Here is a 72,089-nt window from a genome sequence, read left to right as displayed (position 1 = left end):
CCACGGGGAGTTCGTTCCAAAGGGTCGGGGCAACTACTGAGAAGGCCCTCCTCCTTGTAGTTGCCAGCCGGCACTGGCTGGCTGATGGAATACGGAGGAGGCCCAATCTGTGTGATCTAATTGGTCGCAGGGAGGTGATTGGCAGGAGGCGGTCTCTCAAGTATCCAGATCCACTACCATGCAGGGCTTTATGAGTGACTAATAGCACCTTGAAGCGCATCCGGAGATCGACAGGTAGCCAGCGCAGCTCGCGGAGGATAGGTGTTATGTGGGTGAACCGCGGTGCACCCACAATCACTCGCGCGGCCGCGTTCTGTACCAACTGAAGTCGCCGGATGCTCTTCAAGGGCAGCCCCATGTAGGGGGGCTTAAACCAAATGCAAGGCCAAACAAAATATTTTCCCACACAATATGTTATTAAACTGTGGAATTTGCTATTATAAGTTTGGTAAGAGGAGCCTATTTGAATTTTTTAAGAGACTGAAGAGGTTCATGGGGACTTAGGTTTTTAGTGCCTCATGATACAGAAAGTTTGTAACATCCTGAATCATAGACAGCATTCCTTAGATGCTGTTTGCTAGGAGGGGCCTATCGAAACTTGCAGCTTCCCAAATGCATTCTTTAGGCCTGATTCAGCAGGATGTTTCCCTTATAACAGCCAAATCAGGAAAATGCAAATCTACCCCAATTGCACTTCATTCTATTTCCTTCATCAAAGAACATACAAGAATGCCATACATATTGACATATCACTTGTTAACGAAAAGAGCCAGGGAATAGTAACTCAAGCAATGTAAGGAAATGGGCTTGAGATAATTAAACTGGGACTTGCTATGTAAACAAATGTCAGAGCCAGTCTTGTTATAGAGCAGGGACAACTTGGACTCAGACAAAAAGAAATGGCCAAATAATGATAAAGGAAAACTTTATAGGGCTCTGGGGAAGAATGAGAAAACAGAACAGGAAATGTTTATGTAGATGAAGAAACCCTGTGAAAGCATGGGGGCAGGGATTGTAGGAATTTCAGCCTGTTTGCCATCAAGTGGAATTGTAATTAGGAAACATTAAAGAGTCCAGAGGATAGAATGTAAAACTGCAAAATCTGAAGCTTTATGATGCGACCCAAAATAGCAGTAGTTTGAAAAACTCAATTTCCAAGGTTTGTATCTCCAGAAGTCTATATAACCCAGTTCTGGAATAGCCAGTTTATTGATCTTTCAGGTCATACTCCACAACTAATTGGTTTTCTGAGGGCTAGTGGAAATAGCTAAAGATGGTTGGTTGGCTTTAAATAATTGGGAGATTTCTGAACTTATTTGGGTGTTTTTTTTTAGTAATACCAAAGGAGAGGAACCAACTGTAAAATTGAATATTTATCACCTGTTTGTGAATTTTCCTCATTTTTTAATGGGCACCAAAATGGATAGTGTTTAAATTTGTTGTCAAATTCCAGTAGCCATTCTTTGTAGTCTTCTCATGATTGTGGATACCAAAGTTAATTATATTTTCCAAAACTAAATTGTAACTAAATCCAAGTATTTGCTGTTTGCATACTAAGAGTTATCTCTCTTACCTTGCCATTTCAAGATTTTGTCTTATTATTGAGGATAATTAAATAAAGGGTTCTTGTACCCTGAAGGCATTAAAATGAGAAATGGATATCAACATAAATGCATGTAATGATCTAAATGGGGAACACTATCACAATGTTTTTGTTTTGCCAGCTGTGCTTATACTCTGAGATATACGGCAGACTGCCTCTTGTAAAACTCACTACTCATGTCCATTTTGCCTTCTTCTTTCTCTTTTACTTTCTTTGTTTGCCTGCTGAGGAGGTAGGCTAGGAACTTTGCCAAAATGTAGTTATTAGCTAGTAAGTTTGTTATTTATTTTATAATAAAAAGGTGTTTCTTAGAATATACCTCGGGTTTATTTTTCTTAATTATAAAGTATACTTCAAGGAAAACCACGTTTCATCCTCCATTAAAACACAGGGCTGAACTTCCATCCCTGACAAACACAACAATGATTTCACATATACACTAGTTAAGGATAATTCAGTCATTATCAGACGACAAAAAACATTTCAGGAATATAGTATGCAACACTTATCAAAAATTCATTCACATCTTCTGTGAAAGAGAAAATTATTATGAAAACAAATTATCAGAAGACTAGAAAATATTATGTGTTATTTAAATCTATGAAGTCAACTTTGTCTTAATTCAATCATAATGACAGACAGATTGATTCTGGGATAATTAATTTCAACACTGCAGTGCAAACAGTGAGTGCCTATTAGATTAAAAATTCTTCTTATTCCATTGCAAAAAGCTCTGGGGATAATTATACTGATGAAGTATTGGAGGAGAGAATAGCACCTGTTTTCCTTCTGAACCTTTAGAAAGTTTATTTTATGCTTGAGCATAATTTTGTCCTACAGACAGAATTCTTGAAAGGAAGTTTTAAATGGGAAATAATTAAACACTCCCCTATTCTTCACATCTTTTTCCATGTTTCTTCAGTGCCAGGATTTATTTTATTTTATTTTGCGACTGGGTTTTTTTAGCTACCATAGAATATGTCTGCAGGATAACATGGACCTTGGCCCCTACTCTTTATTCTATTGCTTTGTAATGTCCCAGACATTTCCCCAAGCCACTGAGATGCCAAAGAGAGTGAGACTTGAGATAACACTTGGAGAAAATAACAGCTTTTATTTTTGGCCAAAGCTAAAAGAACTGGATGAATACTCTATCCAAAACATACAGACAAACTGCATGTAAGGAATAGCTATATCTCTGCGAGAGTGGCTCAGAGGCGAAAGCTCCTGCGCTGCTTTGAAATTGTCTCTTCCTCCAATACACAATTAGGCTGGTAGGCGGTCAGTAGCTGGAGGCAACAGTGAAAGTCTGGAAGCTCAATACACCAATTACAATACACAACAAGGCTTGGAAGTCCTTAGCTGGAGGCAACGAGCTCTTTCAAGCAACCAGAGAAGAAAAATCCCCTCAGAATACCACGTTAAGGTGAAAGCCCTCCAATAGCTTCCTATGCCACCCCCCTCAAAGGGGTAAAGGCAGGCAGACATCACCCCAATGGGGCTATTGGTGGGAAAGAAGGAAATACTCAAGAAATAGGAGAACAGAATTCACAATTAAATTACAATTAACTCAATACTAATGAAATTTTCTCTGGAGAAACTAGATGACCAACCGTCCAGATTGATGGATTGAGTCGAAGCTGAGGGTCTGCCTGGCAATAGGCGTGTGGTTTAAAGGTCTCATCAGGCTCAAGTCCAATCATTGAGTGGATGACATCAACCCAATCTGGATACTCCTCCCCTATGGAGAATTTACCCAATCAGGGTAAAGATTCGTTACCAATGTGGGTCTTTATCTTCAAAGGTTTCTTTGTTCAGCCCCCTGTCTCTGCCATCCTTATCTATGGTGCATCCCTATAGCCCTGTGTTGGAGTTTTTTTAAGCTCCCTGGCCAAGTTGTTTATTCAGCAGAATGTTTTCAGGTAACTTCCTGCTGTAATACTATCTATGAGGCAGGAAACTCTGGAGCAGAAGCCAATAACAAAGCTTAATTCCTAATAAAGGATTTCTAGCAGTATATCATATCAGAAGCAAACAGCAAATATTGGATAGTGAGATTATTGGATAGTAATCAGAATTCTCCCCAGGCTTTAAAACTCAAAAGGATGATCTGAAACTCCAGAGTTACAGTCAGTCTGTGAAACCTGTGTTTGTTTTATATATTGTAATATATAAAACAAGAACATAAAACCAAGAATAACCCTAGATTACTTCCAGGCCCAAAGTAATATTTTTTGGACTTTGAATAATCTGTTCTCAGTTTTCCACAAATGTTAATGAAACAAGGTTACCCACTAAAGTTTTAGAAATTATTCAGAATATAAAAAGTTTGGAATCAATTTCAAGACGTTTGAGAAAAGTATTGACAAAAGACTCTAAAACATCTACTCTTTCATCTTGATTTCATCGCATAATATTTGAACTGTCTGAATCAAGAAAATGGCATCATGCAGTGAATATGAACACTGAGCAAATGAACATTGAGAACAGTCCTGTTTTCCTGAAAATATTCTCCTTGATCAGGAGAGAATGAGAGCGGATAAAATTCTCAACAGACAGCCTACTGAGCTATCCACAGATATCGGTTTCTATTTTTAAGTCTTTGGAAATGCTTTCATCCCCACATCTGGGCATTCTGAGAGGCAGTTTTATCCTTCAATAAATGTAGCAACAGCACTATCTAGTGACACTTCACTTAATTTTAAATATGGGTACTGATGGCAAAATATGACTTTTTCAGGCTCATGCCTCAGTGTGCATATTTTCCAATGAGACAAACTGAGACAGGAAGATCATTTTATTACAATTTATCAGAATATTCAAACAAAAGGGATTCATCATTCAAAGAGGGAACCCCAATCTTTAACTTATATCCCCTTATATAGTTAACATAACAAAGAAGTCTGAAAGAGGAAAGTTGATTGGACAGGATAATAGCATATATGTTTATTAAAATGAGTTCTGAAAGGGAATAAATTTTAAGGAGAAAGGTTGGTTAGGGTTCACAAACGAGATAAACCAAACCCCAGTTTGTACTAACAAAATTTTCTTATCAGGAGCTAATCTCCAGCTTGTTTATCAGTTTAGGAGTGTTAAAAACTAATAAATCTTGAATCACTACTCTTTTGATAATATGGACTGGGTTAACGGAGTGCGGCCCTGGCGATGGATATGAGTGCAGCTAATGTGGACGGAGCCTGGCTGCTGGAGTTGTTGAAGTTGGAGCAGCCGCTACTGCCACTACTGTCCTCATCGCCGCCATTACTGGCCGCTTCACCACCTCGCAATTCACCATCTGCTGCGTTTTTGACATCTGGCCGTTACTCTTACATATTGTCCTTAACATCGACCATTGCTATGATGGACATAAGCTTCCCGCTACCCCCCTTGAACACTGCTGGCTGCCCCACCCTCATGGACATGTCATCTCCTCGTTCCATCTCCCCATGATGTCATCCTGTTTGGTTGATGCCACACTCTCCTCTATGTTATACTGTGACAGAACTTTATTCCCTTTGGGAACTCCCCCTTTCCCGGGGATGGCCTTCTTGCCTATCAAGATACTTCCTTAATGACGGATCTTGGGATCCCGAGAGGTGGCATGCGAAGAAGAAACTTCTTAAGGGTTTTTTACAGGGGTTTTAAAATCAAATTTTAAGGGGGCGCGGGGGGGGGGGGTTGATTCGGATGGCTCAGACAGGATTGGGGAGGAGTCTGCCAGGGCACAGGCCAGAGATAACTAATGGGTGCAGGTCGGGAGTGCTGGGAAGGGTTGGGATTCCGGGGGAGACATTAAGCCATTCCATTGGGGGGGGGGTTTCACCATCTCTACTGTTTGTGGCAGATATTGTGGGGGCCGAGGGCCAAATTATGTTCGGGGGACGCGGGTTCACTGTTTAGGAGCGATCACGCGTTCCGACCCTCATCACCCTTCTCACACCCCTGGGTGCTCGGGATTAAAGGACCCTGGTCTCCAGCTGGTGTTGCTTAACGCCAGGTCCGTGGTACATAAGGCTCCCCTTATTTACAACCTCATACAAGAGGGTAGAGCTGACCTGACGTGCATTATGGAGACCTGGTTGGGCCATGAGGGGAGTGTTACCCTTAGTGAATTATGCCCACCAGGTTTCCGGGCATTTCACCATCCGAGAGCCCAGGGCAGGGGGCGGCAGTGGTTATTAGGGAAAGTCTCGGACCTCAGGAGGTCACTGTGCCTCAGATAGGCAGGTGTGAGTCCCTTTTTGTGAAATGGGGCCTTGGAGTTCAGGTAGGCCTTTTTGTTACGTACCTGTCTCCCTGCTACGTTTCATCGGCCCTGCCGGAGCTGCTGAATATGTTAGCTGGATAGGCAGTTGATTTCCCCAGGGTGATGATCCTGGGGGATTTCAATCTGCCTTCCATTGGCGAGACATCCGAGTCAGCTCAGGAGTTCATGGCTTCCATGATGGCTATGGACCTAACTCAGTTAATTCAAGACCCCACCCATAATGGGGGACACACGCTCAACCTGATTTTTGTCTCTGGGCAGTGGATGAATGATCTAGATTTAGGGGATATTTCTATCCAACCCTTGTCATGGTCAGATCATTTCCTCATCAGGCTTGACTTCCATACTGCTACCCCTCACTGCAGAAGGTTCCGCCCCAGGCACCTGATCGACCATGAAAGGTTCCTGATGGAGCTTGGGACTTTTCCTGAATCCCTTGCTCACAACTCGACCGAAGCTTTAGTGGAAGCCTGGGATCGGGGGGCCACTGGGGCTTTGGATCATGTTGTGCCTTTGCAGCCTCTGACCCGGTGTCGATCCTGGGTAGCTCCCTAGTTTACCGAGGAGCTCCGGGAGATGAAATGCCCGAAGACGCCTGAAGAGTGGTTGGAGGGCCAGCCGGTCCGAATCTGATCGAACACTAGTAAGAATTTATATTAAATCCTACTTAGTGACGATAAAAATGGCAAAATGGCAACATTTTTCCGCTCTTATCACATCTCCAGATAACTGCCCAGCTACCCTGTTTAGGGTGACTGGCTCCTTACTTAACCAAGGAACTGGGAAAGACCGTTGGCTTACCTGAACGGTCGTTCTCGGGGCACTGCGAAGAGAGCCCAAATGCCTTTTGTAATGCTGGGTTAACACAGCCTATCTGCCCTTGGACTGAGTGATGTTTTTCTTGACCACGCCTCCCTTTGCCTGCACATGCTCAATTCGAAAACGAAGGAACCGTCCTGTAATCAATTACAGTCAATACAGCCACATCGTTCAAAATACAAACACCCGGGTGGGTTTGGGCTCTCTTCGCAGTGCCCCGAGAACGACCGTTCAGGTAAGCCAACGGTCTTTCTCCAGTGCACTGCTCAGAGAGCCCAAATGCTGGGACATGCCCAAGCTATTGAGTCCCAGGGTGGGGAAGCGCCAAAGCCTCTGGCATTTCAGCCACTCTTTGTAATACTCTTCTGCCAAAGGAGGCTTCGGCTGAGGCAAAGGTGTCAATCTTATAGTTTCTAATAAAGGCCGTGGGGGAAGCCCAGGTGGCCGCTCTACAAATGTCTAGGATAGAGGCCTGGGTTGCCCAGGCTGCAGACGTTGCAGCGCTCCTGGTGGAGTGAGCGGTGATTCGTCTCGGAGCCGTCTTGCCCTGGTGCTCATATGCCAGTTTGATGCAAGCACGTAGCCAACGTCCCACAGTGTGAGAGGAGACCTTGCGGCCCAGGGACGCAGGGAGGAAGGAGACAAAGAAAGCCTCTGACCGGCGGGTAGTCCTTTGTTCTCTTTACATACGTGCGCACGGCCCGTCTCACGTCCAGCTTGTGCCACTCACGCTCCTTAGGGTGAGAAGGATGGGGACAGAAGTTGGGCAAAATAAGTTCTTGAGTCCTGTGAAACAGGGAGTTAATTTTCGGAGCAAATGACGGATCAAGTCTCAATATTACTCTGTCCGGGTGAACTACGCACAAATCCTCCCTGACAGAGAGCGCAGCAAGCTCGGCTACCCTGCAAGCGGATGTAATGGCCACCAGGAAAGCGGTTTTGATGGTGAGGTAGCGCAGACTGGTCTTTTTCAAAGGCTCAAATGGGGCTTTGGTCAGGGCCTTAAGCACAAATGGAAGATCCCATGACGGATACCGGTGAACAGTTGGAGGGCTGATGTTCGCTGCTCCCTTGAGAAAGCTCTTGATCTGGGGGAGCTGACTCAGCGAGCGAGAGGAGCCCTTTGCCAGGATGGTAGACAACGCTGCAACCTGGCGTCTGAGGGTGCTGACTGCAAGGCCCTTATCCAGACCCTCTTGCAAAAAGTCTAGGGTCTGGGGGATCGAGGCTGAGGAGGCCTCTATGTTCCTAGTCTTGCACCACCGTGAGAAGGCGGCCCAGGTGGCATCGTAGATTCTAGTCGTAGAGGGCTTCCTGGACGCTTGGATTGTTCGAATGACCTGGTCAGAGAATTTTTGCTTTCTCAGGAGCTCCCCTTCAAGTGCCAAACGGCTAGCTGCAGCCACTGGGGCTCCGGATGGGTGATGGCCCCCTGGCTGAGGGCAATCTTGTCCCGGGGGATTCTCCAAGGTCTTTGAACTGAGAGGCTGACCAGGTCTGCGTACCAGGGCCTTCTGGGCCAGAAGGGAGCCACCAGAATGAGGTCTGCCTTTTCGGTCAGGAGCTTGTTCACCACTTGAGGGATGAGCGGAAGTGGAGGGAAGGCATACAGAAGTCCCTGAGGCCACGCTGACCTCAGAGCATTGGTTCCCTCCGCCTGGGGCGAGTGGTAGCGACTGAAGAAGCGTGGGAGCTGTGTGTTGTTGTGTGTGGCAAACAGGTCTACCTGTGGCTTGCCGAACCTCCTCACGATCTGCTGGAACAGGTCCGGGTGCAGGCGCCACTCCGAGTGGTCGATGCGTTGGCGGCTCAGCCAGTCTGCTTCCCGGTTGCTTACGCCGGAGATGTGATCTGCACTGAGAGAAGCCAGATGACGTTCCGCCCACCTGCCCAGCGCTTCTGCCTCGAGCATGAGGGCCTTTGATCGAGTGCCCCCTTGCCGGTTTATGTGCGCTTTTGTCGCCACATTGTCTGTCATCAACAGTACATGAGCCCCTCTTACTAGAGATGCGAACTTTCTCAGCGCTAGGCGAGCTGCCCTCAGTTCCAGCCAATTGATGCTGTGGGCGGCCTCCCTCTGAGTCCATCGGCCTTGGGCTAGGTGGCCCTGACAGTGGGCGCCCCACCCCAGGAGGCTGGCATCCGTGGTGACAACTAGTCTCTCCGGCTCCTTGAACAGGCAGCCCTTCCTGACTGCCTTGGACCTCCACCATGCCAGAGACCGGATCACCTTTCGTGGGAGCCGAACCCGCCTGAGTGAGTTGCTGTTCCTGGCCCTCTGCACTGGCAGCAGAAACCACTGCAGCTCCCTGGCGTGAAGGTGAGCCCAGGGAACCACCCCCAGGCACGAGATCATTATCCCTAGGAGCTGGGACAGCTGAATGATGGGTACCGACCTGGCAAGGCTGCAGTGCTTCACTCTGCGTCTCAGGTTCGACAGCCGGTCTGGCGAAAGAAATACCTGGCAGGAGGTGGAGTTGATGACCGCACCCAGGTGCTGTATACAGGTGGATGGTCGGAACTGGCTCTTCTCCATGTTGACAGAGAAGCCATGTGCAGGGTCTGCACAGTTAGAGAAACATCGCGGTGTGCCTGCTTGGTGGTGAGAGAGTGAATGATTATGTCGTCTAAATAACATTCCAGACGAACCGGATGGTTGCGGAGATGAGCCGCTAGCACTGCCAGAATTTTGGTGAATGTCCTGGGCGCAGATGATAGCCCGAAGGGAAGAGCCCTGTACTGGAAATGCTTCCCTTCCGCGTAGAACCTCAGGAACCGCCTGTGGGCCACATGGATGGGGACATGCAGGTAGGCCTCTTTGAGATCTATTGATGTCAATAGGTCCCCCTCCCTCACACAGCCCAGGATGGAGTGGAGTGACTGCATCTTGAACCTCTTGTAAGCCAGATGCTGATTTAGGCTCTTGAGGTCCAAGATGGCCCTCCACCCCCCTGAACTTTTGGGCACTAGGAAGAGGATCGAATAGAAGCCCCTCCCCTGCTGATCCTTGGGGACTGGCTCTATCGCCTCTATCTCTAGGAGATGGCAGATTTCTGCCCTCATGCGTTCCCTCTTTTCTGGGTTCCTGGGGGTAGGACAGCGGATAAACTTTCTTTGGGGAAAGGATAGGAAGTCCAGGAGAAGGCCCTTGCGAATGGTGTTGAGGACCCACTTGTCCGATGTTATCTCCTCCCACCTGTCGGCATACAGCCGTAGCCGACCCCCGATGGGGGGATCCCTGTGACCGTCACTTTCCCTTACGAAAGGGCCGGGATCCACCACTGTTGTTTCCTCCTCCTCGGAATGGTCTCCGAAAGGAAGACTGGGATTGGTTGGCACGAGCCCCGAAGGATCTGTCTTGGTGCCTATCCCCCCCTGCCTGAAAGGGCCTCTGATAGGAGGAAGGGTGAGAAGATTGCCCTGTTTCCTGGCTCCTGTAGGGTCTCTTACGAAAGGACCCCGCCCCTTTCCGGTCACCCCTTTTAAAGGTTGCCGGAAGGATCTTGCGTTTGTCCTTGGTTTCGGTGACAAACTTGTCCAGGGCCTCTCCAACAGAAAGCCCCCTTTAAATGGGGCCGATGCCAGCTTCCATTTAGCCTTCATTTCGGCCTGCCAGTGCCTGAGCCATAGGAGGCGGCGGGAGGTGATATTGGAAGCTAGAGCTCTGGAAGAGAATTTTGCTGCTGTCAAGGTGGCATCCGCCAAATACTCGACAGCGGTAATAATCTTGGTTAGCTCATGGCGCCACCTAGATTTCCTGGGCGGGGGTCTGGACCTGAGTTGGCGCAGCCAGAATAGGGTGGCCCTAATAAAAAAGGAGGCAGAGGTGGATGCCTTGATGGCCCAGGCAGACGCCATGTGTGTTTTCTGACATGCCTTTTCTGACCTCTTATCTTCTGCCTTAAGTCCCTCTAGGAGCTCAGCTGGCAGGTTGGAATTGGAAGTCAGAGACACGACTGGGGCATCTACTTCTGGGAATTTGAGGATTTCCTCCGTTTTATCTTCTACTGCATATAGAGTTCTATCCCCCCCACTGGGGTTGGTCAGGGTGCCTGGCTGTAGCCACTGGCGCCGTACCGCGTCCATAAATAGGTCTGGCACAGGAATAACCTCGGGAGTTTCTACTGTCTCTTTGAACAACCCATGCTTAAGATCCTTGGAAGTGGAAGCCTGAGAGGCCTCAGGCCTGGAGGTGGGGCCTAACTCTGTGGCCGTCATGGCTTTGTGCAAGATAGACTTGAATAATGACGGTTGAAATAGGCCAGAGAATTTTGGCTTGTCAGGGGTGGGGTTTTCGTCTTCGGAAAGGGCGAAAATCTCCCCTTCTTCCTGCTCAGAACTTGATAACCCAGAGTGAGAGGGGCTTGAAGATGGGGAGGAGGATACAGGCTCCTTAGAGGTGGAGGCCCGAGGTTTGCATTTCTCCTTTGGGGCCTTGCCCTTGCGAGAGCCCTTGCGCTTAATGCCTTCAGCTATCCCTTGGGAGATGGCTAAGGCAATTACCTCCCTCATTTCATCCGAGAGAGCAGGACTTTTCCCCCTTTTTTTCTTTTGCTTACTGGGCCTGCGCTGGCTAGGCCTGCCTGAGCTGGATCCACCCTTCCCAAAGGGGGAATTCTGGACAGAATCTCGTTCCTCTCCGATGGAGGAGCTAGGGGAGTCGGGGTACCCCCAAGATGCTTCAGGAGATGGATCCCTGGATGCATAGTTATCCCCAGACAAGAATTCACTGTCCCCGGGGGATTGGGCCTCACGATCAGGGGAAGCTGACTCCCTGCTGCGACGGTCTGGGCTAGGTTCTGGCTGAAGGGGCCTTGAAACCTCCCTGGGATCCACTGTGGCTCTTGGAGAAGACCTTTCAAGTGAGCCTTTGTGCCCTTTGCCTTTATTTACAGAGGGATCCGGCTTGCAGCGCTTGCTGGAGGGCCCCACCTGATCCCCTAAGGCCTCCCTGCATTCCTCAGCCATTTCAGGTCCCCACGAGGCCTGGAAGATAGCTGGAGTTGGGATGGGCACGCGCTGGCCTTTGCAGTCCAAAAGCGCTGGCAGAATCTCCAGGAGGGAAGGGCCGCCCTGGGGTCGGATTTCCTTCCTCCCACCGCCCTCAGTTCCCCGAGACTTAGCTTATTTTCCGGAGGGAGAGACTAGCTGGCTTCCCAGACTAGCCCCCAGCCTCCCCGCGGCGTTCTGCAGTCGTTGAGGGCTCGCTGAGGCTCCGTTGGCTGGCTGGGCTCTTCTTGCTGCCTTGTTCCTAGCACGCTCTGAGCTCTGCCGCTCTGCCCAGTGAGTCGGAGCGATCCAAAATGGCGGGGGGTGCGCACGCAGCCGCTTCCCGCTCTTTCCAGCCCTGAAAGGCGCGCGAAGGCTCCAGCCGTCGCTGCTGTTGCCGGGCAAAATGGAGCAGGCGAGGGAATCCTAGCAATCCGGCTCACCTGCTTTAGAGCCTTCTCAGAGCCTTGCTGGACTTTTCCTCCCCCTGGGACGCCCCTGTTCCAACAGGGAACTTGGTTTATCCCACTAATTGCTCCCTTGCTAGCCAGCCCCCGCTGTGCAAGCCTTTTCAACCCCCTGCAGTGCTTGCAATTAGCAACAGCAGGGAAAACCCGCAGCCCTTCTCTTAAAGCGACGGAAGCCTCACTGGAGGCAAATAGACAGACCTGATGTAGAAGCGTGATTTCCTCTATCTGAGAATTTAAACGTGGTCCAAATTGGGAAACTTTTTCCAGCCTTTCTGCTCTTAGACTGGAGCTCTCCCAAAACAGCCCTAACTCGGGCGGACTGAGTTTTCGAATTGAGCATGTGCAGGCAAAGGGAGGCGTGGTCAAGAAAAACATCACTCAGTCCAAGGGCAGATAGGCTGTGTTAACCCAGCATTACAAAAGGCATTTGGGCTCTCTGAGCAGTGCACTGGAGAAAGACCTCTTGCAAGGTAGGGTTGAAGAATTTGTTCAGTATCTGCAGGATAAAATCACTCAGATCTGGGCAGGCTTGGACTCTGACTGGGTAGATTTGGGTGAGTCGATGGGGATGAATCTTGTGGAGACCATCTGGGATGAGTTTGACCCTGTGACCCCCAAGGGCATGGACAGGATTATGGGGGGACTCAGTGCTGCCACTTGTGTGCTGGACCCGTGTCCCTCTTGGTGAGTCTCGGCTTCCCGGGAGGTGACACGAGGCTGGCTCCAGGCGATTACCAACGCTTCGTTGAGAGAGGGGTTCTTTCCCACCGTCTTGAAGGAGGCGGTGGTGAGGCCCCTCCTTAAGAAGCTTTCCCTGGACCCAGCTTCTTTAGCCAACTATCATCCGGTCTCCAACCTTCACTTTGTAGCGAAGGTTGTTGAGAGTGCGGAAGCACGTCAGCTTCCCCAGTACCTGGATGAAGCTGTCTACCTGGATCCGTTTCAGTCGGGTTTCAGGCCCGGATACAGCACGGAGACGGCATTGGTCATGCTGGTCAATGATCTCTGGCAGGCCTGGAACAGGGGCTGCTCCTCCGTCCTGGTCCTATTAGACCTTTCAGCAGCTTTCAATACCATTGACCATGGTATCCTACTGCGACGACTCGGGGGGTTGGGAGTGGGGGGCACCATTTTACAGTGGTTCTCCTCCTACCTGTCGGATCGGTCGCAGTTTGTGTTGACTGGAGGGCAGGGATTGACCCCAAGGTGCGTCATTTGTGGGGTCCCCCAGGGGTCGGTTCTCTCACCCCTCCTGTTCAACATATATATGAAACCAGAGGGTGAGATCATCCGTGGTTTTGGGGTACGGTATCATCAATATGTGGATGATACCCAACTTTTCATCTCTACCCCAAACCACCGAAACGATGCCCTCGATGTGATGTCCCGATGCCTGGATGCTATGCAGATCTGGATGGGGAGGAACAGGCTCAAGCTCAATCCCTCCAAGACTGAGTGGCTGTGGTTTACGTCATCTTGATTTGTGCATCTTGTTCCATCTTTGATGATAGGGGGAGAAATTTTAGCCCCCTCAGAGAGGGCCCGTAATCTGAGCATCCTCCTGGATATGCGGCTTAGTTTAGAAGAACACCTGACTGCCGTGACCAGGGGACCTTTTACCAGGTTCGCCTGGTACATCAATTGCGCCCCTTCCTGGATCGGGATGCTCTGTGCACAGTCACTCATGCCCTCGTTCTTTCTCGCCTGGACTACCAATATGCTCTCTACATGGGGCTGCCCTTGAAGAGCACCCAGAGGCTTCAACTGGTCCAGAATGCGGCTGCGCGGGTTATCAGGGGGACACCTAGGTGCTCCCATGTTGCACCCCTTTTAGGCAGCCTGCACTGGTTGCCGGTTGTTTTCCGGGTGCGATTCAAGGTACTAATTATGACCTTTAAAGCGCTCCATTGCTTAGACCCAGGATACCTGCGAGACCACCTACTGCCACTGGTAGCCTCCCACCGTCCAGTGTGATCCCACAGAGTTGGCCTCCTCAGGGTGCCGTTGACCAGACAGTGTCAGCTAGCAACCCCCAGGGGAGAGCCTTGTCTGTGGGAGTGCCTTCCCTCTGCAATTAACTGCCCCCGGAGCTTTGTATAATCCCCGACCTCCGGTCCTTCCGACGCACACTAAAAAGTTGGCTTTTCCAGCAAGCCAGCCTGGCCTGAACAAAACAAAACAAATTATTGATTATTGTTAATTTTAATCAAATTTCCTTTAAAAATGTTATTGTTAAGCTATATTGGGTTTGTTTTTTGGATATTCTATTTTTTTAAACTTTTGTAATATGTGTTTTTTTAATGTTGTACCCGCCTTGAGTCCTTGGGAGAAGGGCGCCATATAAATCCAATAAACCTAAACCTGATCACACTTGCTCTAATGAATGGCCTGCACAAAGAAGAAATGAACTCTTCAATCTGCATGCACTACATTAGGATGAAACCAGCGCACAAAACAATAAGAGAGCTACTTACAGAGGGAAAATGACTGCCTTGCCGATCTTCTGCACCACCATCTCACCACCTTGCTCCGATAACCTGCACAAAGAAGAGACACAGAAAGGAAGACTTTAATTGCATGCACTACGTTAGGGATGAAACCAGCACACAAAACAATAAAATTGCTACTTAGGGAAGATGACTCCCTTGCCGGCCTTCTGCATCACCACCTCACCACCTTGCTCCAATAACCTGCGCAAAGAACAGACACAGAAAGGAAGACTTTAATTGCATGCACTTACACCTTACAAAAAAATAACATAATGAAAGAGATACACTCAAGTACTTACTTGTGTTATTGGTTTTCTGGTTGAAGATGTTTCCATATTGTTCTTAGGCCTCCAGACTCCTCAGTTGCAGTTTTCTTGGTCTTTACTCGTGGATAATCAGCCGTATGATGGCGTGCTCTGAGCCACTTTTTCACTGCAGGAATTGGGTCCCATCTCTCAACAGGCATGCCAACAATACTTATCATCATCAGATTACTTATGTTTGAAACAATTAGGCGGGTTCTTTGCTCTGAACATATGAGGTTCATTTTTGAGAACCCCCTTTCTGCCTCTGCTGAACTAACAGTAATTGTCCTGAAATATCTCTAGCTTGTCTGATACTGTCAGGAATTTTGTAGTTGTTTGGATTTTTGAGCACATTTTCCAAAAAATCTCTGTAGTCGTTGAAATTAATTTTGTAATTAAAATTTTTGCCAAATTCAATCAATGCTGCTGCTGCCTCTGCCTCTGCCTCTGAAATGACTACATCTTCAATGTTCCAGTAATCCAGCTCCAAATATGTGATAAAGTGTAATTTGTTTGCGGCTGGCAATTGGTTGCAATCTATCAGCCTTTTATTCAAATTGGTGATGATGCTTGACAAAAGCTTTTCATGAGGAAGGACAACAAATTGTTGATTTGGAGCTAATTTTATGTTTTTGAAGGCTTGTGTAGCTAGCATTGCATCAATGTTTTTTTCATATGCGCCCTTTCCCTGTCCAAGCACTTCAAATGCTTTAATTGTTCGCAATACTAATTTTTCGGCCTTGATGATATCTGTGTTTCTCCGCTGCAGGGCATTAGACAGAAGAGAAATTTCATTTAGAATATTGATCATAAAGGCCAAATCCTTCAAAAAATGTAATTTTCAAAATGGGAAGCCATGCCTGGGAATCTTTCATTGCCCAGAAAAAACTGATGTAGCGCTAGCTAAGCACACCATACAGTTATGGTTGCCCTTAAAGGCAGCCCTTCTTGGTCCCAAAACTCTGCCAATCTTCACAATTTCAATGCCCAATTGTTCGGAGATTTGGAAAAGGTCATTCTGGCTCTTGCAGGATTTCTGGAAAGTGGTGTGTATTTTAGGAAGATCTTGAAGTGGTTGAGTTGTTTTATTTCTTTTGTTGCATTATTCAGCACAAAGTAGAGATGGTTGTTCAACCAGTGCCAGATTATGATGTTTGGGAAGTCTTGAGCTATTCTGGTGCTGAGTCCAGATTTTCTCCCAAGCATAATATTGGCACCATCGGAGCAGAAAGCTATTACATTCTTCTGCAGATATTTGGTGGTAAACCCAACTTTACGCAAGCTCCCCATCGCTGCAGAATATATGGTCTCTGGATCTTGTTTCTCTAATTCCAACAGCTCAATGAAAATGGTTGCTGGGTATTCTGGAGCCTCAACTCTAACAAAAACTATCAGAACTGCTTTCATTGAAAGCATTGAGGCTTCATCGATTGTTAGACACACCTTTAGAGTCTTCACAATAATCCTGGAAAACACGGTGGTTTTAATTTCGTTTGCAATGAATTCAACTATTTTCACCATGGATCTCCATGAATGCAAGCCAATTCCCAAATCTGCTCCAACTGTAGTTAGCAAATTTACCTGCACTTCAATGTCTGAGAATGGATTGCATCTTTGTGCCAAATCATAAACAGTAACAAATATTTTGCAAGTACTTGATAAATGTTTGTTAGTTGACTTATTTATGGATTTGGTTAAAGCATTCTGTCCCCATTGTTTAGTGTTCTCTCTACAAATAAGATGTGCTATTGATTGAAAATGTTCCTTCAATTTTTTTCTTAGCGATGCTTGTTGATTCTTCTTAGTTGTTCCCTGCTGCCACAACCTGGAAATGTTTCCACTCTCTAGAAACATGAATACCTTTCTTTAATGAGAACATGGATTTTGCACAGTACTCACAACCTAACTTTTTGTCGGATACTGCTAGTCCATCATACTTCTCCTGGAAGTTTCTGTATTGCTGCAAACTCCAGTAGTCAGGAAGTTGTGGAACTTCAGTGGAGGAGATGGACTTACTGCTTTCTCTGATCTCAAGTGGTGGAAGTGCTGGTGCTGGTGGTGCTGGCACTGGTGCTAGTGGTGCTGGTGGTGTTGGTGCTGGTGACTGTTGTAGATCAGCTGATTCCTCATATCTTGGTTTTTTGGAGAAGAAAGCAGTTATACCATGTTGCCTCTTCTTCATCCTGTTAAATAATACTAATTGCAAAAGAAATAAAACAATATTGGACTCAATTGTGGTTGTAAGCTGAGGACTACAGGCAACAGAAGGGACCTCTGTTTTCACCCAACAATGTACAGTCTTTTCAGGAAGGTGAAAGGGAAACATTATTTAGAAATATCAATGTGGCTTTCAACAATGGAAGCATTCACACATCCAAATATTAGTAGTATGAAAAAATATTATTAGATACAAAGGTATCTCAACAGAAAGGGAGAACTAAAACAAAAACAAGAATTAGAAAAACAAGGGATTGATATAGGATGGTTTTCACAATGGCAAATACAATCAAGATATGAAAAAGGTAAAAGGGAATATAGTTTTAACTTAGGAAATTTGGAGTTGGGTAAGATACTTATGGGAACGGAAGAAAGAATAACCAAAGAACTAGATAGCTATCTATTAAAAACTATGCTAGAAGAAGAAGTGGTTAAAGATACAATGTTAACTTGGGCAAAGAATTTTGGCCATATGATTGAACTAGAAAAATGGCAACAACTATGGGAAAGGAATTATAAATTAACTATGTCAACAGCCTATAAAGAAAACTTATACAAAATGTTTTACAGATGGCACATGTCACCAGGAAAATTAGCAAAGATGTTTAAAGACAAGTCAGCGAAATGTTGGAAATGTCAACAAGCAATAGGTTCATACTATCATATGTGGTGGACATGTGCAGAAGCAAGAAAATACTAAAATAAGTGGACTAAAATAAGTGTATGGTTAAAGGGAATGTTACAACAAGAAATAGAATTTAGATCAGAGATATTTTTACTAGGTATTATCCCAGAGAAATTCAAGAAAGAGGATACTTATTTGATTATAATGTAGCTACAGCAGCAAGAATGGTATTTGCCCAAAATTGGAAATCAAATAAGCTACCAGCAGACGAAGAGATAATAAAAAAGATATTAGATTGTGCAGAGATGAATAGGTTGACAATGAAAATAAAGGATAAAGAAGAATTGGGAGTACTTCAAGGTGTGGGGAAGATTTTATGATTGGCTAGAGAAAGCAAGCTAGAAAAGAAAGTAGGGAGAAGATAAAGTACCCAGATGACGCACTATTAAATAGAAAAGGAGGGGAGGGGGAGAAGGGAAAACAGAAAATAAAATATTAAATATATAAGTATATATACAAGAGTGAGATATAAAGGTGGGGGGGACATAACTAGGATAGATCAGCGAAGGTAAGGGAATAAGAAATGATACTAAATTATATTTGGGTTGGCAGAAATACCATCCCAAGGAGACATAAACTGAGTTTTGAAATATACACCAACAATAATAGAAAAAGAAAGGGAGAGAGGAGGAGAGAATGAAAGGAAGACAGGGGAAAGAAGAAAGTTAAGGGGAGGAGGAAGGGAGGGAGAGAAAGAGGAAGAGAGAGGGTAGGAAGGGGAAGAGGAAGAGCAGGAGTAGGAGAAAGGTAAGGGAAAAAGAGAGGAGGAAGGAAGAAAGTAGAGAAGGGAGGGAGAAAAGAAAGGGAAAACAAGGTGTTGCAAAAGGAGGAAGAAATGGTAAATAAAGCAACCCAAACTGTACATCATAACTTATTAAATGAAATAATAAATGTATAAGAATGATAAATGTAAAGAAGAATAACAATTATGTGAATGTATACTTAAAATGGTATGTAACAGAATAAAAAAATAAAAAATAAATAAAAAGAGAGAGCTGTAAAGCACCATGAAGCGGTATATAAGTCTAAGTGCTATTGCTATTATTTGGTTCAATTTGGGCATAGCTTTCTTGTGTAGGTTGGCGTTTGGCTAATGTTACCTCTAGAGCCGTTATTTTTTCCTCTAGTACTTCACATAAATTACATTTAATAGATGTATTAAATTCGCAGCTCCAACTGCTTGTTGCTTTCTCTGACAGCTCTATTCTGTCTTTTGGGGATTGAATCTTTTCAACCTTGTTCCTGCTCTGGTCAGCTCTCTTGAACTGCTGTTCAGCTTTCTGATTGGCTCAACTCCGCTTTCTAGTCTGTTCCTCTCAGCCCTCCACTCACCTCCACCATAGCTTTCCCCATTACTCTCTGCGCTGCTCTCTGGCTCTAGCTCACTGCATTGCCCCTTGCTGCTGCTGGTTCTCCTCCCTCCTGCACTGCTTTTTGCTGTGCAGCCATGTGTCTCCTGTTTGTTGGTCTGTTGTGCCAGGACACTGCTTCCACCAGCAAACAGGACTCCCTGGATGGTCCACAGCAAGCTCTCCTCTCCACCTTCCTGCTCTGCTTTCTCACCAGCTTGCCTCTATTCCTGCTGGTTGGTTGCAGGAACTGGAATGGCTAGTCTGGTGAAGAGAAGGACCAGGGGAGACATGATAACAGTCTTCCAATACTTCAGGTTTCGTTTTATTTATATGCTGCCCTATTCCCAGCGAGACTCAGTGGGACTACTTGCGGGGCTGCCACAGAGAGGAGGTGGTCAAGCTGTTTTCCAAGGCACCTGAAGGCCAGACAAGGAATAATGGATGGAAAATGAACAAGGAGAGATTCAACCTAGAAATAAGGAGAAACTTTCTGACAGTGAGAGCAATCAACCAATAGAACAGAAGTTGCATTCAGAAGTTGTAGGAGCTTCATCACTGGAGGCTTTCAAGAAAGACTGGTCTGCCATCTGTCAGAAATGGTGTAGGGGCTCCTGCTTGGGCAAGGGATTGAACTAGATGGTCTACAAGATCCCTTCCAACTGTTAATCTGTACCTGATGCTTAAGAGCTAGAGCAGATACTCAAACCACTGGTCTATGGTCCTCCCCTTCCAGTTACAGGGTATCCTTTCCCAATTGGCATCTTCCCGATGTATTGAGCTGTATTACACCTCCCTGACTTTTTGCAGTGGAAATCCAACGCATCAAAGGGGACTGCTGAAAACTCGCTAAGTGTCCTTGGACAAACTATGCCCAAATATAAAATGACGTTTTCTTTCCTATTGTTTTGCTTGCTGGTTGCTTTTTCTCCTTTTCCGCTGTTTTTCTGTTCGTTGTTGCCTCTCGTTGGCTTCAGCCGTCTTCTAGTTTCCGCAGCTCCAAATTCACGTGGCATAGCCGAACACAACAATAATAGAAAGCTTCATTTCCCAAGGGATTTTTTTTTGTCCTTCGGGAACTCGAACCGCACAAGCAGAAACCAGTCTCTCGCTGTTTTGCCTTCGTCTGTCCGGACACGGCTATCACCGCTGCTCCAAAGTGCCCTCTGGTGGCCACGCGATAGAGCAGCAACAACCACCGATTCCGCCGCTGCTGTGCTGAGCTCTGGTCAGGCGGGGCGGTTGGTTGTTTTTCCGGACTCCATTTTAGGCTCGATGTGGGTTGGTAAGAGTATTGGCTGAGCGGCTGTTTGCGGGGCAGCGGCGGGCTACGTCAAGGCCGGACCCGGGCTCTGGCCTTGTTGCGCGTGGCCACTGTATGACGCTACCCTTCTGCCTCTTGGAGGCCTGAGCCGTGCTGAGCTGAGAAGGAAACAGCAGCTCCCAGCGGACAGAAATGGGCGCTGGGGGCCGCGAGGCCACTCCCCTTTCTGGAAGGCGCTTCTCTGGTTCTTGCTGCTCCTAAGCCTGATTGCCCGTCGGCCGCCTAGACAACCGCCGGCCCGGATGGAGACCCCGGTAGCGGGAGCGCCCGTCACGCTCATCATCAAAGCGCCCAACCAGAAGTACATGGATCAGACCATCAGCTGCTTCCTGGACTGGACCGTCGGGAGACTGAAGTGCCACCTCTCCAAGGTGTACCCCAGTAAGCCGGTGAGCCTCTCGCCTTTGTTTTGGCTCCTCCTCCTCCTGAGTCCCCGGACGAAACAGAGCAGTCGGTGGGGTTCAGGAGATGCTGACCGAGAAAAGCTGCTGCGTGGAAGCAGAACGCTTTATTTTTTGCTTTGGGCCTTGCTTTAGTTATACGTTTGAAAGGAGTATGGTGTTCTAAAATGGAGTTTTTCACATCGTCTCTGTATTTGAGCAAGCTTTCTTTGTTACATTTCAGGCTTTTAACTTGTACAATAGTCAGAAATAAAATATAGCATTCCTACTGGTATCCCATGGGACCTCAATGCCATTTTGAAGTTATCTGCTCTACCCGCTATTTCCCAAGCAATGGTGTCAGACCTTGGCATAGTACTAACAACTAGGCCTTTCCCAAACCAAAGTGTGCCCCAGTAAGATTGTGTTTCTTCATTCAGTATTCAACAATGGGTTCACTTGTTGCTCATTTTCTCTTCCTTGAGCCCAAGTAGGCAACAAGTGAACCCATTGTTGAATACTGAATGAAGAAACACAAGATTGAATCCAACTACTGCACATTTCTACCTCCACCATCTACTTTATTTTTGGAAATGAGTAAATAGCTATTTTCTTTTAAAGGTGAGTCTTTTCCTTTTCATAATACCGGGGTGAACACAATTGTCTCACTACTCTCTCTTTATCTCTTGATTCATTTTATTCAAGATACTATATAACTCAGTCAAATTCAAGATGTTCTTGATTTTTCTGCAAGGGTTCTTTGCATCAACTTGTAGAATAGATTGTTGCATTTTTGCTGTAGGCCTTTACAGACTGTGTTTAAGCAAACTAATATGTTTTTGCTACGTAATTTGTTTTCTAACATTTTAAATAGATACAAACTCATTTCCAAGGCTTCACCTGCACTTTCTTGTAGTTTTACAAGCAGTTCAGAGAAATCATGCCTGTTCTGATAGAATGTAGTGATATCTTGAAATTATTTATGAAAATGAAGCCTGATTTCTCTCCTAGGCTGTTATGTTTGCATTAAAATAATCAATATTTAGTAGTAATCAAATATGATTACTGTTTTCTAAAATATACTGTGAATTATTATAACTTACAAGGTTAAGAATGGTTTGCTTTAATACACAGTAAACCAAAGAAAAGTGAAAAAAAAAACAATAGTTTTTTGTGGTTGGGGGGTTTGTGTGTGTGCCTTCAAGTCAGTATTGACTCCTGGCTTTTTACTAGTTTGTGCAGTTTTCTTGGCAAAATTTTTGGAAGTGATTTGTCATTTTCTTATTCCTTGAGACTGAGAGAGAGTGATTGACCAAAGGTCTATCTGACAAGACTAGAACTTATATTCCTTCAATTCCCAGCCTGGTACCTTATCATCTAGTGATATGCTTCCTGATTTTCGTTTAGAATTTTTATATAGCACATTATAGTACATGGTTTCTTGGCCCCGGATTTTGTACACATTCTTTAAATGGATTTGAGGTATATTCATTCAAAAATTGTTGCATTATAATGCACTGTTTGGGCTAATTGAAGGTTACAAATTGACAAACAGGAGAGCTTTCGTAATCTATAGATAAACATCTTCCCTTTGAGGTATGTTATTTAGAGAGATTCAATATTCTGAATAAGACTAATCAAGTATTATTTATTTCAGCAATACATTTGAATCCCTTCTTATCAAATACACACTGAATGATAGTGAAACTCACATTTGGAAGCTCTGAATCATATTAATATTCTTCACTGAAGGAGCTAAGTATGTCAAAATAAAGACAGTTTAAAAAAGCACTGGTAACAAACTGGTTAAAGCATAATATTGTGAGACAAAGCAATTAGTTGTGGCAATTTATTATCCTATTTCCTTCTAATTTAGCAAGACCAATATTTATAAATGACAATAGTCAAGATATATCACATTTGACAAATAAATTACTTAAATATATATTTACTTCATTTATTAAAGCTGATTGGATGAACTATTCCATGGCTCGAGTCATAAAAGCATTTTTGTGTATTTGTAATCAATGGGCATGTAGATTGAAGCTTTAGACACCATTTACACATATTTCAAATGTTCAATGTAAAATAATATTAAATTAAACTATTAATCTACAAATATTGTTTGTGGGTCTAATATAATGCTTTTGAAAAGGATTAATTCTTCCTTTGTCACATCTCTTAGTCTACAAAGGATCAGAGATTGGTTTATTCTGGCAGGTTGCTTCCTGATCACCTGCAACTGAAAGATATTCTCAGAAAAGTAAGCTTTACTCAATTACCATATTTTAAATAAAATATATCTAAATAAATCTTTTACTTAAATGAGAATTCTAAATATTGTTAAACTATGTGGGAATTGTTACTATTGTAAAATGGAGCAATTCCAATGTATGATGAACTACAGAATATGCTGACTTTTTTACAATATGAATTGATTATTTGTTTTAGAAAATTATTACTGTGATAATTACTGTATATTTCTAAGTGTACACATACATAAGGTTAGCTATTTTATGTATCATAAATATGAGTGTTAAATTTGTAATACTTCCTAACTATTTTATTGCATTGGTTAGATCTATTGCTGCTCTAATTCTGAACAATTACAGCCTTTTCTAATAATCTCTCCCTGTAATTATTTATTGATAAAGAGGAGATTAAAATTGATGATTGTTGCCAACAGCAGTATAAATTTGGGAGGAATAGCAGTGATTAATGATGGTTCACTGGGACTGATGAAAGAAGAGTGAACCTGTTGATTGCTTGCTCTCCAGAGTGTAGGTGGAGTCAATTGATGGAGCTAAGGGGATTAGTGTTTTACTTCTCTTTTCTATTTCAGAAATACTAGAACAATCCATATGGAAAATAATATTTCTCATCTTACTCAGAATCACATGCCATTTGTTGAAGAAGCACAAGGTCATTTGATAATGCAGTGAAGAACAAAATATAAACATTTTTATTTTAAAAATTGCTCAGAAGAAAGTCTTAAGCAAATTCCAGGGATTTATTTAAATATAGTTTAGGTACATAGACAGGCAGATAGGTAAGATAAAATGTTTGGATTTTGCTTAAATCTTTTTTTGTCAGGATTAGCAAGTTATAAAGCAACACTATTCTCAAATAAAGTAACATAGAGAAGACAAAGCCTAAATTCATAATATTGGGAGAGAAGTATTTGGAAACCTACATTCCTGTACTCCCTATGATAGAAATCCATTGTAGATAAATGGCAATTTATTATTTCTTTAAAAATTACTCTGAATATTTATTTGAAACTGGATAAAACAATTGGAAGGTGGAGTATAAATTTAGGATATGGGGTGATCCTGATATTAATATCAATTCTTTTTCACATATTTTTCTGACCCAGAGACTAAAGAACCTCCCAAGCCTCATTGGCAAGTAAACTGAGATGTTCCTTGGTATAAAAATGGAAGTGGAGTCATAGTCATAATTAGATCACTAGATCTATTTTTCTTGAACACTCATGAAAATAAAATAAAGAATTATGATTTACATAAACACCCACACCCACAAAATCTTTCCTTATTTTCTCCTTTCCTTTTTTCCTTCCTTCCTTCTCTTGCTTTTGCTTACTGGTTCTGTGTTTTCTCTTTCTGATAAGGAAGAGAGCCAGCCAGCCAGCCAAAAGAGAGCACCTACCCATTGCTGTGTGTGCGGGGCTATTCTTTGAAAATGAAAACTAGATGGTTAATACAGATACTATAGCTGGAATGGTCATAATAAACCTGTCTACATTTGGTACTCATTGGCTGAATTAACTAGGTCAGACTAAGACCTAGAAATTGTATTTGCATAATTACAAGCTTGCATTTATTTTTTAAATCATAGTTTAATTTGTTCTGCAAATCCAACATATTTTCTTAGAGTCTGTACAAATGTAGAAAATGGGTTAATTCAGTAATCTGTTCAGTGTGTTGTTCAAACATATTTACTGTACTAATTATATGAACACTTACACGATGATTGGTATTGCTAGTCAACATGGATTTAATGTGAAAATAGACAGCGCTAAAAATACTCCCTTTTATTTTAGCAAGATGAATATCATATGGTTCATTTAGTATGTTCTTCACGGACACCCCCAAATTCCCCAAAACCTGATAGAGAAAGTCATGAGTCTTCAGCATCTAGCAACAGCTTGGTAAGTTATCTTTGTGTGAGATGTAATCATTTAAGTTCTATCAATAAATAAATGCTATTTTAATATATTCATTCCTACTTATAATAGTGATTATGATAGTACTGTTGTCAGGAAGGCATTATATCAACTATTTTGGCCATTTGATGAATGAGGCATAATAAAAGGTTTTTAGTCTGTATCTTTTAGAACTATGCTTTCTAAAAATACAAAAAAATGTGCAAGTACTATTCCCCATCCTTCCAAGAATATACATAATGTTTGGAGATAATAGATGATAGCAAATCTCTTACAAAGCATTTACAGATGTCTTGGTCCCAATATAGATAGGCTGACATTCATATGGCAATCATATCGTGAGTGCTGGATTCATGATGATGTTTTCCAATTCATAATCTGCTTACCTTTTATAAATCTAAAATAATACAGTATGTACTATTTTAGCCAGCAAAATATTCTATTAATTTTTTTAAAAAATGTTTTTTAAAAAGATGCATAAAGATATTCTGGGCAAGGTATAAACTGCTATAAGGTATAAAAATTGGATTACTAATAGGAAGAAGCTAATGTCCAGTATAGAATATTAAACTAGTTTTCATAGTATTTTGAAGAACCAGCACTGAATGCTTTGCATATCTAATTCAAACTATTATCTGCATTTTAAGAGTTCAGAACATTTGGGATCAATATCTCCTTCCCCATCTCAAGAAACTGTATATACAACTGTCAGTAATTCTGAAGATGTGCGACATCGCAACCTTGCACAGACACAAAATAATCAAATGCAAAGCCATCCATTTTCATATCTTCTGCAGGGGTAAGTATCATATACATGATTTGAATCTTAAAGTTCTATTCAACATTTTATAGTATAAGCAATATAAGCAAAATAATACACAAATCAATGAAAATGTGTTAAAAATAATAAAGAAAAGAAAAGGAAATGAAAGAAAATACTTGACTAAAACTAATATACAATAAGAGCACTCACTGTATCTCTGCCTGTCTTTCTATCCTTGCAAACTATTCTTCCTTAATGTTTACATCAGGGGTGTCAAACTCAATTTCATTGATGGTTGCATCAGGGTTTTGTTTGACCATTGTGTGTATGTGGCTGCGGGGGGGGGGGGGGGGAACAAAATAGCTAGTTTGAAGTCATTTGTGTCGGGAAGACCTGTGGTGGCCCAGGCAGGACTGGGGGGATCCATTGTCTCCAGGAGAGGAAGGCAAAATCATAGAGAACCCTAACCCTCATCATTCCTGTCAGGCCATAAGGAGGATCCTCAGTGGTGCAGGCTGTCCAGGCCCTAGGCGGCAGAAGGCAAGCACCCAATCTGGCCTCAAGCTCCTTGGGCACTAGCCCAGACCTGCTTCACTGAGAGGTGCCTGCTGCACTTACCTCCTCAAGGCTGCTGCTGCTATTCTCACACTTCTTGGCCATGTTGGTCATGGTGTGTGCGGGAGGGCAAAGTATGTGGACCAGAGGGAGGCCCACTCACTCGCCACACAAGGAGACCCAGCTTTATAACCAAAGCATCCTCAGTGATAAAATGGCAGACCACCAGGATAGATTAGGAGGAGAAGACAAGGGGATGGCAAAAGGGGAGCAGGACGTCTGGTGGCCAAGTATTAAGGCAGGACTTCCCTCAGACCCTTCCTCCCTTTCATTATAATCTCCCTCCCACTCTCCCTCCCTCTTTTCTTTTTCCTTTCCTCTTCATTCTCCTTTCTTCTTCCTTCCCCTCTTTCCTTCTTTATCCCTCCTTATTCTCTTCCCAACTTTCCTTCTTTTTCTTTTCTCTTTCTCTTTTCCTTTCTCTTTTCCTTTCTCTTTCTCCTTTCTCTTTTTCTGTCCCTTCTTGGATGCTCAAATGCAAAAGGGGAAACATTTCTCCTTTTGTTTTGCTTTGCTTTTAGTTTGTTTTGTTAGCCAATGTTCCCTCTAATTTTTTTTCAGTGTGAGCGGAAAAGTATAGTGTTTGAGCGGCACATTTTCATGCCTGAGCACCTGAATTTTTTTCACAGATGTTACCTAAGACAGCAATGAAATCAGTATTATTCGAAACTCAAAGTTATGTTTATTCAAGGTACCCGCTTAATTAAAAGTGTTATATAATATCAGTATCACTTAACAACGCTCCTGCTTAGCAACCAAAATGTTGGCTCAGGAACTCTGGCATTGAAGTGCGCAAGTCTTAAAGCTGTCAGGTTACAAGATCCTTGTACCTCTAACCCTTTAGAAAAAAAAACCCAGAGGTGTTCAAACTTGACAGCTTTAAGACTTGTGTGCTCTATTGTCTTTTGCTCCACTTTTTCATTTTCTATTTTTAGTTGTTGCTCTAAGCTTAAAGTAGAACCCAAAGAAGAAGCAATTGTGATTTCACATTGATGCAGTTCCCATGTTAGTTGGGTAACCTCAAGCCTCATTCCTTCCAATTCTCTGCTATGACTTTGCTCTTTGTGGGATAGCTCTTCCTTCAGCTGGGCAAATTTGCAAGTCAACATTTTTTTTTTGTAATAAATCATGGAGCATATTAATATCAATCTCTCTGTAACATAATTTCCTCCTGTTACCTTCTAAGGAATCCCATACTGTAGCAGTGTTTCAGAAATCCATTGCCTTATGTTACAGTTAAAACAGTCATGTCTGAAGTTGAGTATTAATCAGGAATCCTTGTATTCAACCAATTGATGATTTCCTGTATTTTCTTTGAAACCAGCCAACAACAATGTAAAAATATGATCAAGTAAGGCTGCTTTTAGAAAATAGTTTGAATTGCTAAAGATCTGTAGGTTAGGGTACAAATTCCACAAAACAAGAACAACCTCCTAAAGCCATTCATAATAAACACCAGCATCTCTTACGAAGTTGGAATGATGGGTCTAATCATCAGGTAGAAACCTGTCAACCCTAAAAATCCCAATATAGATCAAACAAAGGATGGCATCTTGATAATACTCTCAACTCCTCCAGATTTTATACATTATTCCTAGAGGACCATCATCCATCTTGGATGGGGATAAATATTTGATATGGGCTGTAAGAGAATGTAAGACACTATGCATAGATTGCCACATGCAACTTTAAATGGACAACTTCAGTTTAATTTACATGAAACAGTCACTTTAGCAAGCCACTCTGCTGGAACATGAACAAGCTTAAACACTACTGGCATTTCATTGTATAGAGTTATGTTCAGTTTTTCCTTTCAATCAAGGCTGGATGACTTTCTCTGCAATTCCTTGCACTCAACTACTCTTCTGGCATTTTGGAAATTATAATAATAATGATACGAGACATAAGGGAAGCTCTTGTCATTTTTTTAGGAATATTCTGCAATAAGACCTTAGACAGTCCAAAATATAAACAGATATTAGTCTGTACTTTCTATAGCTATCTAACTTTACTTACATAACCTGAAATGGATACTGGGCTTTTTTCCATAAATAATTTACTTTTAAAATGGAAAGATCATCTTTCAGGCATGAAGATTACAATAATGGAAGCAATGAGTATTGCTCATTGCAATAACTAGAATAACTGCTGCCATCTCCTCCTCCTCCAACAGCACCACTACATTTGCTGCCCAGCGCTGCGGCTGAGGTGAAGCTGCAAAAACTCCCGCGGCTCCCCCTCTGCTCAGAGCACCTGAGCTCCACGTTACCCCTGCCCCCTCCTCCACCGTCGTGCTTTTGAGGAGCCATCGGGGCTTTTTTTCCTGCTCCCACCCCTCCGCTGCCTTCCTACTGGCTCCCGTAGCCTCAAGGCTCCTCAAAGCCGCAGCGCCGGGCAGCAAATCTGGCGGTGCTGTTAGAGGAGGAGAAGGCAGCAGCAGTTAGTCCGGTGGTGGCGGGGGCTTTGGGGCTTCACAATTACCGTCAGTCGCCCCGTCCTCATCAAAACAAGTCCAGGGCCAGTTGGCCAGCACCTGCAAAGGACCTCTTCCCCAGCTTCCGGAGCCTGTGGAAATCACTCCGCGGGAGTTGAAAAGTCCTGCGCGGTGTTTTCTTGCCATGTGCGCGGCCGCGCAGTCGCGCACCTTAGAGGGAACAGTGTTGTTAGCCCTCTGCCAATGAAAATGGAGCTTGGGGGGGCGTGTCCCCTCTCAGGGCCCCATTTTTGGCCACAATGGCCTCCTTCAACCCTCTGACAGAGAAAACAAAGCTGCAGGAGGATGTAGCAGCTGAAAATGGGGTCTGGGGGGGGCAGCATGTCTCCCCTGAGCTCTGTTTTCACTGGCAGAAGGCTGCAGGAGGCTATCATGGCCAAAAATGGAGCCTGGTAGGTCTCCTGAGCACTGTTTTCATTGGCAGAGGCACTGCGGGCTGGTCCTTTGCTATTTCCTGGGCAGCCCTGTGTGCCAGATTTAAGCACCTTGGGGGCTGGATCAAGCCCATGGACATTGAGTTCGACACCCCTGGTTTATATCATGCAGTGTCTTTTATACCAATAGAACAGAGTATTTGTAACTCAGGTTTAAATTGTTGAGTCCTTGGTGCTCTCTGAGCTTGATGGTTTTCTTGCAGATATTTTTCAGACTTCTCCCCTCCTTACTTTAACCACAACTTTGTTTCTTTTCACCATGTACATTTTTCTTTTATATGATTTGTTTTGCTACTTGATCCTCCTTTCTATCTATAAGATCAAACTCTCTTAAGCACAGATAATTTTCAATCACATTCCTTCAATATTAATTAGTTCTATATATTATCTCTTGTCATTCATACCCACTTCCATTTCCACACAAATTCTATGTTTCTCCTGACATACCCAGCTTTCATTTCTGTATAACAATGTTGGAACATAGCTCTACATACATTTTGGCATTCATAATTGACCATATTTAAATCATGATCTTTCTCTCTCGATGTGTAACTTTTTCACTTCATTTTTCTTGTTGCATGCAATTACCTTAAGCTTTGACTATTAGTTTTCTAGTTGCATCATACTGCAAAGTCTTCAGATTTTCAGCCAATGCATAAAAACATACAAAAAGTACATTCATATTTCTTACCAATATAGTTCTAATGTTAGCGTAACTACCCCATATATATTTATTCATATGTAGACAATCCTCGACCTATAACTACAAATGAAACAAAAATTTCTGTTGCTAAGCAAGACAGTTATTAAATAAATTTTGCCTCATTTTAAAACCTTTCTTGCCCTTCTTGTTAGGTGAATAACTTCATTTATTAATTTAGTAATATGGTTGTTAAATGAATCTGGCTTTCCCATTGACCTTGCCTGTCAGAAAGTTGCAAAAGATGATCACATGATCCAAGGACATTGCAACCATCATAATTACATGCCCGTTGCCAAACATCCGAATTTTAATCATGTAACCATGGGGATGTTGCAGTAGTCGTAAGTGTGAAAATGGTCATAAATCACTTTTCAGTGTTGTAACTTTGAATGGTCACTAAATGAATGGATGTAAGTCGAAGATTACCTGTATGTTTTCTGTAAATCTCTATAAATGTACAGTATGCTTTCTTTTAATTGTTATACATTTTTAAAGATCTAAAAAAAATCTCATTGCACATCCTATGATTTGTATAAAGCTACACCGACTTTCCCAAATTTTGTTCATTGTTGTGTTTTGTACTCAGTCAGAATTCTGCCAGATTCTTTTTCAATCTCACTTACTGAACTAATCACCTTATAAGTTTTTCATTCACATATTTCCTTTTGTATTGCAGAACAACAATGGTATTGTTCCAATAATCAGGAACAGATACCATATTTCTTATTTAATACATTAAATGAATTGCATCGCCACTCCTTAAACTAATAAACATGTGAATATTTTAACATTTTGTCACCTGTACAAACTATACTGAAGTTTTACTATTTGTATTTATAGCTTCCTTTTCATATTTTTTTTTAAAAAAGATGCCTGCAGTTACAGCATTAGTTTCAATTTCACTCTTCAATGTAAACGATGTCATCTTCATTCCAGTATCTAAAGTATTTCTTCCAACATTCTCTCCTTTAGTTATTTATAAATATTTTCATCATTTTTTATATCTTTTACTCTGTTGAAAACTTACCCTCTGCACTCATTTCCAATGTTCTTACTGGGCTTCTTTCTTTTAAAATTATAATTGTTATAGATCTAGAAAGATAATGCCAATCAGTGGTGGGATTCGAATTTTTTTTACTACTGGTCCTGTGGGCATGGCTTTGTGGGAGTGGTGTGGCTTTGTGGGCATGGCTTTGTAGGTGTGGCTGTGGAAGGATACTGCAAAATCCCCATTCCCTCCCCACCCCACTAACCTGCTTTCCAGCTCCACTTTCCTATTCAAAGAAATGAAAGAAAATCGGCTGGGAGACAGGGGGCGGGGCCATCTTATTTGCCGGTTCTCTGAACTACTCAAAATTTCCGTTACCGTTCTCCAGAATCTGTCAGAACTGGCTGAATACCACCTTTGATGCCAATTCATACTCTATAGAATGCATTTTGGATATTTCATAAGTAAGCCTATATCATCACCTCTTTGTGTTTATTTATCTATTACACTTCACAAGATCAGGCAGTTTTTATTCCAATCTATTACTTCTTTTTTTGTTTTTAGTTTTGCAAATTCACAGTCTTCTTTCTTTTCAGATGATAATTTATACTTTTTATCATTTACTTCTCTGTCACTCCAGGTTCAATTTTCTATACATTGTGACCAGATAGGTTCATAGATTTTGATCTCTGCTGCCCAGTGCTTCCGTCATTGAAACATTTTGTGCTAATTCTTTTTAGTAAACTACAAAAGGTACAGACTGTAGTCCAGCCATCTTTATATCTATGTATTTTTAAATAACTACTATTGGTTCTCTCTTCTTATTACTAATATTTTTACATCTCCTGAATCTGAGTACACAAAGATTAACGAGGTCTCCTGTGACACTTTGCAACCAACTTTCTTCTAAGATAGAATCCTGGTATGATGCAATATGATTGCATCAATGTGTATTGCAGTGAATCCTGTTGTTGCCTCTAAAAAGAATGTATAGCATTGTCATTGTAAAAAATTTAAAATACATATGTTAGATTTATGTGTTTGTCATTTCTGGGCAGAACATCAGCCTACATACTGCATTTTTCGGAGTATAAGACGCACCTTTTTTCCTCAAAAAAGAAGCTGAAAATCTGGATGCATCTTATACATCAAATACAGCATTGTTTGCCTCCCAAAGCCCGCCCACTTTGCCAAAATGGCCGTACATAGCCTTATGAAGGCTTTCAGAGAACTGGGGGCTGGGGAGGGCAGAAATGAGCAAAAAATGGGCTGTTTTGTGCCCTTCCAGCCCCGAGCAGCACTCTATAAGCTTCCATAAGGCTATGCATGCAATTTTTTTGACAAAAAACATGCCCGTTTTCTGCTCTTTTTTGCCCTTCCCCCACCCCTGCAGGAGCACTCTGCAAGCCCCCCCCAAGGCTATTCATGCCTTTTATTTGAAAAAAAGGGTCCGTTTTTGCGAAAAATGGGCCATTTTTCAGAGGTTTGCAGAGTGCAACAACTTTTTTTTCCTTTTGGAAAGCTCTTTAACTGATGAGAATTACATTGATCAAGTGCTGTGCTAGCAGGAACAAAGTCTTAAGGCTTGTCAGCGATTTTCTTCTCCAGCACATGGATAAATACACCTGGAAACATCTACCTACCTACCTACTCTCTCTCTCTCCCTACCGGGGGGTGGAGCTACAACCAGTGCAGCTGGAGCGTGTTTGCAGTAGTGCCTCCCGGTTTTATTTTATTTTATCAATTTTTAGTACTCCTACTCGATTCTTTTTTATTTAATTAACATTTTTTGGTGGAGATAACAGCGTAGAACATAATACAAACAAAAACTTTTGTTGCTGCCGAAGAATTAAATAAGCATGGGAAAAAGAAAGAAACGCCATGGCACCAGCCCAGGATCTCTCCCTCCAGTGAAGACAGCAAAACAACTACGAATTGAGGAGCTCTTTGTTGGCAAGAGATCTGTAAGTAAAACTAACCCCCCCATCTCCAACAATCTGGAGAGATTAGAACAGGACCGGCAAAAAGATATAGCAAATCAGCATTTACTAGACTTCTCCGATCTGATGGAGGGACAACTAAATGATTGCCAGCTCTTATCACAAACAACTAGTCCAACAACTTCCTTTATGGAGTCTAAGTTAAAGACTAAAAAGGCAAAGAACAACCAGATAATTCAGAGTATGGAGAGTTTACCCTGGGAAAATTCAACCGAGTTTATGGCAAAGCAATGCCTTCTCGCAGCGCAAACGGTGGTTTCAATATTTGAACAATTAATTGCCATCCAACATGATGTAGAGTCATTGAAAAAAGATTTAGCTGTTTTTCTGCAAATGCAATATCGGGCCCCAAGAACTCCCACTAAAGTTCTGGCAGAAGATTTGATTAACTCCCATTTGCAGGATAAGGAAAAGGAAATAGAACAAAGAGCCAGAGAAACAGTTAAAGAGACAGATAAAAGGAGACAGTCCTCTCAAAAAAACAGTCCCCCCCCCCAAGACAAGGCATCGAGAGGAAAAGGTACAAAAAAGAAGAATTCAGGAAAGAAGCCCTCCCTCAATTACAACAATCATATCGCTCGCTACAAACACAAAGGATAGTTTTCAGAATCCATTTGAACAGACTTAATTATGGACGTTGGAATTCCAGAAGTGCAATATTAAATTCCCTAAGCCAGCTTCTTCACTGTCACAGGGCCATGATTGATCTCCGTGCTGTGGAGTGGTTACCTGAGGCCCCATATTGGAAGCGGATCCTTCTGTCTTTCAAACAGCCCACCATACCACAGATGTTATTCAAGATAAAGGCATTTTTAGCCTCCTTTCGAATCTTTCCTATCAGAGTCTTTGGTGAGGAAAGGGTTATCCCATTAATAACTAACATGCGAGCCTCCAAGGCGAATGACATCACCTCATTTTCAACCTTGGAAAAGAAAGAGAATGATAGTGGGAGTCAACCAATCTTGCACGGAGAAGAGATACTTAACAGCACAGAAGCTGGCCTTATTAATGCTTTTGGTGTTCTCCCAAGGAAAGAACAAGACAATATATTATTCAAGCTAGAAAATTTAAAGAAATCACAATGGACACAACAGAGCCACTTATAGACCTGGTTTCCCCAATAATTGAGCCTCTCACTTCCCCCCCAGAGGATAAGAGATTGCATGAATTCAAGATCATAGAAAATAGAAGCCAAGACCCAAAGGGGGTATTAGAGACCCCAGAAGAGATGGAGATGTTTTCATCCCTGTGTGAAAATTCCATGACACCTTCATCACCACCAGCTCCAAACCAAGATACTGAGAGTCGACTCACGAAAGAGCCACCATTGCAAAGAATGAAAGATGACCTAATAACGCCTTGCCCTACAACCAGAGAAGAGGCTTCGGAATGGCAAGCTCTGCTAGCTGGTGCTAAAACCTCTTACCCTGAACAAGTTTCTCAAGAGTCTACACATGACCTAGACGGGTCCTCCCTATTTTTAAAGAAGACCAATTCAGTGTGCGATGACACCTCAATCCATGGTAACAGCCAGACAACTTCCCTTTGTATAAATCAAGTTTCCTGATGAGCTCCAAAAGCTGACCCACTCTCCCTTATAACCTGGAATATAGCAGGTTGGTCCGTCCCATCAAAAGACCAACTCTTTTTTGACTATATATCACAATTTGACATCCTCTTCTTGCAGGAAACCTGGGCCTCCACAGAGATTCAGTTAGATGGCTATTGGGTCAACTCAATCCCGGCTGTCCCAAGCAAGGTGGGGGGGGGGAGAGCTAAAGGGGGTATTGTGACATTAGTTAATACATCCTTACATTTTAAATGTGTACCACTGCCACCTTTCCAATCATGGGTTGTAACTACATTACTCTTATTTAAACAGGTGGAGATTTTGCTATTCAATATCTATATTCCTCCACTTAATAAGAATAATGTGATTAACAAGATTTGGGACAGCATATAAGATTTTATTCTTGGCTGTTCAGCCAAATTCCCCAAAGCTGCAATAATTATAGGGGGGGACTTAAACGCTAGGATGGGGCCAAATGATCAAGCATTATATAAGCAGTTTAAGATTCACTATGATGAAAATGTAACACATAAATCTTTGCATGCCAGACAATTTAAAGACCCTAAAGCTAATCGGGCAGGCTTATGTGTAAGACAAATGACTGAACGTTTGGATCTGTGTATCCTTAACGGGTCCCCATGGGGCGATTTCCCAGCAGAATATACTTACCGGGGAGCAGGAAGAAAATCCACAGTTGACTACTGGATAATATCATATGACCTCCTGAAGTTCTTACAGAAGATAGAGGTAGACTCGCGATTGGAAAGTGATCATAATACAATATCCTTACTCTCACATTGCACCAAAATTCTCTAAGGGCAGGCACAGCCTACCTACCCAGGTTAGAAACTCAAAATACCCAGGTAAAAATTAAATGGAATGAGAAAAACGCTAAGGAAGTTACCAAATGGATGTTAGCCCCTGAAACCATAGAGTTACGTACATCCCTACTAAGAAATAACTGTGGGGGATCTTACCTAGAGGGGTTTGAATCCTTAATTGTAAACTTGAATTCGGTTCTCAGTAACAGATCACTAGCTCACCCCAAAATGCTGCTAGTTACAAAAAATGGTTTGATAGAGATTGCGTTCAACTAAAAAAGATACATAATGAAGAATACAAGAAAAGTAAAGGTGCCCCCTCCGAGGAGCAAACTTACTACTTAAAGCAGCTGAAAACACAATATAAGAACCTTCTAAAAGAAAAGAAAAGAAAAGTGCGGCCCTGAAGGAGTCTTGGCATAGTCTAATTACGGCAGCCAGGACAAAAAATACATCCCTTTTTTGGTACATCACCAGGGGACTGGGAAAACCTCCCCTACCCCCTACAAATCAGGTTCCAATTCATGTCTGGGAAGAGTACTTTAGGGAGCTTTATACAGATCCTGACTATGTAACCAAGGAGAGCCAAGCTAGTTTGGACCACACTCCTCACTGCCCCCCAGTTACACCAGAAGAGATAGCCCGGTTGATCGGAGCCCTAAAGGCTAATAAGGCACCTGGAACTGATAATGTCCTTCCAAAAATAATTAAAAAGAACGCCAGTTGTGGGCTCCACTTTTAGCATTACTGTTTATATTTATAGACAATACAGGCCATATGCCTAGAGATTGGGGAGTAGCAATTATCATACCAATTTATAAAAAAGGGAATAGAAATGACCCAGGCAACTACAGACCCATTGGTCTTCTAAGCGTTATTAGTAAACTGTATGCCAAACACCTAAATTATAAACTTCAAGATTGGCTAATTTCAGGGGGGATAATCAAAGATGAACAAGCCGGTTTTAGAGAAGGAAGATCGACGGTGGATCATATCTTGGTACTCCACCATTTAGTACAAAAATACACACATAAAAAAAAATCCTCTCTTTTTGTGGCCTTCCTGGATTTTAAACAGGCCTTCGATTCAATATCCAGGATCACCCTCTGGGAGAAGTTAAAATGCACCACTAAGGGAGTTTAACCAGCTCAGTAAGAGTACAAAAAGGGGTACAGCAGGGTTGCATCCTGTCCCCCTCCCTCTTCAACTTCTATATTAATCCCCTGATTGAGCTTTTACAGAACCTGAATTTCCATCCTCCTAACCTAGCACAACGCAAAGTGCCAATTCTCTTATATGCTGATGACACCGCTATCATTTCACAAACCCCCATAGGACCGAAGAGAGCAATTAGGGCAACACTCGGCTATTGCAGGCAAAACAAGCTGGTCCTTAACTTCGATAAATCAAAAATTTTAGTTTTTGCTAAAAGACCACGCCAATATTCCTGGCAAATAGAAGGATATAGTTTGGAACAGGTTAGAACATTTAGATACTTTGGTGTGGTTTTCCACTCACTAGGGACATGGAAGGCACACCTGGATCACACATTGCAAGTAGCCATTAGGTCCTCAAATGCAATCAAACATTTCTTTTATACAGTTGGAGGTCAGTTAGTACCTGCTGCCTTAAAACTTTTTGAGGCCAAAACATTGGCACAAATTCTTTACGGGGCACAAACAGGAATCCTTGCAAAGAGAGACTTGTTAGAAACCATTCAAACAAAATTCCTGCGAGCCATCTTAGCTGCTCCCAATGGAACTCCAAATGCCCAGTTAAGAATTGAGACAGGCATGCCTCAAATTCAAGTAAGAGCCTGGAAGTTGATGGTCATTTATTGGCTTAAAATGCATTTCTTTCCAGAGGGACTGTCCCCACTAGTGTTGACTGACAATTTCCCTTCCCCCTGGAAACAAGCAATTGATCACAAGCTAGGCTCTTATGGGCTTTCACCATTATTCTTAATGTCCCTAGGCTTTGAGCAAGCAAAGCAAGTAATAATCAATAGAATGAGGGACATGGAGTTCCAAGAAGAACTAAATAGGTTGCCTTTCCACAGTAGGGACAGAATCAAACAGGGTGTGTGGGAATCTGCAAGATATCTAAATGACCTGATCTCTCCAAAACAAAGAATAGTTTTCTTCAGAGCCAGATTTAGCATTCTTCCTTCAGCACTCCTCCAGGGCAGGTATAAGAGAACACCTATAGCCGAACGCATTTGTATATGTGGTAAAGGAGAAGTGGAAGATAATTCACATGTACTATTACACTGCGAGCTATACAGAGCTTGTAGGTCTGCATATATTCTCTCCTTATTAGAGAGATTACCAGGGAGGGCAGACAATTTTTATCTAGGCTTTCTCCTCCAGGACACTAACCCGGTTACCACATATGCAGTGGCAAAGTTCTGTGCTGCTGCAATGTCCATAAGAAAAAAAAATGGCTACGGTATAGTACCATCTTGTACCAATTATCTGGACATACCTTTAACAATCTTCGGACCATAATGTTATTATCCACTGTTAATGTAAATACTTTTAATTATATTTTAATGTTAGTATTTTTAATATAGTGTAAAGACAAATGTATATTGCTGGTCTTTGACCATAATAAAGATACTACTATTACTCTCTCCCTACCTACCTACTGTATTTCTCTCTCTCTATCCCTCTGCCTACCTACACACTCTCTCCCCTGCCTACCTACCCACTGTATTCCTCCCTCCCTCTCTCTCCCTCCCTTCCTCCCTACCTACTGTATTTCTCTTTCTTTCTGTCCCTCTCTCTCCCTATACCTACCTACCTTTTAAAAAAAATTTGCCTCTTCAAAACCTTGATGCGTCTTATACTCTGAAAAAATGGTAAATTGAAGTAATGAATAAATAAATATAATCCAAGAAACAGTGATAATAACTTACTATTTTAGCATTTCCTCTTGCTAACTAAATCATCATCTTTGCTAGTAAATCATTGTATGCAAGCCTGGTTACATTTTTAACATAATGTAACAATATTTTGCTAAGTTATTCTGTTAAGGTTTTTTATTTTCTTGAAAGCATAATATAATTACGTTATACACACTTTTTGGGATAAAGTATTATTATAATAAAAAATAAAAATAATTTGTTTCCAGGTTACTTACATTATAGTTTTTACTTATTTATTTAACTTATTTATTTATTCCAGAGTAGCTTTCAAATATCAGAAAGTTTGCCTCCTAGCTTTCAAATTAAAAACATGACACTCCTAGAAAAAGTTGATGAAGAAGGGAACAACAGGTATAGCCATAACTTCTTAAAGTATCTGTTGAAGCCTTTGGTGTGAAGGCAGTTAGTGAATGTGCCAGCATTTTATCTTCCAGAATTTATATTGACTTTTCTATAGAAATAAATGGATACTCACCTTTTCTGTTGGAGATTGGTTTGGGACACGTTAAATTTTGTGATAGTATTCAGTTCTTTTCAATTTATTGCAATCTTCTACATATTTGCTAAACACTTGGTATTATTATTTTTAAATTATAAACCACGGGGGATTATGAAATTATATTATTTTTAATATATCATTGTTCTTGTTCATTCTTTTCTATGTAAGATTTTCCTAAAATAAGACTGGGTTTTATATTTATTTGGAGGAAGTGTGATAAATCAATTATTGTTCTGATTTTATTGTATGTTTTATCAGTTACGAACTACCTTAAATTCTTTGATAGAGCCATATACATTTTGTAAAAAATACATTCTTTAACTTCATGCCTACCCAAATCTGGGCTTCAAAAATCCCAACTGCTAGAGGAAAGCAAAGAAATATAGAAATTCTTATTCTTTGTGTACCTGAATTTTTGCAGCTCATATATTTTATCTATTTGTACCTCTGTTATATAAAGCAGAGATATATAATTAAATTTCAGTGTGCTTCTAACAGTGTAGATAATCAGTTTCCTGTGCAAGGAATATCAACTGGGTGTCCAGTATATCCTACTATCAGCCCTCTCCAGATGTTATGGTGGCAACAGATGTATGCACATCAGTATTATATGCAATAGTAAGTATAAATAGAAAATGATTTTAATTAGTACTCAGATGGAAGATTGATAAGTAAAACAATGTCTAGATTGGTTTTTTAAAATATATTAGTTTTAACCAACCAATTCTGAAATAAAAATACAGATTTGTTAAAGCATTTACTAGAATTATTGAGTTATAAAACTTGATTATTTAAGAGTAGTTTTATTTTTGTTTGGTAGCTGATTCAGAGATATGCTTTATTACAGAGAAAAGTTATTACAAAGTGAAAATTTCCATCCCTTAGACTAACTGTATTTTGGGAAGAATTTTATTAGAAATGCAGAAGAATACAATGTTAAGACACACTCCCATATTTCCAGTTTTTTTAATGTAAAAATTTATCTTACCTGCACATTTGTGTCAAAGGGGAAATCACTTTACATGGTTGAAATTTGTCATATTTAGTGGCATGATTAATCTTATTCATGATAATTCAATGAGATTGAAGGAAAAAATAAGCCTTGCTGTACCTCCTCCTTTACACCTTCATATTTCTTCCCTGACCTTTACTATGTTTCCTTCATGAGCTGTACATCCTCCCCAATTCCCACCCTCCCTTGGAGACACACACCATCCGAAATTCTCATTGCAACTCCCTCATATCACTACACATTCCCTTATACTCTCTACGCCCTCCTGAATGTCATCATACCTCACTCACATCCTTATATACCCTCCCTGAGCCTGTCTACACCTCCCTGGCACCCCCATGCACACTTATTGAGCCTTGCTGTACCCTGATCCAAATATATCTTCATTACTGAACAGTGGAAATTCTGGTCCTAATTGCCATTATACATTAGCAATGTATAATTGAGGACAGTTATCTGTCCATAATTTCAGTATTTCAGGCTGATTTTTAAAATGCCTATTTCAGCTATCAGTGCGAGATAATCTTATTTCATCCAGGGGAGATGGGTGCCTTTCTTACAGCAACTGATTTAAGTACTATGATGAGATTCTTTTGCTGCATATTATAGGTAGCTAACTAATATGCCTTACTTTTGAGAAGCTATTCATTATTTCTTTTATAGTCAAGCTGCACTTTCAGCACAGGAAAACCTCAGTCCTGAGTCTACCAGTCCTCCAGTTCCGGAGCCCTCAAATTCTGATTATGTTCCTGCAAATGAAGCCCCAGCAGCTCCAAATGTAGCTCCACAGGAGAATAGACCTATAAATCAAAATGTGCAGATGAATGCTCAAGGAGGCCCAGTCATAAATGAAGAGGACTTCAATAGAGATTGGCTGGACTGGATATACACATTCTCCAGAGCCACTGTTCTTCTTAGTATTGTATATTTCTATTCATCCTTCAGTCGCTTTGTTATGGTGATGGGAGCTATGTTATTAGTTTACCTGTAAGTAAATATGATATATTTATATCATAACATAATTTTGTGAATTTAAATTTGAAAAACTGGAAAAGTTTGAACATTATATATTTTGTTGTGAACTTCATCAGTTTAGACTCCCCAACACTCATTTTGAAAACTGCAGATTAGTCTGCAGGGTTTTTTAAACTTTTCTGTTACACAGTTAAGCAATTTACTATTTTATGAACATGGTGTAAATGCTACAGTTATTTTTTCCCCCATATGGTCTAATTTGGAGTACTTAATCAGTGTAGCACCATCACCTGCATTTAAAAAAAACCCTAAGATTAGTTTAGGAAAATCAGTGCATCTTAATGCATCTTCTCTTCCTGGATAATTGTATATTTAAAAAGATGGCTGTCTTGTTGGCAGTATGTATGTATGTATGTATGTATGTATGTATGTATGTATATATATGTGTGTGTGTGTGTATGTATGCATATTTTTACTGTTGCCTTTGTTATATTTGTGTTTTATTTGTGCTGATAAATAAATAAAGGGAGACTAGTATATATAGGGAGACTAAATAGATCTATACTAGTCTCCCTTTATTTATTTATCAGCACAAATAAAACACAAATATAACAAAAGCAACAGTAAAAACATTGGGTTTCTGTCGTGATGGACTCTTGTGATGAGCCGATTGACAGATAATGGAAGCAGTTAGCTTCCTCCCATAATTGGGACTTACCAGGGGTTGTGACACTAAATATATACTTTCTTCCCTGGCTTCAGCTGATAAGGAGGAGACCTGTGGCTTAATGGCTAAGACGTTTGCCTAAGATGCCATACAGCACAGGTTCGAATCCCAGTAAGGGTATGGCTAGCTGATGAGAGCTAAATAGCTTGAAATAGATCTAGTCTCCCTTTATTTATTTATCAGCACAAATATAACATACATACATACATACATACATACATATATATGTTTGTGCTGATAAATATATATATATATATATATATTCATACAAATTCATACAATTATCTAAAAAACAGTATACTTTTGCTACTGCATCTGGCTCATTTCAACTTGTGATTAGTCTGCATAGCAGCTGACATCCTTTCTAACTTCTGTAATACTAGAATCTAAAAATAATTGTGAATTTAAATATGAAAAGGAACCCTAAAAAGACTCTATGAACATGTAAGTTTACAACACATTTCTAAAATTTGAAGAAGTTAATTGGAATATCTATATTAATACAGAAATGGATCATGAACAAAATAAAAACTATTGTACCCATCATTATATAATCTAATTCTTCCAGTAACACTTACTAGTGGAAAGGCAAACCATGAGAGTCTGAGGGATGAATAGTTTGCCTAAGTTTAGCCACTGAGTTCATAACTAAGGTGAGAATCCTGGTGCTATATTTTAGAAAATCCATAAACTGAATTTAGAAGGATCTTAATCGCAAAGTGTACATAATGGTCAAGCATTCAGTTAATTATATAATTTTATTTTAAAGTTTATTTAATATCTTAAATGCTTATTTTAAAAATATATAAAATGTATGTGATGGAATGTACATCTGCAGGAGCAATGGGAGAAAATTTTGGCAACACAATTTTTTTCAGAGAGAAGCCTGGATTAAGAGGCTGTGCAGTTCCAAGCTGGATGGGTGGTGGTGGTGGAAGAGGTTCAGGATAGCCACAACCTACTATCTCTGAAGATACTTCTAGTAGGTTAGCCAGTTACAGCTTTAGTTTGGCAAGACTCTGTCCTTTAGAAGTAAGCTATCAAAAGATTGAACTCAATTGAATTTTTCTCTATCACGGAATCCTGATGATTCAGTGTATTTTTATATCTTTATTTGTTAGTAGACAAACTCCTGACCCATTAGGTTATCATTTCAGAGATATTTTCTTACCTAAACAGAGATTCAGAATGACCACCAGGGTTCAAAAATCAGTTCCAGAGCAATGTCTTACTTCCTCTTGGCTTCCCCGTTGAATTTTCTTGTGGGAAACTGGCAGTGAGTGTTGGACATCTTCCTCCTCTCCTCTGCCCTCCCCTCCCTCTCCCCCTCTTTTTAGTGGTTTTATACAAATTTAATTATATTTAGATTCACTGAAATCTACTGAACTTTTTAGTTTACAGTAAAATCTAATCCTTTGTTCAGTAAATATAAATATTTTTCATTCCTGAAAGCTGATCAATAAGTAACATTTATAAAATTTACAGTGAGTTGTCATGTGCTCTTCTAAATTAAAACAGAACATGTTACTGCTTCTACGTGTTCATTTTATATGTTACATTTACTAAAAATATATAATTGAATTATTTTAACTTTACATCATGAAATTATATCCAATACATTTAATCACATTCAAAAATATCTATGTATCTGACTCAGGAATTCTACAAGTTGTACTCCCAACGCATCTGGAAAGCACAGTGATGGGGAAGAATGAGTTAGATGCTATTAGTCTTAACTGATTTATTATTATTTGTTGCTTTATATTATTTGCTGACCTAAATATTTTATTTCATTTTAGTAATTTTGTCAATGTCTTTTATAAAGGCACCAAGCTGGGTGGTTCCCATTCAGGCAAGAAGGAATCCAACAGCCTGCAGCAAACAATGCAGATATAAACCATGATGGTCAAAATGTAAATAATGCTGGTCTTGAAGAAATGGTAAGAGATGAATTGAGCAACACCACTAATTTTAAATTTAAGAACTACTTTTTTATGAGAGTTCAACTCTAAATTTAAGAAATAAAAATAAGATGATTTAATGCATGCTTAATAGAGAATAAGTTTTACTAAAATCAGAACTGAATAAATTTATTTTACATTGCAATGTCTGATTATTCTTTACAATTTATAAGCATAGTGTTGATTTGTCTATAATTTATCAAATTTGCAAAGAGGAATACATTATATTGGTATCTAGATAGGACACATGTTTTCCAAGAAACTATAGTTTACAGTAGTTCTGTTAATACAAATTACATTAAATAATTAACTCAGTTTTTTTTATATATATATATATATATATTATATATATATATATATATATATATATATATATATATATATATATATATATATATATTATATATATATTATATATATATTATATATATATTATATATATATATTATATATAAAGGAACGTCTCATGGATGAAGGTATTGAAGAAGATAGTGGTGAAGACATTGGTGATGTCAATGCAGAACAGCCTCCTGGATTTATGGCTTCCGCATGGTCTTTCATTACCACTTTCTTTACATCCCTCATTCCTGAAGGACCTCCACAAGTTGGCAACTAAACAAAGGAGGAATTACTAATAGAACATGGAAGTTGACTCTGGGAGAGTGGTATTTTAAATATCATTATACATGTATGTATATGTATGTATGTATGTATATGTATATATGTGTGTATGTACACGTGTATGTGTATATGTGTGTATATGTATGTGTGTATAATATATAATGCACACAAACATACTGTGTGTATATGTATTTTATATATATATTACATATACACACACTGTATAAATATTCTGATCGTGCTGTACACAAATGTGGTTTTTTTTCTTTCAGCTTTCTCATGCTAATGAATATATTAAGCAGAAATGGACTAGTAAATTCTTTAGAAATATTTTTCTGTAAAGAAGAAAAATGTAAAAGTTGGTCTTTCATGTTTTTGTTTTAATTGTATTAACTGAGGGTAGGAACCTGTAACTGGTGTGAAATGCCTTTTCTTCGAAGTGTTATTAAATTACAAATCTTACCAATAATAGTAGAAATAAGCTCCTTTAGAGTAACCCCCCCTTGTGTTGGAATCTTTATTGTTTCTTTTTAAAAAAAAATTATATCAAAAATGTATATTGTGCTTACAGTTTTTAGCAATAGTGGCACATTCTCTAGGTTTTCCCACTTTCCTCATGATACTAATAATAAAGCAGCATTTTGAGGATAGTAGATAATAACTAAGTGCATTACAAACATTTAATTGATAAGAAAACTATTTTAAAAATAGTTCAGGACACACAGATGAATGTAAAAAGTTTTTAAATTTAGTTGTAGTATTGAGGAAACTAATCTGCAAGTCTTAAGTATTAATTTGCATGAGAAAGGTTCAATATTTCTGATACAAATCATAAAGAATGTGGTATACATGTTAACTACTGTATATTATTTATAGCAGCATAATCTAAATTACTGTTCTCGTGTGTGTAGTGATATTTGGGAGTTGGGCAGACATAATAGATCCAGAAGCTACATATATCAAAATGAGTAGCATCAATAAAAGAGAAAATGTGTAGTTTAGGATTAAAATGAGATCTCTGTGCATTCTGAGCTTGGATGTTTTTAAGTCAGTCTAGGACTAATAATATTACCTAGTTTAGGTAATGAAACGTTTGCAAGAAAACAACGAAGCCCAGTGAGCACTAAGGATATCTCAAAATGAACAATGCTAGGTGCAATAGTAATTTATTTAAAAATCAATGCATATAATAATCTAGAAATACAAATAAATAATGTATTATGGTAGATTTCATGATTTTTCAATGATTGGCCTATATCAAGGGTCTGCAACCGTAAACCCTCAAACAGCCATTTAGACCTGTTTCCCATAGAAAAGGAAACACCGGGAGCCACAAAACCTGGGTGGGCATGGCCAACTCTACATCACTCAATCCTACTCAGTGACATGACACACTGGCCATGCCTACCCAGATGGTCATTAGGGCAGAAAACTGGTTGTGGCACCCGGAGCCACAAAACCCTTTTGACATCTAAAAGGATGTCAAATGATGTCTGTCTGTCTGTCTGTCTGTCTGTCTGTCTGTCTGTCTGTCTGTCTGTCTGTCTATCTATCTATCTATCTATCTATCTATCTATCTATCTATCTATCTCACCCTACCTCTCTCTCTGTATTTTTTCTCCCCCCTCTCTCATCCCCTCTCTGTATCTCCCCCCTCTCAGTATCTCTTTCCCTCTCCCTCTATCTCCCCCTTTCTCCCTGTATATCTGTCTGTCTGTCTATCCTGTCTGTCTGTCTATATCTGTCTGTCTGTCTGTCTGTCTATCATCTAATCTCTGTCTCCCCTCCTCTCTCTCCATGTAGGCCTGAGGCCTGACAGTATCTATCCCCCTAGCCCTCTTCCCCCCTCTGCATCTCTGTGTCTGTCTCCTCCCCTCTCCCCACTCTCTGAATTTCTCACCCTCTTTCCCCCCTCTCTATATCTCTCCCCCTCTCAACCTCCCTCTCCTCCCTTGTCTTTGTATCTCCCCTCTCTATATATCCCCCCTCTCTGTGTGTGTGTCTCCCCCCTTCCCCCTCCTGATTCTGATTCTCTGGTGTTTCATCCAGGGGTTTTGCTGCCCAACAGACTGAATCAAAAAACGGTGGGCGGCTACTTCTAGCCTTTGTTGGTGCTGGGAGTACCTCGGATGCACTAAGTTTCATTGCTGCACAAGGCATGAGAACAGCTGGCAGGCCATTAGGTGCTCTTGCAGCACCTTGCGCAACACAGCAAAATTTAGCGCACTTCACAAAGTGGGAGACTGGTCCCGTCCTCCCGGGACCCATTATGATATGGGCACAATGCAACCTGCTCCACTCACCCTTAGCAACAAGATGAGTGTGGTGGACCCAGAGCAAATCTCTTCTCATGTCAGGCAAGTAGTGAGTGGGAGGGGAGGGGCAATGGGTGGGGTCAGCCAGTGGTGAGATCAGCCAGAACTGCTAAAAAATCTAACTACCGGCAGTGTGACAGGGAGTTGCAGGAGAGGGACGAAAGAGCTGCATGGTTGCTGATAGCCAGCCTATTCAAAAAAGTAGTTCATTATAAAGGTCTCCAATTGAATGATTATGATGTGCCATAAAGTAATCAGTTCTTAGCAACTACTAATTTATGCAACCGTGTTTAAAATAGGACAATGTAAGCCTGGTGGTTTACATCTTAAGTAAATTCATTTAATTTTTTTTAAAATTGCTAATGTTCATTAAAATGTTAATTCTAGAAGACATTTTAATCCATTAGGTATAGTACAAATATCAAGACTGTCATTTAGTTGGCCCTTAGCGCTGTATATGCCATTAGATTCTTGATTTTTTTTTTTTAACAACCTGCTTAAGATGAATTTGAGCGCCTACTAATTTTGATGGCAAAAGGCAATTCAATCCTTTCCTGGCCATTTTGGGTTGTCTGTAAAAAAAAAAGTTAATGGCCATAATGATCACTGTTTTGACATTGCACACAAACTTTGCGGAAGAGAAGGCTTTGGTTCTTCCTCTCCATATATTTTTTTAGTTACAAAAATAAACATTCCATCTTTCCTTATGCAGTGTGCTATCTGGGTACAAACATCTCTGTGCAACATCATTCCTCTTTTGCCACATCTTTCACATTCATATTAACATTATTTCCCTAAGTATTATAATATATTGAGCATTTAAATGCTATGGAACTCTTCATTTTTCTTCTTAATATCTTCTAGTAATAATATCATATCAACATTAAACATCATTATTCTCATCATACACATACTAACAGTTTTCATCTTATTTATAGCTCTATAGCTATAGTAGTATTATCTACTTATTTTTTAGTTTTCTTCATTTCCAAACTCCTTTTTTTCTCTCTCTATTTTACCATTGGTAAAATACTTCCCAAATCATATAATATTCAGTTTGCTCTTTCTCCTTAATTGCTAATGTTAATCTGTTCATTTCTGCACATTCTAATATTTTCCTTATCACCTTCTCATCAACAAGAATCTTTACATTTTTCTAATGTTGTGCAAATACAATTCTAGCTGCAGTTAATACATGAATGATATACATTCTCTTTATTATAAATTTCAGGTAGAATTCCTAGCCGAAATGTTTCTGGCTTCAGCTTAATACATTGTTGTATCGTCTCTTCCAATCATGTCTTATTTTTTGTTCAATACTTCTTTGCCTCTCCACATGTCCACCACATATGATAATAAGATCTAGGTATTTGGTGGCACTTCCAACATTTAGCTGAGTTGTTTTTAAACATCTTTGTCAACCTTGCCGGTTGTAGATGCCATTTGTAAAACATCTTATGCAAATTCTCTTTATATGCAATTGACGTTGTTAATTTGTAATTCCTATCCCACAATTTCTGCCATTTATCCAATTCTATCATGTAGCCAAAATTTTTCGCCCGTGCTATCATTGTCTCTTTTACTTGTTCCTCTTCCAATTTTATGCCCAATAAGTAATTATATAGGTTTTTTTAATTAATCTTTCTTCTGTTCCTATTAGAATTTTATCTAACTCCATTAATTCTTTGTAAAAACTCTGTAATTAGCATCTTTCTCATATCTAGACTGTATCTACACATGAGAATACCAGGTTATATCAATCCCTTGCTCACTCATTTCTTCTTTCGTTTTAAGTTCCCCTTCATTCAAAATATCCTTATATCTGACAATGTTTTCCAGATTAATAATATTTGGGTGGCTTCCATTGTTGAAACCAAACTGGTATCCCCAAATAATGTTCAAATTTCCCCTTCATTGTTCATTAATTTGTCTATTGGCTTCTTTTTCTCTCTCTTTTTTAATTTATATGCCAGCCATCTTCCTGGTTTGGTAGCATTTTCAAAGAAATGTTGTTTAACATTTTTAATTTTGCATGCTAATTCTTCTTTCTCCATTAAACTCATTTTATGTTTCATTAAGTCCATTTGATTCTGTATTTCCTTTTTTGTGGATCTTTTTGTAATTCTGTCTCTAAAGTCTTATATTCTTCTAGTATTCTTTGTTTTTGTTTCTTCTTTCTATTTTGCTTCCCCCTGTATGTTATAACTAATACTCTGATATATGCTTTGGTTGTGTCCCATAAATTTCTATCCTCTTTGAAGAAAAAATCTAGTTCTTTCCTCCTAAATTGGATACATTCCTTTTCTTTTAGTATTTCTTGATTCAATGTCCATCTCAATGATCTTTTTTGTCATTTCCATATAACTTTTATTGGGTTATGATCTGCCCAGTTGCTTGTTTCAATACTTATTTCTTTTACATTTGCTTTCAGTTCTGCTGTCATTCTATCAGACCTGTTTCCCCTAAAAAAAAGACCTCCCCGGATAATAAGCCCAATTGGACTTTTGAACTCATACGCTAAAATAAGTCCTCCCCCCAAAAATAAGCCCAGAAGCTGCTGATGGGTTTGTTGACAATGGTGCTGACGCTGTTTTCCTCATCTTGAATCTTTTAAAATCTTTTTAATATTTATAATCCACCATGAAATGAAACAAAAATAAAAATTCTTCAAAATCCAAAAAAGAGAGAATAAACAAAAAAACCCAAAGCCAAAAAATCAAAAGAAAAAAAAAAACATAAATCATTTATAATCCAAAAATCCAAAGTTTCCAAACTTTCAAACTCTTGACCCCCCCCTTCTTCTATTTTTGTTTGTTATTTTCTTCAGTTTCCCCCAACCCTAATCTTTTAATATCCAGGCAAAAAGAATAGTAATATAACAATAAAGTGTGGCCCACCCATAAACTATGGCCCACCAAACACAATTATTTTTTATTTCCTATGACTGTGTTATTAATTTGGTACCAGGGAGTAAATTTCCAGCTAAGAGGCAATATCCAATGTCAGGAAAGGAACTGGTGATCTTAAAGCAACATCTGAATTCCAATTTGGAAAAGGATTGATTAGACTTTCAAAGTCACTAGCACCTATCTTTTTTGTTCCTAAGAAACAAGAGATGGATTTTCTGAACCCAAAAAGTGAGGCTCCCATGTGCACAGTCCTCAATTACAAGGTCACAATGAGGGTGTCAGCGTTCCAAATATCATGCAGAATTAAATCAGAGTCCAAGGCAGAGCAATCCTTAAAGTTCCAATTTAATAAGACAGACATGTTGGCACATTTTGGAAATCCCAATTCTGAAAACTTCCTGGGATTCCATCCAATTGAAAGTTCATGATCTTATCCCCACACCCATAAATCCATCACATGGTCCAGTCTTCTTCGGCCACGCTGGTATCTCCACCCACCTGGTTCTGGTCAGATGCAGAGGTGTGGAGACAAAAGATGACCTTGGGCTTCTAGAAAAGAATAACAACACATTCCATAATTCTATTCCTTTCTATTCCCCCCCTCCCAACTACTACACTAATGAAACAGCATAATGAAATATTAGAAAGTGTGGCAGGCCAAAGATCCTAAAAGGAACATACTACAGGCCTGACAGAGGGACTATTACCTATTAGCTACATATATGTTGGGCAGATTGCAAAATCAGAGCATATTTATTAAACTGGACTTCTTAAAATATGCAAATTACTTGACCTTTTATTTGCAGTTCCCACATCTATGAAGATCCATCCAGTTTTCCATTGTTGCAGGTCAGAGAGACTTCACCAAGATTTTTAAAACTACAATAGCCATTGCTCCCTCAAATGATTGTTTAAGGTGAAGAGGAATTCAAAGTCGAAATATTGGACAGGAGGAAATGGGGTAAAGGCATAAAACATTTGAATCTACAGAAAAAACTCACCTGAGTTGGAATAATCATTTGCATTTTGAGATTCAGGAATTGCAGTGGGAATATTCTAATAAACATAGGCCACTATGAGGTAGATGTTGTAAGGCTACATTTCTTTTGTCTAAAACTGTTCCATTTATGTCAACCCTGATTTTCTCCACAATTAAAGAGAATAAAGGAATTAGAGAATTTCAGAAATCACAGTGAGGTTACCCTAGATTCTGATTGAGAATATTATTAACATTTATTAAGCCTATAGAAAAATAATTGATTATCAATATGATTTTGCACATGATCAAAGTTGATACCACCCAGAGCATAGAAAAACTCAAAGAATTAGTGTAAAATCTGAAGATGTGGAGAGACCTGGCCTGTAGAATTGCCAAGAATAAAAAATGACTGAATGTGGGGGAGGGACTTGATGTTGCTGTGAAATGATGGACTTTTTTGGAGTCCCGGGATCGCCGTTGAATTCAGGTTGCCTGGACGGTCCAATCAGACCTAAACTGTTCCGTAGAGATGGTGATAGGTAGAGGTATATTCTGCTGATCCCAGTGACCTGCAAAGTCTCTGGTGATCTGGGAAAAATCCCCTTTTGCCGATGACTTTGAGTCAGCCACTAGGCTGCTGAAACGGCAGACAGTTCTGTAACACAAGGGCAGGAGAGAGGCATGTCATTTGGTGAGAGTTTTAAATTTTTCTTTTCTATTGGAGAGGCAACACCTTAAATTTGGAGATTTTGTTAAAAATAAAGACTGATGGGGGAGTAAGCGGCGGATCTAATGCATGGTTAATTGAAGGTTTCCTTTTTTTCCCTTTTTACTGCTGGAAGCTGGATTGGACTTTCATTGCAATTTACTTTTTAAAGTGGACTGATTCTTTGCGGTTTTTCTTCCTTACTTTTTTTATTGGACTCTTTGGAAACGTTGATACAACTAAGTTTGAACTGTCTAAAAGTTTCTCTCTTTTTACCTTTGTTTAATGAATTAATGTATTTTCTTTTCTTGGCTTTCCGTTTTCTTTTTTTTTAAGTAAAAGGTGGAGTGTAAGAGATAAAGACAGAGTGGGAAAGAAGTATCACTGCCACCTAGTGGATTTGAAACAATGTTTTTATTTTTTGCATGAATGTCTGGAGAGAAGCTGTTTTTCTTAAGATTATCTTGCTAAGGCTTGATAGTTGGAGGAACACAATTGTTTATACAGGTGCCCCTTGGGAAACTTTCAGTGCCTGGAAACCCACCTTGAAAGAATAAATAAAAACCTTAAGGGAAAGCCCAGAGTGACCTTGTAAAGGCTTTCACACTACAAAAGCTTTGAATTCCTTTTCTTTTTCTTTTTCTTTGGTGACAGTGTTAATCTTACTCTGTTATGGAAGTTGTGACTCCTTTCTCCCTTTTATTTTTAGATATTTTTTTTTACTTTGAGGCACTGTGTGAGCATGTTTTAAATGGACTAGACCAAAGGAACACTTAAATATTCTTTTTCTCTTTTTCCCCTTCTTCTATTTATAACTTTTGTATTTTTATATTTTTATTTGGGAATTGCTCTCCCCTCTTATTTTTTTGTTTTGTTCCCCTTTTTATTTTTATTTTTTTACTTTTACTTTTTCTTTTCCCCACTTTTTAATTAGAACCAATTAGATAAGGGCATACAAGAGACCAAAGATTTTTTACTCTTTTGGCTTTTTATATTATTGTATCTTTTCTCTTTGTGGCTCTTCCGTTGCCCCCTAGCCTCTATTTAGTGTTTTATTTCTTATTTTTTGGCCTCCTCACGGCTATGTGGGATCACAATTTCATCTTACATTAGGTTGATTAAAACACACAAAAGAAAAAATCTGGAAGATGAGTAAAAAATAACAACCTTTGGCTCTGCAACAACAACTCCCTCCTCTTTACCTGCAGGAGGACAAAGATTAATACAGACAGTGCTCCGTCAGGAAAAAGATAAGGGAATAACATTAGAGGCGATCATGCAAGGAATACAAAAACTACAAGTGAGAACAGAGAGCATTGAAAAGATCAGAAACCATTGAAAAGAGAACAGAGATGGAAAAGAGAATTGAGACGATAGAACAACGAACAGAAAACACAGAACAAAAGACAGATAAAACAGAGCAAAAAATTGAAAACATTCAACAATGGATGATGAAGTATGAGGATAGATTACAAAAAAATTGAAGAAAGAGATGAACAAAGAGAAGAAAATTGAGGACATTGATAATAGATTGAGTGTTGTGGGAAAAGATAACAGCGGAATATTGGGATGGGAGATGGATTGGTCAGAATTTTTCTTAAGATTTCAAAACACAGAAGAAGAAAAAGGAGAGAACTTGGTACAAATAATATCAGAAATTCTGACGTGTTAGTGATACCCCAAGAGAAGATGATAGATGGTATAGACGAGGTGTTTCGAGTTTACACAAGATATGCAGTGAGAAATGCTTTCCCAAAGGAAGTTCATGTAAGATTTACTAAGAAAACAATTGTCACAAATACTACAGAAAACAAGAGATAGAAAATTGGAATATAAAGGCAAGGAGATTGTAGTTCTGAAACAAATTCCAAGAAGAATGAGAGAGATAAGATAATATCAATTCCTGACTAAGATTTTACTCAAAAAAGGCATCAACTATAGATGGCTCATACTGGAAGGTTTAATTTTTGTATGGCAAGGACAGAGATATAGAATAGATACAACTGAAAAAGCAGAAGCATTTTATATGGAACACCTGGGAGGGAAGGCTGAGAAGGCTGAAAAAGAAGAGCTATTGGTAGATCTCCAAGAGACACAGCTGAGACTGAGAAAGTAGTAGGTGGGTTCGAAACAGAAGAAGGTGCTGTAGGAGGTGTAGACATCAGAGAACCATGAGAACCGAGATCAACTAGAGCTATAAATCCTACTTATAAAACATAAACATGGAAGAGAAAAAAATGATTACAATTAATATAAATAGACTTAAATCAGCAATTAAAAGAAGAATATTTCACAAATTAGAAAAATTAAAATTGGACATAATTTGTCTACAAGAAGCACATATTCAAAAATAACACGAACACTTATTGGTACAGCCAAAACTTGGAAAAATGTTTACTGCACTGGCAAGATGCAAAAAGGAGTGATCTTTTATAATAAAGATAAAATTCTAGTGAAACCAATTTATACAGATGAGGATGGAAGAATTCTGATGGTGGAAATTATGGACAACATTAAGAAAATACTTTTAATGTCAATTTATGCTCCCAATGATAAACAAGAGGAATTCTATAGAAAACTACACAGGAAAATAATTGATTTGGACTATGCTGATATCTGTATGATGGGAGATTTTAATGGAATTGTAGATCAGAACGTGGACTATAAAGCACAAAAACCAACAAAGCTAAATAGAAAACCACTCCCAAAATCCTTTTTCAAGATGATAGATGAAATAAACTTAAAAAATGTCTGGAGAGAAAGAAACCCTACAAAAAAAATATACTTTTTATTCAAATAGGCACCTATCATGTTCCAGAAACGACATGGCATGGGCCACAATGGAACTGACCTGTAATGTACAGGAAATTGAGACTGAAACAAGTACCTGGGCAGATCGCAATCCAATTACAATTGACTTGAAAGGCCAAAGGATACGATCTAGATGGACATTAAATATTACTGTATTAAAAGAGAAAGACTTCATTCAGAAAATAGAAAAAGAATTGACTTTCTTCTCTAAAGAAAATAGAAAAGAAGATACGTTATTGCAGAACCTTTGGGACACAGTGAAGGCCTTCACCGGAGGTTTGATAATAGATTATACAAGAAAGAGAAACATAAAGAAAAGACAAACTTTTAAAGATTTAGAGAATGACATAAGACTCTTGAAAAAGAGTTACAGAAATTCCCACAAAAAAAGACATTAAAATAAAAATGGACATAAATAAGTACAAAATGGATCTATTGGAAAAGGAGGAATTGGCACAAAAAATTAGAGGTACTAAACAGAACGACTTTGAAAATGCAAACAAACCAGGTAGATGGTTGGCATATAAATTGAAAAAAGAAAGAGAATTAAAGAAAATATTGCAATTAAGAGATGATCAAGGGCAAATCCATTATGGAAATGTTGAGAAAAAGAAAATTATACAAGACTACTATGGTAAACTATATGAACAAGAGATTATAGAAGAATGAGGAATTAAACAATATCTACAGGAAGCCAATCTCCCCCAGATACCCAAAGAAACAAACAATATTAGAAGGCAAAATAACTATGATGAAGCTAACTGAAGCACTTAAGAAGCAAAATAATGGAAAGGCCCCAGGCCCGGACAGCTTACCAGTAGAATTTTACAAGACATTTCAGGAATCGTCGTCCCTCCCGCTATTATTATGAATGAGGTGATGTCTGAGAACAGGATACCCAAATCATAGTTAGAAACATATATTACACTTCTGCCAAAAGAGGAGGCTGATTTAACACAAATCAAGAACTACAGACCCATCTCCTTGTTAAACATAGATTATAAGCTATTTGCTTCGATATTAGCAGAACGACTTAAAAAATACCTAAACAGTTTCCACCCTGATCAAAATGGGTTTTTACCAAAGAGGCAAATCAAAGATAATATGAGAATAATTTTGGACACTTTGGAGTACTATGAGGTGCATCCTGAAAAACAAGTGGCCTTAATGTTTTTAGATGCACAGAAAGCATTTGACAATGTGAACTGGCGTTTTATGTTTCTAACAACTGGAACAGATGAATTTTGGTAAGAAATTTACCCAAGCCATACAAACCATATACCACAAACAAACAGAGAAGATAATGATAAATGGAGAATTGACAGATTCAATCGCAAAAAGGAGAGGAACGAGACAAGGCTGCCCACTATCACCTTTACTTTTTGTCTTAACATTAGAAGTTTTAAATAGAAAGAGAGAAAGTTTTAAATAGAGGAGAGAAAGAAATAAAAGGAATGAAAATTTAAAAAAGAATATAAATTACAAGCTTTTGCAGATGATCTGGTTTTTATCCTTGAGGATCCATTAGAAACTGCAAACTGCTATCCAAATTGATAGAAAGAATAGAGGAAGATGGAAAAGTGGCAGGCTTGAAAATAAAGATAAAATCCAGATTTTGACAAAGAATATATCATCGAGACAAAAGGAAGAATTGGCGGAAACTTTGGAGATTCAAGTTACAAATAAGGTTAAATATTTGGGGATATATTTAACTGCTAGATGCAGTACACTTAAAGAGAACAACTATCTTAGACTTAAGATTGTGACTGATTTGACGAAATGGGAAAACTTACATTTATCAATTACACGGAGAATATCTACAATTAAAATGAACATTTTACCCAGAATACTATATTTGTTCCAGACAATCGCAATTAGATTGGGGAAAGACTATTTTGATGAACTAAATAAAATAGTGTTGAAATTCATCTGGCAAGGGAAAAAAGCAAGAATAAAATTAAAATTGTTACAAGACGCTAGAATAAGAGGAGGATTGGATCTTACCTGATTGGGAATTATATTATCAGGCAACGAACTTGATGTGGATTAAGGGGTGGATAACATTAAGAAATTCTAGAATATTGACTGTAGAAGGACATAACCTGCTGTTGGGATGGCATGCTTTTTATGATATAAGGGAACTAAAACACAGGGTTATTTTACAAGACACTATATACAAGAGGCTTTGTTACTAAACTGGGAGAAGATCAAAAGGCAATACTACCTAGAAATTCCAGTCTGGCTATCAACTATTGAAGCTTTTTCATATCCAATAATATATAAAAAGGAACAAACAGGTATGTGAAATATTGAATGCAGAGGGTGAACTCAAATCTATGCAAGAGTTGAAACAGGAAGGAATAGGAATGAATTGGTTTTCATATGCGCAAATACAATCTAGATATGATAAAGATCATAAAATGGAAGGTTTCTATGATAAAATGACTGAATTAGATAACATTTTGACAGGTACATGAAAAAGTAATCAAAAAATTATATGGATATTTACTAGAGATTAAGCTAAAGGAAGAACAAGTCAAAAAAACCATGATAGCTTGGGGAAAATTTTTTGGACATGAGATTGAAATAGAGAAATGGCAGAAATTGTGGTCTCAAAATTATAAAATAACAATGTCAACAGCATATAAGGAAAATTTGTATAAGATGTTTTACAGGTGGCATCTATCCCCAACGAGATTAGCAAGAATGTTCAAGAACAAATCAGAAAAGTGTTGGAAATGTCATCAGACACCGGGCTCATATTATCATATATGGTGGACTTGCATAGACGCTAAAAGATACTGGACTAAAATCCACATGTGGTTGGAGAAAATGATACAAAAACACACAGACCTTAAACCAGAGATTTTTTTATTGGGAATTATACCAAAAACATACAACAAAGATTTGAAATATTTGATTATAAATGTTTTAATAGCAGCTAGAATTGTATTTGCAAAAAATTAAAAGAATGAAAAAATACCAACACAGGAGGAAGTTATTCGAAAAATAATGGAATGTGCTGAAATGAGTAAATTGACATTTGAAATTAGAGAACAAGAAAATGTACAATTTTATAAGATATGGGACTTGTTTTATCCGTGACCCGACAAAGGGGCGAACCACAAAACCGCGCCCGACTAAATCGCGTCGCTGATGTCATCAATGCGGTGACAACAGCCAGCGCGGAGAAAGAAGGGCGCTTTAAATAGCACGGAGAAAGAAAGCCGATTTAACTTAAGGTAAGGGTTAGGGTTAGGTTTAGGGTTAGGGTTAGGGTTAGGGTAGGTTTAGGATTATGTTAAGGGTTAGGGTTAGGGGTTAATTTTAGGTTTAGGGTTTACAGTGTGATTCTTTCTCCGCGCTGTTGTCGCCCTGTTGATGACGTCAGCGACGCGGTTTAGTCGGGCACGGTTTTGTCGTTCGCCCTTTTGTCGGTGAACCGTTTTATCAATAACTAGATAAAAAACATAGAAATGAAAAACTTTGGAGAAGTTTTACATATTGTAAGAATAATAAAATAAGATAGGTGATACTATAAAGATATATTATTAAATAGACTAACAATGATGTAATGGAATATTGGCATATACATGAATTGAATATCTGAAACATTTTGCTTAAAATGAAAGAATATCAATAATAACTGAACAATATGATGTACAATGTCAATAATGTATCTATGTATGCTTGATGGATAATCAGTGACCCTATACACAATTGAAAGTGGTGATGCACAAATGCTTGTAACCTAATGACATAACCTAATAACCTAATGGGTTTATGTTACATGTACTGTTTGTCTTTGTTTATAAAACTTTTAATAAAAAAATGACTGAATGGATAACATTATCATGATTTTGCAAATATAAATGGGTCTTTATTTTTTCAGAATGTAACAAAACATGAGGAAAATGTTAGGAAAAGTATCTACAATGGATGCTACTAACTAATGTGTAAAACTCCATAGGAGAAATCTTAATTGAAACTTAATTTATACCCTGCCTTTATTATTTTTTATAAATAATTCAATTTAATACTCTTCAAATATTTTCTTGAAAATGTTTCCTCCTCCTCCTCCTCATTAATTATGATAGAGCAATGGGAAGCAAATACTGAATTTATTTGAATTCTGGACTATCTTTGAAGGTGCATATTTGAATAGTGACAGTGGAAATGGAAAGTGCCAGTTCTGTTGCAAACAATGCAACTTCCACTTCTTCTGACCTATCTTTAATTTCTTAGCTTTAATTTATTCTGACTAATCTGGCCAATCTTTAATTTCTTAACCTATTTATATTCTTCATATCCCACTAGATGGTGCAATAATCACATATATTCCTTACTGAAAACTACACAAGAACTCTATTTGGAAGATTCCTTTTGTGGGTAATTCTTATAAAAATTGGGGAAATTGTCATGGAATTATTGAGGCATTAGGAAAGACATACTGCTTAATGTATACATTTCCATCTCAGATTTTAAATTGCTGATTTTTTTTTCATTTTCTGGGCTTTCTTAAGTCAGTAGAAATAGATTAAATATACTTTTGCTTGTTAAAAGATAAAATTATTAAATATTGGGAAATGGGGTTTTGTTTCATTTACTTAAGTTAATGTAACTTGTGTTAGTGACATGAATATGTATCCCAAAATGAATAATTATCCTTTCATTCATCTTAGCAAGGATCTATGAGTTAGTCCTGTCCAATGTGGATTGAATCATCTGATATATTTTTGTGTAGCTGTTTCTTTGAATTCCTGAAATCATAGATGCTTTCTATTAGTAATACTATAACATTTATATCAATTGATTGCTACATATTGATCATAAGTGATATCTGAAATCAGTGTAATCTTTTTAAAAATCTGTATGAAAAATTAGTGGAAAAATATAGAGGAGACTATAACATAGGCATGATTGAAAAAAAAAACTGCAAATTTCCAGTGTAGAGTAATATGGTTGTATAGTAATATAAAACACAAAACGGATATGATGACTTCAAGTAGCCTGGATAGAGATTTTTAAAAACCGCAGATCTCTATCAGAATGGTTTATACCTATTTTGTAACTGTTTCAGCTTAACACAAAGATTAAATTATAAAATATTTGTAATATGACTTGTAATGAATTCCAGAGAGGCTGACATCAGCAAAGGTTGTTAAGGTCATAGAAATCCACATGTTTGAAGATCTCTGCTTCTATATGACCAATTGTGTGTGATGATCAATGAGGGATCTTATTAATTTTTTAAATAAAATTGGATTGTGTGAAATATAAGTTTTCATTCATGCTTAGGTGAAGTGATCTGATCAATGACTGATCATTTCTGCCTACGTGAGGACATTCTGTTAAATAAAACTGTGTCTCCCTCCTTCACTTTCTTTTTTGAGCAGTATCCTTTTCTATCCCCAAATATCGGTGTTCTTTCTAGGGATAAGAAATTTATATATTGCTTCTCATTCAGTGCAATGAGAATGTAAACAGTATCAAAGTTAAACATGTTACTATAACAGTATAGTGTTGCAGCTTTGAAAAATAAATGCAAAAAAGCATTTTGTTCTGAATACTATATGTATTTGGTGTTCTGCAGAAAGGGTATCAAAAGTTCATATTATATTTAGAAGCATCAGTGCAAAGAAATCTGTAGCTGCTAATCTGACTCCAAACCATATTTGGTCACTTTAAGTGTAATATAGGCAAAGTGAGGGCTGATTTTCAATTGCAAACATTCCTTTTGCATTTTCCACTATTTTAAATCATTCAGTCTTCTACTAGGAAGAATAAATGGGTACTTCAGCTTTTACTTGATTAAATTCTCTCAAGTTTTAGTTATTTTAAATATTCATTAGAAAGCCTAACTTGAAAAGATTCGCCAAAAGTGCTGGGATGGGAACAGTTGGAAAATAGCAGAGCTCTGACAGGCTCTGCGAAAACCCAACCAGACACAGCTGCCAAGGACCTTCAGGTCAGAACCTGTTCTGGAAGAACCGGTGAAAAAGAAGAAACATCTTGTAGAAAAAAGAGGAACCGGCAGTTCCTTGAAAGATCCAAGGTAAAGTTCTTCAAACTGACAGTGGCAGCAGTTTTAATGGCCACTTTAAAGTTGGGGCAACCAGACCAAGCTATTTGAGCAGGAGAAGTGCTGGAACAAATTGTTGGACCTGGGTGAAAAAGTAATCAACCCAAGGTTAAAAAAAACATTTAAATTTTGATTAAAAAGAGACCTGGAGTGGAATTTAGCAGCTATTTGGCAGACGGGGGATTTAACGGGGGGGGGGGGGTGGCGGGGCGGAGACAAAAATGGAAAGCCCTAGAAGACTTTTATCCCCAAAATGTGGACTTGAAAACATCAAAAATAATAAAAGAACTTGGAGTGAAATTTCCTTTCTTTTGCTACCTTTTTCTATTTTTTATGGAATAAATATGGATTTTGACAGCTAGAACACATTGCCTACAGCGGAGAGGGAGACATGTAGTGGTGAGCAGAGGATACCACAAGATCTAATAGAAATTGGCAGGGGAAAGTACATCTGGAACGTCACCTTGACTGAAGCAAATAACGATACTTTGGAGCCGTGAGAAAGAACAAGGAGGATTTGTTTTTGCAACAGCGTTGTGGATTGATTTTAGTGGAAGACCAAAAGTAAAGTAAACAAAAAGTGGAATTGGACTTAAGGAATTGGAAATTTTTTAAAAAAGGAGGGGGGGGGAGAACTTTAAGCTTAAGTAAAAGTGATATAATAGAAAAAGTTTAACTTGTCAAATTAATTAAACAGATAATATGGAATTTTGGATGTTTAATGAAATAGTTGATATGTTAAAAATGCACGTGAAATGCTAAATGGGAATAAAATAGTGGAAACTCAGAGGAAACATTTAGAACAAGGAGAAGGAGAAAAGGAGAAAGAAAAGGGATTGAATGAAGAACAGGAAGATAACATAGAAGAAAAAGAGATTGAGAAAGAAAAATACTTAGATGATTATACTGGGATTTACAGTTACATACCCAAAGGAGACAAGGGGGAAGCGGCCCCCCAAAAGGGAAAAATAAATAGCAAAGGTGGGATTAATAGAGGAAGATGGCGGGCAAAACTGGGGAGGTACAAAAACAACAATTAAAAAGGAGGGAAAAGATTGGAAAGAAAGAATTTCAAGATCAAGAAAAAGATAGGCAAATGGGTGGAGAGAAGAGAATATAAGAGAAATGAAGTTCCTGAGAGACTAAGAAAATGGTTGAAAGGAGGAAAGAAAGAAAGGATTTGCCAGTAGAATACAATGAAATTTAGTAAATATAGCCAATGGTATATATTCAACACAATGTGGAGGAAATAGATTAAAATTATAACTTGTGGATAACTAACTAAATGAGATGTTTACTACATAAGATTAAACGAGGATAAATTTTATTAACAGAATAATAGATGGAAATGATATGCTAAATTTGATTAATTTGGAGAGGTAAATAATGATATTGTTTATATATTAAGAAGAATTAAAATTAAGCGGGAGAATATGGAATAAAAATAAGATGACTGAAATGTAAAATGGGAATATGATGTAAAATGTACTATGCATAATAGAAGATGTAAAGGGAGGAAAACCAGGACAACACTTTGTTTATAAAAGAAGTTAAAATATGTGACAAAAAATAAAAAAACTTTGAAAAGGAAACCCAACTTCCCATTGACGTCATGGCAATACTGTCAGAGAGGAACGGGTCTCCACATTCCCTATGCTGAACTCTTCCTGTTTGTGGGCTTTGGCGGGAGCCTAAGCTGCCCTGAAGGGGTGGTGAAGCAATGAGGAGCACCCTGTGAAATCAGGGAGAGTTGCAGCTCTTCTGTCTGGCCCGGGATTTCTTTTTCCTCTCAGCCATGACATGAAGAAGAAGCAAACTAAAGATGGCTGCTACAAAGCTGGGACAATGGAAAAATAACAGCTAAGACTGGTCCTGGAGAGAAGAAGGGGAGCCATGGTAGAACTGGGGAAGATGATGTTTCTTTTGCCTTAAATTGAACCCCAAGAAATAATCCAAAATTATTTGCCCAGAATTGAGTGTTAAAGTGGCACCTAAGCATTTTGGGATGTTTTGAAAAAAATACCTAACTGGAAATGAGAACTGCAGGAGAATAAACAACAGACTATGAAATAATGAAATAAACAAACTCCTGGGAAAAGCACTACTGAGAAGATATTTTTAAATATTGGAATTTACAATCGGACTAGTATACCAAAAATTAAATGGACAGTGCCACTTGCTGACAAAAGAAGAAACTAAAAGGAAGTGATTTAATTAAAGAGATACTTGAGCACTATATTAGAGAATTGAATTTGCAAAGAGGATATAAAGGGTTTTTGATAACCTCTGGGACTATTCAAATGCAACCGAGTGTTAATTTATGAAATATAAAGAATTGGGATTTGTGTACTTCTTTAGGGATAGTTTAAAGACTAAATTAACAGTTCTTGGACTGTTGGATAAAGATCAATTAAAAATAAATAAAATAAGATACTGGGAAGAAGAAAGGAGTGGAATTATCCAGGAGATGGATTTACTTTTTCAAAATATAAAAAACATTATAGACAAAAAAATTAAGGATATTATAGAAAAAAATGGAAAATACTCTACAAGGGATGATGACTACAGAACAAGATGCCCAGGAAAGGGAGGAGCCAGAAGAAGAAATAAAGAAGGAGGAAGGCAAGAAGGAGATTATAATGAAAATAATAATGAGTGATGAATTAAGCCAGGGAGAAAACATACTAAAAGAGTTGGAAGATACGTTTGAAATGGAGGCAGGGGCCTCAGGAAAAACTTTAGAAAATTGGCAGTGGAAGAGGGTAGAGGAGGGAGGAATACTTGGTCATCCAAGAAATAGAGACAGACTCAAAAGAGGAATGGGGGAGACCGGTAAAAAAAAGCATAGCAATTGAGGTGTTGAAGTGGGCAAGATACGATGTGTAGTTGAGCTCTTTTTCCTTATTGTTGTTTTGACTTGTTTTTCCTTTTTCACTTTCTTTTAAAGTATAGCAATTAAAGCAGGGAAATGATGAAGGATGATTCTCTTTCTCGGTTACTGTATTGAATTGTTTTCCCCTCTCCCTCCCTCTCTATTCTTTTCTCTTTCTCTTTTTGTAGACAGGTGACCTGATTAGAAGTTGGTCAGGGAAGAATGAAAAAGCTTTTTGTAGGGTGATATGAAATAAAGGGAATAATGTACTATGTTTTTATTTGATAAAATGAAAGTAATAATGAGAAATAGGTAGAATAATTGAATAATGAAAGATTGTAACTTAATATAGATGTATATTGTTATGGGAATTATATGTTGATTGAATGTAATAATAATATTCAATCTGATCAGTTTTGATTGTATTGAAATATATGGTGCCCAGGTGCCACACTGTTCAGGCATTGATTTGACATTTTTATTAAAAAAAATTTAAAAAAAGAATATATCTTGTATTCAACATCTGTCTTATGAAAGGCCATATCTATAGATAATTAGTATCTCAGCCAATTTTGTATCTTTTTGACTAGTGTTTCAATAGATATAGAAATATGCTAGAATAATATTTCATGTGTCTTATCAAATGAACTATATCTACAATATTATTTTATAGAATTCTTAGTTTATTCATTGTTCTCAAGGAGCTAAGCTGTTTATAGATGTTATTTGTTATTTAAATAACTTTTTGCCAAAGTTGTTTATTCTCTGTTCGAGTATCCAAAAATATTGCTTTTAGCAAATATGCAATATCTTTTTGAAATGTCTGTGCAGCTCATAGTGATTTGCACACTGGAGTTCATTGTTAAATGGGTCCAGGCATTGATGAATATAACATCTGAGAGTTAACCCATTAAAGCTCAAAAAAGGTCACAAAAAAGAAAGTTATTTTTAAATCTTATAAAAATGTTATTTGATATAATTAGTAACAGTGCAGTCTTATATCTATCTTTAAACAAGTCGAAATTGAAGTACCAGTGTATACATTTATACAAAAATAATATGTGTTTTATATTTTGTAACATTAAAAAAAACTTGCTGGAACATTTATTACAATTTTTAATAGTGTTCAATAATACTCCACCACTGAATTTTTCTTTACTGAGTGGTTTATATAAAAATATATGCATTTATAAAATGTTAAGTTTCCCTTCATGATGACAAGAGGGGACATCATTACCATTTTATTGCATCCAAAGTGCAGTAACAATGATCCACATTCTCTTATTTTGCATTTAACTTTTGTTTTTTTTAGTGTTCATACATTGTTACTGAAGAAACTAAAATTTTCAATTTTATTTCAATTTTGCAAAAAAAAATACAAAGCAGATTTGCAGTGTCTTTTTGTATACACAAGCTCTCAGCAATCTCCAGAAGCGTTACCAATTTAGTCTTTGTTTAGAAGCAGTCTAATTTCTTTTACTTGACGGAATCAGTCATTCCCCTAATACTAGGTTTACAAGCATTTGATTATTTAAAGCTATATTTCCAAACCAGAATGTTATTGTGTCTGGGATATTTGTAATAAATGATATCATATATATGGTGATATTCTTTTTTTGCTTTAAATAATGATGGCAGTTGTGGAATCTTTACTTTTAAAAAGTGCATCTATTTTTGGAGGACTGCATTTTAATTAACATCAATTACTATAGACATCCAAGGTGGGCAATGCAAATGACTTAGGGTAATTGAGAAATGATGGAAATCTTAATTATGGACATGAGAAAGAATAGATAAAGAAATATAAGAGAAAAGATAGATACAGAAATGCCATCACAAACTCCTGAGTCTTGAGAGAACATCTAATCTAATGAAAATAGATTTTGCTTGAGAGATCATGCAAATACAATTAATTATTCATGGCAGCAACATCATTAGGATTTCATTTTGTTTAAAGGCCTCTAAATTACTTAGAAAATTGGGTTAAATTGAAGAAGAGTTTCAGGGGAAAGGATGGACAAGCTTTTCAATATATTGACTTGGTGTAGTACTTTCTAATATAGGAAAATGTACATTATTCCTAAAATCCTTTTCAATCTGGATGTAAATTTGATCAAAAGAGTCAGGCAAACTGAACTAAATAGTGAACAGTGGGAATAATTAAAATTAAATGACTGTAAAATTGGTGATGGGTTTTCTTGTCATTTAATAAAAATAGATGTTTATGAATTTACTCTGTTGAAATAGGAAGCTTTTGGGTCATATCTCAAAGGTTACATAGTCCAAAAATTCTAACATGTCAGCCTTAAAACAAAATCTTCTCTAGTACTTGAATCGTGTATGTTTTCTAATTCATCTGGAAATAGACACGATAAAGTATTCAGAGATAACAAACATTGTACATTTGACATGCAAAATTTCTGTTTAATTTATCTTGACTCTGATTTTCCTAACTTATAAAAGCTTACTGGAAAGAAACAGGGTAGTAATAAAACCTGATTACCTCTTTTGCATTTTATGCAACATGCAACAGATTGTGGTTTTGCAACCACGTGGACTGAGAATTCTGGGAACTGCAACCCCACCTATCTGAAGAGAGATACAAGATAACTTTTTCAGGATTCCTTGACTTCTATCCAGGATCACTGGAGACAAGTTCTTATTTTTAATAAGACACTTGTTGGAACTATTGGAAGCACCTATCCAGTATATAAAAGAAACAGAATCAGTAATTTTATACATGTGGCCCAAGGAAAGAAACCTAATTCTACTAGAGCAGTATTTTTTAAACTTTTAACATGTGGTCTTCAACATTCAGAATCCTCTGCACTCAGCACCTTTGGTTTGAAATTTGGAAATGCTATAATAGTGAAATACAGAAGAAATGGTAAAGAATATTTATGGGCATCATTCAAAAAAAATTTTTTTTTGAGATGGGGAGTTAGAAAAAAATAACATCCCTGAAATGTTTTTAGAAAATACCCATTCTTCATCATTTCTCTAAGAAATTTGTGGTGTCTAATATATATACTTGTGGTAATTGACTTTATTTCAGTCTACTGTGGCACTGAAAAATTTAGGTTTGTGTTTTTGGTTTAGGCTAATACAGGCAGTCTTTGACTTGCAACACTTCATTTAATGAGTGTCTGAAGTTACAACAACACCGAAGAAAGTGACTTATTACCATTTTTCACATTTATGATTGTTACAGCACCCCTGTGGTCATCTGATCAAAATTCAGATGTTTGGCAACTGATTCATATTTATGATGGTTGCAGTGTCCTGAAGTCATATGATCATCTTTTGCAGTCTTCTGACAAGCAAAGTCAATGGGAAAGCCAGATTCACTTAACAACTGCAGTGATCCATTTAACAACTGTAGCAAGATCATAAAATAGGGCAAACTTCATTTAATAAATGTCTCACTTAACAACAGAAATTTTGGGCTCAATTGTTGTAGGTTGAGGACTACCTGTACTTGCTTTTCCTTTTTTTAAGTGGAGTAATTACTCAATCTGGAAAAGTTGAGCAGATTGGAGTTAACTATTATTTTAGGAGTGTGAAACTCATTTCATCATAACGTTATCACATGATGTATCAGTCCCCCCCCCCCCAACTTTGCTAAACCGGGAGTGGCCAGCACATGATGCATCCGGCCTGCAAGCCAGGAGTTTGACAGCCCTGTACTATCTGAATTGACTTGATTGTTCTATTAAAGTCTCCAACCTTTCTCAAATGAAATTTGAAATGGCCCCATCACTAAGATCTACTAAGATCATTTTTGTTTTGACTTCCTGCCAACTAATGCTGCCCTGATTTTGTGTGTACAAGGTGTAATAAGTTAGGTAATCGGTTGATGCTTCCTGCAAATCCTGCATTGCTGCCTTCAGTTCATCATTGGTTAGGGGAAAGCACTCACCAATCAATGTTCTGCCATAATAATGGGGTGGATTTGGCTGCATGATTTTGTCAATTATTTTAAACACCTCCCTGTGATTCTTTTCATATACATTCTGTTGTAGGCAAAGCTAAATAAGGTAAAAACCAAGAAAAAGATTGTGATCATAAAGTATGCCAAATCATAAATATTTATTAGATTTTTTTAAAAAAATCTTACTTACATTACAAGTAAGTCAAGCAGTGAGCATATAAAATATTCCTTTCTCTTCCTATTTTTATTTAGTCTTTTTACTTAGGATTTCTCTCCCCTTCTTTTACATTCTTTACAAACAATGCAATGAACGGTTTGGAAGATATCTGCATAGCAATGACAATGGTCATTTATTGAAATTTATTTATTTATTAAATTTATATGCCACCCATATCACTTCTAAGGTGACTCTGGGTTCTTAAAAATGATATAAATATAAAAACAATTAAAATTAAAAGACATAAAATTTGAACAAGGGGATGGGAAGCACAGAGGGGAGTTTTTCTTTTTACCCTGTCAACCATCTCCAGCAAAGAATGTTCCTATCAGGATCCCAAACCAACTGGTAAAACTAGGTTTTGAGACCATGTCAGAAGGCCAGGGAGCAGATCAGGGGTGGGTTCTTGCCAGTTCTAACCTCTTCTACAGAAGAGGTTCCACAAATCTACAGCGCTGTTTAGAACTGGTTCCAGCTCCCTCCCCCCGCCCGTCAGCACATCATCAAGATGAAGAGTGAGAGGAGGAATTCTGGAAGTTGAAGTCCACAAGTCTTAAAGCTGAACACCCCTGGGGTTTTTTTTCTAAAGGTTTAGGGGTGCAAGGGTCTTGTAAAATGACAGCTTTAAGACTTGCATGCTTCAAATACCAGAGTTTCTGAGACAACATTTTGGTTGCTAAGCAAGAGCATTGTTAAGTGAGTTTCACCACATTTTACATTGGCCACGCCCATCCAATCACATGGCTGGCAAGCAACTCCCACTCAGTCACATGACCAGCAAGCCACTCCCACAAAGCAGGCCACACCTACAGAAGTTCTAAAAAATTTTGAAACCCACCACTGGAGCAGATCCCTCCTCTGGCAATAGAATGTTCTAGGACAGAGGCCCCAATGGAAAAGGCGCTTCTCAATCCTGCCAGATGAAATCCCTTAACAGGTAGGTTTTGCAACAAACCCGTTCTGGAATGAATGGTGGACCAATACCTTGAATTGGACCCAGAAGCAAACTTGTAACCCCTGTAGCTTGTGAAACAGCAGTGTTAGGGGCCTCCAGAATATTTTGAACTGCTGCATTGCTGTAATCCAGATAATGAAGGACGACTATAGGCGTCCAGACCATATGTCCAGACCACCTTGAAATGACCAGTAAATGCCTTTAATCCACCTGCAAGTAGTGATCAGTTTTTGCTTCTGACATAATAAGAGGAAACAACATCTTATTGTGAGTTGGATTAAGGAGAAATTTTCTAAGGGTGAGACCAATCGAGTTGGCCATGCTCACCCAGTCATATGCCCACCCAGTCACATGCCCACCCAGCCACACTCATCCAGCTGCCCTGTTTATGAGGCTTATCTAGATAGTTTCTTTTGGAAATGGAATAGAAGATTTGGTATATCCAGCACAAAGAATCTTGCATTGTTTCACAGTTGTTACAATTCTTAGTTTAAAACAGGATACATACATTTTTTTTAAAAGGAAAAGTTTTAAAAGTTGATTTGGAGGCTGAATTTCTGTTCTCAATCCTATATATATCATCTGAGCCTTGATCTCTGTGTGGATGCTAGGCTGATCTCTGTCACACTATGCTAGGCCGATCATTGAAAACTGACGTGCTCTGAGAAATGCTTTGATTAAGCATGAAAATTAGTCTGGGAATTATTCTGGAATCTGATTGTTTTAAAAGTCTGTCTTTTTTCCTCTACCCCATCCCACTTTTATTTTATTGTTTGTTTACTCATATTGCAATTCTCTCAACTAATTCATGTATATAATTCAAGAACAGATTTAAATTAACGTAGACAGCCTCCAGTACTGGTCTGCCTTTTACATCATTAGGTTGGTTTAACATGGCCTGTTTGCAGAATGTTTGAAATGCATGGAATCTATATGCCTATTTTTTTTAATAATGTGCCTGAATGCTACTGCTGTTAACTTAAAACATTTGTCTGACAGAGATACTAAAACCTTACTAATGATTGGCCAATATCTGTAAACTATTTTCCATCCCAAGGGAAAGTAATGGTAACTTGGAATAATAGCAGAGTGGGTTGCTCCAAGTTCAGCCCGCTTTGGCTGAACCAGTAGGGGAATTCAGTCCTGGATCTCAGAACTGGCAGCGGCCCAGGCCTGCCACACCCCTGAAACAGTTCCCTTGCTACCGCTGGACTGCCACCATTTTGGTTTTTAGTGACTGCACATGCGCAGTTCACTGTAAATTGTTCTGTGCTTGTGCGAAGAACAATTCACATTGAACAGGGTTGTGAACCAGTAGCAAAATCAACAGCAACCTACCCCTGAGTAATAGGCAGTAGATTTGGGGCAAAAATGTTTTCTAGTTATATAAGAGGGATAGCTAATTAAATAATAACAATGGTGGATAAAAAGCAGTAGACCTGTCCTTCCTCGCTTCCACAGATGCCAAAAAATCGAATATCCTTATTAACAGAGGAACTGTCAGCAAATTACAAAGACAAATCTGTCATAAAACCACTGAAATAAAGCAAATGTTCCACTACCCAAGTATTAACCCAATACTTTAAGAGAAGCTATGTAAGAACACTATGTAGATGAACACAAACGTACTTTGGCAACCTTGAATATCATAAAAAGTAAACAGACCACCTATACAACATTTTCCAACAAAATGTATACTGCAATTTTATCAATTTTATTTAAGTTCCTAACCACTTAATACATTATAGCACAACCATCCCAAGTTATAAAAAAATAGCATTGCCATACATCAAAAACATCTCAGAAGCAACCAACCCACTATTATAACCGCACAGCATCACAGTAACTAAAAGACCAAACAGCTCAGAAGAAAAAAACAGGAGTCATATACAATATACACAATAAGAATTGAAGCAACTATTATGTAGGATGAATAGACTAGCATAGTGCATCTATGAACACCACTAGAAGTCAGGAGATATGACAGAAAACTTATTAATCGCACAACACATAGACAGCCTTAACCATAGTTTCAACTGGGAAACTGTGAGCATCCTGGGCCAAGCTAAATCCAAAAAATTCTAGGGAATACCTGGAAGCCTAGCACTCAGACAAATCAGCCATCAGTAATCAGACAGAGTTGGTGTTGCGGCAATATCAGACACAGGGAACGTGCCTCCGTGTCCCTGTGCTGACTTCCCCCTATTGGTGGGCTTCGAGACAAGCCAAAGCTGCCTTGTAGGGACAGTGAAGCAAAGATGGATGCCCTGTGTGGTCGAGGAGAGATGCAACTCTCCTGTCTGACTCAGGGTTTTTCTTCCCTCTCAGCCACGGCAAGGAGAAGAGACAGCCTAAAGATGGCTGCCACAAAGCTGGGACAACCAAAGAACAACAACTAAGACTGGTACTGGAGCGAAGTACGTGAACTGTGAATGGAACTGGGGAAGAGGATTTCTTTTTACCTTAAACTTAATCCTAAGGAAAATTTGGAACTATTTGCTCAGAATTATTTGTTAAAGTGGTGTCTAAGCATTCTGAGAAATTCCAGACCGAAAGAGGAAAATATAAGAGAGAAAAATAATAAAATTTGAAATGTATAGAAAATTGGACTCTTAAATTGGGAAGATGTGGTACTGGGAAGACTTTTTTAAATGCTTGAATTATTTACCTATAAAACTTAGTCTGCTTTTATAATTGATTTATAACTAAAGTGACAGTTGCCAAGTGGTAATGCTGAAATTTAAGTTGAGAGTGCCACCTGTTGACAAAAGGAAAAACTACAAGCCAGGAAATATTTATGAGAAAGACTGTGAAAATATTTACTGGATTATTCCCAACTATCCCAGGACTATTGGAGATTTAAACACAAACATAAGCAAGCTACTTAATTAAAGGGATCCCTGAAAGATTTTCCATAACTTCTAGGACTATTCAAATGGAATTGAATTGTTTGGGATATAAAGAACTGTGATTAGTGCATCCCTTGAAGGGTAACCTAAGGACTGTATAAATAGCTTTTGGACTGTTGAACAAAAGTGGAATGTTTTTTTTAAAAAAAAACCCAAAATAAGATGCTTTATAAAGAAGAAACAAGTGAAACATTGACAGATATGGCATTACTTTTTCAAAACACTAAGTACATTATGGAGAAAGGATTTAAGGGGATTATGGAAAAAAATGGAAAATGCTATAGAAGGGATGATGGGTAAAGATCAAGATGCCCAGAAAAGGGAGAAGCTAACAGTAGAAATGAAGGGAAAGACTGAGATGAAGAACCAGAGAATAAAAGAAGACAAATAGGAGACAACAAAGAAAATAACAGTGACTGATGAATTAAACCAGGGAGAAAATATATTAAGAGAGTTGAAAAGAGAATTGGAGATACAGGAAAATACCTTTGAAAGGGAGATAGGGGCATGGGCAGAAATCCTGGAAACTAGGCAGTAGAGGAGGGTAGAGGTGGGAAAAATACTCAGATTGAACAGCCAAGAAACAGATGTAGAAAGAGAGAAAGATTTTAGAGAGGAATATGGGAGAAGAGTCAAAAAGAAAAAAAGCATAGCAATTAAAGTATTGAAGCAGGCAAGAGATGATGGATAGATGATTTTACATTTTTGGTGTTGTTTTGATTTGATTTGCTTTTACTCTCTATCTCTCCTTTCTTTTTTCTGTTGGTAGTTGACATAATTAAAAGTTAGATAGGATAGAAAGAAAGAAGATTAGAAGTTAGATAGTATAGAAAGAAAATGTTTTTTAACAAAATATGACATGATTAGAAGTTAGAATAAGAGATAGAAATAAGAGAAAAGGGGGATATTAGTGTATACACTTTTATATAATAAAATAAGAGCAACAATAAGAGAAAACATGGAATAATTGAATAATGACAAATTGCAACTTTATATAAATATGTACTACTATTAGAAATATATACCGTATTTTTCGGAGTATAAGACACACCTTTTTTCCTCAAAAAAGAGGCTGAAAATCTGGGTGCAACTTATATACCAAATAAAGCATTTTTTGTCTCCTGAAGCCCTGCCCCTTCACCAAAATGGCTGTGCATACTTTTATAGAGGCTTTCAGATAGCTCCTGGGAGCTGGGGAGGGCAGAAATGAG

At 38.8% G+C, this 72,089-nt stretch overlaps 1 protein-coding gene across 3 annotated transcripts; it reads left to right on the top strand.

Moving 5' to 3' along the window:
* The first annotated feature begins 20,284 nt into the window (after window positions 1-20,284).
* HERPUD2 (HERPUD family member 2) lies at window positions 20,285-44,327 on the top strand. Of its 3 annotated transcripts, XM_032237547.1 has the most exons (9): window positions 20,820-20,906; window positions 22,555-22,656; window positions 23,083-23,160; window positions 24,961-25,068; window positions 25,731-25,882; window positions 39,395-39,514; window positions 40,572-40,895; window positions 43,436-43,550; window positions 44,029-44,327. In XM_032237547.1, the coding sequence occupies exons 4-9, from the start codon at window positions 24,976-24,978 to the stop codon at window positions 44,185-44,187; spliced, it is 963 nt and encodes a 320-aa protein (XP_032093438.1). In that variant the 5' UTR covers window positions 20,820-20,906; window positions 22,555-22,656; window positions 23,083-23,160; window positions 24,961-24,975; the 3' UTR covers window positions 44,188-44,327. The 3 variants fall into 3 exon arrangements, with proteins under 3 accessions (XP_032093435.1, XP_032093434.1, XP_032093438.1); XM_032237544.1 differs by lacking the exon at window positions 22,555-22,656 and having other exon boundaries at window positions 20,285-20,906; window positions 44,048-44,327; XM_032237543.1 differs by lacking the exon at window positions 22,555-22,656 and having other exon boundaries at window positions 20,313-20,906.
* Window positions 44,328-72,089: the final 27,762 nt, after the last annotated feature.

Source organism: Thamnophis elegans, chromosome Z, assembly GCF_009769535.1.
Source record: "Thamnophis elegans isolate rThaEle1 chromosome Z, rThaEle1.pri, whole genome shotgun sequence".
NCBI lineage: Eukaryota > Metazoa > Chordata > Lepidosauria > Squamata > Colubridae > Thamnophis > Thamnophis elegans.
Note: the sequence above shows the minus strand (reverse complement) of the source record. Positions and strands in the feature narration are given on the sequence as shown.

Coding starts and splice junctions, on each gene's coding strand:
- HERPUD2 (XM_032237544.1), top strand. CDS start 20,760: ATGGAGACCCCGGTAGCGGGAGCGCCCGTCACGCTCATCATCAAAGCG. Junction 23,161..24,960: donor TGAAAGATATTCTCAGAAAA/GTAAGCTTTACT, acceptor CTTTTATTTTAG/CAAGATGAATATCATATGGT. Junction 40,896..43,435: donor GCTATGTTATTAGTTTACCT/GTAAGTAAATAT, acceptor TCTTTTATAAAG/GCACCAAGCTGGGTGGTTCC.